General features: G+C 36.3%; 2 protein-coding genes across 2 annotated transcripts; both read left to right on the plus strand.

Annotated features, from left to right (window-relative positions):
* The first annotated feature begins 13079 nt into the window (after positions 1–13079).
* LOC129085022 (NKG2-A/NKG2-B type II integral membrane protein-like) lies at positions 13080–19664 on the plus strand. The gene is made up of 5 exons (XM_054591432.1): positions 13080–13266; positions 13659–13754; positions 14804–14955; positions 19157–19257; positions 19553–19664. Exons 1-5 carry the CDS (start codon positions 13080–13082, stop codon positions 19662–19664), a joined length of 648 nt encoding a protein of 215 aa, XP_054447407.1.
* A 20170-nt stretch (positions 19665–39834) lies between these two features.
* LOC129084615 (NKG2-A/NKG2-B type II integral membrane protein-like) lies at positions 39835–48178 on the plus strand. The gene is made up of 5 exons (XM_054590815.1): positions 39835–40021; positions 40393–40488; positions 42051–42202; positions 47720–47823; positions 48061–48178. Exons 1-5 carry the CDS (start codon positions 39835–39837, stop codon positions 48176–48178), a joined length of 657 nt encoding a protein of 218 aa, XP_054446790.1.
* The last annotated feature ends 8120 nt before the right edge of the window (positions 48179–56298 follow it).

Raw genomic sequence — 56298 nt, forward strand, 5'->3', positions numbered from 1 at the left:
TGGAGCTGGAGAGTACTATGCTAAGTGAAATAAGCCAGGAAAAAAAAGACAAATAACATATTACTTCACTTGCATGGGGTATCCAATGAACAAAATAAATTAACAGACAAAATAGAAGCAGACTCATAGATACAGAGAACAGACTGCCAGATATCAGAGGGAGGGGTTTGAGTGGCTGGGCGAAAAATGGTAAGGGAATTAAACAAAAATAAATAAGTAAACAACAAAACAGAAAACAGTATGCTGATTGCCAGAGGGAAAGGGGTTGGGGATAAAGTGGATAAAGGGTGAACAAATAGTGATGGAAGGAGACGACTTTGGGTGGGGAGCCCATGATGCATTGTGTAGATGATGTGCTACAGAGTTGCAGGTGCACTTGAAACCTGTATTATTTTATTACCAATGTTACCCTAATAAATTGAATAGAAAATTGAAAAACGAAAAAACAGCTAAAGTGGAAACTCTCACATCCTGAATAGGTGCACACTAGGAAAGACAAAGATTTAGATGAGAAGCAGATCCCATAAAATGTCTCCACAGGCTGACACATTTGGCCTCTGCCCTCTGAACTGTCCTTCAACAGCCCTTTCATCAGATCTTCCAACTGGAAGGGCACTGCTCTGAGTAAGGCAGCTACAGAAACGACCAGAGGAAATTCTTGGGATTGAGGGTTAGACAAGCAGAATGAAATCATGCTGGGGCTGCAAAAAGGGAAACCCGTGTCCAGGACCCTGACCCAGCAGTCGTGCTTGCACATGCTCCCTGGTTACGGGCCCCCCACATACACCAACTCTGCACGTTTGCAGGGCAGGAAGCCTCTACGCTCGGCTCCCTCCAGCAGGACTGGGTGAAGTGTGTGCTTCATAGCTGAGAGGAGCCCTGCTTCCTGCACGCACCCCACAGCCTCTCAGGCTGTCACTCAATCTGGGGAAATGTGGGCTCAAGAAAGTAAACAAGGGCCCCATTGTGTGGGAGCAACAGGCACTCCTCCCTCTCAATGTGGCTCAACACTGCTGCCTACACAGACAGTTCCTGATGAGTAGTCCAAAGGTCAGGCCCCAGCCATGTTGTCACAGCAGAGAAGTAGCCCAGCTCCTGGACAGACGTTCAGGCACCACGACAGAGCCAGGGCCCTTCTCTTTGCTCCCCTGATCTGGAAAGGTGACCAGCCCTCCTGTCTCTCACTCTTGGCCTATTAAACGCCCCTTCTCAGCCTCAGCTGAAAACGCTAACCCGTCTCCTTGAGGGTGGTGATCTCAAAGGTCCCAGTGCCATTTGCTGGTGGAACAGGGGGGCTGCCAAGCACAGAATTTGTCTCTGAAAATGGAGAGATCTGAGCTAAAATGAAGATTGGGGAGCTGGGTGCTCAGGCCCGGCTTCCCTTTTGGTTTCCCTTGTTGGCTCCTGCACTGTCTCTCCCTTGAGGCCTTGAAAGTTAAGGCCTTTCTGGCTCCATGTTTTCATAAGTCTGCCATGTAACAACACTCGAGAGTGTTGACTCGCAAACACTATGAGAAATTGAAAAAGAGGTGGTGTAATTCCTATGCTTGAGAAACACAAGGGAAATATGATCAATAATGAATATGTATAAAAACTGAATATGTCAATAATAGAAGAATAAATAGAAAAAGCACTGTGAGTGGGCATGTGCAGCAGGCACTTTTGCGCACACCTGTAGGTGTACAGCAAACAGCAGCACTGCCAACGCTGTGGCGGACTCTGTGGCTTTCAGGGGATGTGCAGCTCAGCCTATGACGTCAACATGGTCAGAGGTGCTATTTGCTGTTTGACTGAAATAATGGCCTTAATTATGTGTGATTGTTAAATGGGAAGTTTTGAAATCCACCTATTCCTGTAAACACATCTCTTGAAAACAGAAATACTAAAAAGAGGATAAAATAGAGAACTTGTGAGAGCACCAAGATGAATAAGACATGAGCAGAGAAAGTGAGATTGATTTAAAAATATTCACAGATATTTTAGAAAGGAGGAAGAAAGAAGACTAAGCTTTCATACTTATCAGCATGCAAAATTTGCCCATGCTTACCTAAGAGAAGGGGAATCAGAAAGGCTAGGGATTATGTTGATATAAATTATATCAAAATGTAATTAACTTTTTTATTAGAAATTTTATTAATACCCATGAACTATTGGATTAGACTATGGAATTATCCATAACAGGATACTATACACCATGTACAACCAACTCTCTCAGAAGCTAAACTTTTCATATTGTGATTTTCTTTTTTTTTAAAGTTTACAATTTTTCCGTTTTATTCATTTTTTGATTATGATGAGGTTTTCTTTTATTATTATTATTTTCTTTTTTTATTATTCAGATATAATTGTATCCACTTTCCCGCCACCACTTTCCCCTGCCCCCCTCCCCCACCTCCCTCCCTCAATGCTTTCCCACTTTGGCGTTGTCCATGGGTCCTTTATACATGTTCCTTAACTTGACTCTTCCCTTCCCTTTCTCCACCACCCCTTCCTTCCCTCTTTTTATTTATTTTTTTTAATTTATTTTTTCAAATACATTTGTCTTTTCAATTATCCATAACATTAGAATGCGTTATTATTAGCGCTGTGAGCTGACATTTAACATTAGCACAACAGCATATTGGCACATTTGGAATCTGAAAAACATCCTATGTATTGATGAAACTTGTCTCCTAATGTCAGAATATCTTCTTGAACTTTAGTTTTAGTTTTAAAAAGATATACAGGCCTTTGTCTCAGAAATGCCTGGGAACCTCACCCTGTTCAGAGTGGATTAAGGCTGATGGTTCACCAGGTATTAGCAGTGCTGTTGGACTGGGCTCCCGCTTCATCCTCTCTGTCTTGAGCTTTCAGTGTGTCAATGGTGGACCTTTGATGTTTGAATTTTGGTGGCATTGAATCTATAAATGCAATATTGTCATAAGAGTCCTAAGATTAACATGTGGTCCTCACACTTGTGAAACATTAATCAATGTCTTTAAGCAGTTCTTCTCAGCGTGGAGTCGTCTATTATAACTTCTCAACTGCTGCATTTCTTTAAATGAGGGTATTTGGGATGAGGAATTTGATCTTTTCAGGTGGCAAGTTGTATTATTCTTCATTTCATTAACCTCACATGTTAGTTTATCCAGCCAACTCTCTTGAATCTCAAGTTGTCTTTGAAGTTGTTAGTCTGGCCTTGTGGTCCTCCAGCAAAGCCTGCGGGTAGGCAGCAGCTGCAAATGCCACACTCAACTTCCTCACTTCACTCATTCTATCCTCGTGTCCTAAGGTGGGGTCTGAAAGGTACTGAAGACTGTGTATGTAGTGACCAGAATAGTTTACAAGATTTGTAAGTTCAAACATGGGATCACCATCTGTAGTGAAACCGCAGGCGGTTTATTCGAAGAAACTATAAATGTGAAAGTGTGTTTTGTCTTGGGTTGAATGACCAGCACCAAAGAGGAAATTGCAGAGACATGTTTATGGCTTGGGGTGAGGGAAGGTGATGAAGAATAAAGCTGGCATTTTTGCCTCCTTGCCCAGACATACTTGTACCCTGCAGACAGCAGAGGCTTTAGAGCCTGTGGATATAAATATGTGGACTGTGGTGGTGCTAGCTGAAATGTATCAATGGATCTGAGATTGATTACTGGGCATCACCATATCAATATTTGAGGTGTTAGAAACTGGGTAAATAGTGTTCTGATTTCTGTTTAAAGTTGGGCTCTTGATCATAGAAGAACTTCTGGTGGTTTGAAGCCTTAAAAATGCAATTTTGAAGAATTATATCTATGTGCTAATTCTGGTTTGATTTCAATATTTTTGAGCTCCTCTTAAAAATATTCTGAATGCTGTATTGACAATTGGCAGGTTGCCATCATTTAGTGAATTGTTGGTGATTCTGAAATAGTTATGTGAAGTGGTGGACATAGATATCAGAAGACTGGTGGCCTTCCTGATTTAGCTGTTGTATTTGGATATGTGACAGAAGATTAAATTTAGGATAAATAGTCAAGGGACCAGGTCATAGAAGTTGATAGGATTATCACAGGTCCTGTTTCCATTAATTCTAGTCCCTTCTCTTCGTTATGGTAAATGTTCTGTGACTACAAATCCAATTTGACAGAAATTATGTGATTGCCTTGGCCAGGAATTCCAGAATCATTTGAAAGTCTCATTCACAATAAAGATATCTTGTGCTATTCTGAGAGAGAACAGCATAGCAGACGTTAAAGTTGTTACAACTGTGTAACATGACTTGAATACAACTTTCGGTACTTAGATTAACAGAATTGTCAGGGTTCCTGGGATTACATTGAGATACCCAGTGAGAATGCTGGTCAACTAGAAGTATAAGACCTAATATAGATAGAATTTCCCTGTAGACCAAGTCACAGGTCATCTGAATCCTGAATCCTGAAGGTCAGCTGAGGACTTCTTTAGGACATTTGTGTACTGATGGATCAAGACTATGTGTATGGGAGACTATTCTAGGTGTAGTGGAAATAGTGCTCATCTCTTCAATTAAAGTGGTTTTTTTTCCCCTCTATCCTTACAACCCACATCAATACAATGGCTTGAAGTTTCACACTTTGGCTGTGGGTTCCTACCTGCTCGGTCCTCACAGACAAGATAAAGAAAAGGAATGAAAGAGGGGAGGGCAGTTGCATCACGGTCTCCAGGCTCCCAATTCAAGGCCCCAGCTGGCATGGTCCCTCCTCTCTGGCAACCAGCCCCCTCTCTCCCTGCCTCCTTCTTTCTCCCCAACCCCTTATCTCTTTTGTGATGGATAGTCCTCATTATTTTTCACAACAGTATTTTATATCTTTTTGGCTCCATTTCTGAGGCAATTGGAAATATATGATAGCAAACATATTGTTTAAAAATCTAGGGTGGGAATGACTATTAACAATTCTAGGGAGAAATTGATTTTATTACTATCAGACCTCACTGTATGTTTTATATATATGGTATTTATATGTTTTATATATATACTATATATGTTATATATTAACCTACATTATTTAAGTTATATTTTATATATTTTAATAAACAAAGGGTATTTTTTCCCGTAATCATGTGTATCTCACTAACACAGAATGAGTTACTAAATGGCTCTTGCTTAAAAATATATGTACTAGAATAACGTCAATGCCACTGCATACACATTATTTCTTACTGCTTTTAATGAATAGACCAGTCTCTGGTATGCAATGCATATTTAAACATTTCTCTTTTGAAAGACATCAGTCATTAGTATCTAAAAATCTTATTACAGACTTTTTTTCTGACTCCTTAGAGCCATTACTTCATTATTTAGTATGACAGATTTATGTACACAGCAAATATTCAAGTTTTTATATTCAAACCTTTCTACATAATCCCCAAAACCACATTTGTCCATCCTAACATCTCTTTTCTGCTATATTAGCTCATTCATTTTGTCAACATGATGCCCTAAATTAGTGATCTTCAACTTATTTAAACTGCATTTTACTTGTTATCACTGAGACTTCAACTTTTATTTTTTCTTAGCACTTTAATCATCAATTTTCAGGGTTATTTTGTGTGTTAAATGTCTATTCTCACTTTTTGTTTATTTTCCAAATTAGCTGTCTATTTTTTATTGATCTGTATGTGCTCATAATATATGTGACTATACATCACCTGTTGTATAAATTATAAATATCTTGTTTTTCTTTTGTACGGCCAAACATGTTATTTTTAAAGTTTGTCTTTATTTTGTATTTGTCTTAGTCTTTCGCAAACAAAGATTACAAATAAATTTTGTTTTCTTCACACACATACACACACACACACACACACACATACACACCAGGTTTAGTATTTCATTCACTTGTAAATTTTGAGGCAGAGAGTGCTAAATTTGTGAGGGGTTTTTCCATGAAGTATCACAAGTTCTTCAAACTCAAGTTTTTGAATATTTTATAATTTATTGTCTGATAACAATTTTAAGTAACATTTTGGTTGCATACAATACCTCAAGTCATAGAATGATAAGCAATTATGAACATAGAATCTATCCTGATGGAACTTTTGGGAAAAAATATAAAAAAAACACAGAAATTATTTTAAAATTACTCTTTTGGTTATTCTACAAAGGAAAGGTAAACTACAAAGATGTGCTATGAAAAATATAACAGGGGTAACTGACCAAGTTCAGGAGTTCCATAAAGGTTACCTAAGGGAGTGAAAATTAATGTATATATTAAAATTTGAGTTCCTATTGTTAATTAGGTAAAGAAAAGATGGAGAAATGTAAAAGCAAAGTGATAATAGCAGAAATGGACCATTCAATTAAAGAAGAATGGTGTGGGAAGAGCTATGATATGGGAGCCAGTGTGCTACCAGGTAGAGTGGAAAGGACAGGGCCTGGGCAAAGGCAGACAGTGTGAGAATCATTTATTATTTAAAATTAGGCAGACCTTGTAATTGACATAGATGTGCAGAGAGCGACATAAGTAGGAGAACTGCAGGTTTCTTTCTCTTTTAACAAGATGAAAAATAGTGACTTTTACCATTGTAAGAACAAGTTTGGGAAGATGATATTGTGTACTTTGTTTTTATTTTGGAGGAGTTGAGTTTTTAGTGGTTAATATTTGAAACAGTAAGAGGAGATGTTAACTGACAAGAAAATAAGTGAGCTGAAACCAGAGGGAAAAATATTTTCTGCACATATACATGTATAAACACATGCTTTTAGGTGATCGAACAGTGAATGTGAAGAGACCAAGAAAACATAGAATAAGGAAAGAAGTGTTGAAGAAGTAAGAGAGTGTGCTATTAAGAGCTCAATTAGAAGAGAAATAAAAGTGAGGTGACCCGGGACCAAAAGAGTGCTGATACCGCGGAGTCACTGGGGCAGGGGCCAGGTTGTAATGACTTTAATTGTGAGAGTAAAATATAAGATATGGAGATGAACTGCAGACAGCACTTTGAGAACTTTTCAATTTTTAAGAATGAAAGAAAGTGAGGATAATAGGTAAAAGAAGGGCACTACTAAGAAAAGATTACGTATGAAAAAGGAAAGTGGAATGATGAATAACATGTGAATCTTGGGTAGCAGGAATGGATGACATCCAAATATAGATGACATTGGCCTTGTGGAAGAGGAAGAAGAGCTCATCCTTCTAACAGAGAAGACAGATACCTACTAGGGAGAAAGCAGAGAGATTTTCAATCTGATAATCTGATGGTTTTGTTTCTATTTATTTGTGAAGTAGGTCATCTTCTGAGAATGAGAGAGGATGTGGAAGAGTCAGAGATTTGTTATGAATGGAGAATGTGTGATAAAATTAATTTCAGAGAATGTGAAAGAGTGATGACCTAAAAAATGCAACAGAGCACATAGCATTAAAGCAATTCCTTTTTTCTTCTTTTTATTTTATTTTTTTAATTTTTAAAACTTTATATTACAGTTACCATGTTGTATGTTTCATTTCTACACCCAGAAACATTATATAACTTTCGAAGCAAACATCTCGATAAATCTCTTACTCATCTGACAACATGTGTAGTTATTAGAATATTATTGACTACATTCCTTATGCTGTATTTTACATCCTCATGACTATTTTTGTAACAATCAATTTGTACTTCTTAATCCTATTACATTTTCACCCATCCACCAAACCGCCCTTCCATCTGGCAACCATCAAAATGTTCTCTGTTTTCTATGAGTCTATTTCTGTTCTGCTTATTCATTTATTTTGTTTTTTAAATTCAATTGTTGATAAACATGTATTTATTGCCATTTTATTGTTTATCCTTTTGATCTTTTTCTTCATCTTTTCTTAAAGAAGACCCTTTAATATTTCATACAATAGTAGTTTGGTGGTGATACTCTCCGTGAGTTTTTTTCTCGCCTGGGAAGCTCTTTATCTGTCCTTTGATTCTAAATGACAGCTTTGCTGTGTAGAGTAACCTGGGCTGTAGGTCCTTGCTTTTCATCACTTTGAATATTTCTTGCTGATCCCTTCTGGCCTGCAACGTTCCTGCAAAGAAATTAGCTGACAGTTTAATGGGAGCTTCCTTGTAGGTAACGAACTGCTTTTGTCTTGTTGTTTTAACATTTTCTCTTTGTCTTAACTGTTTTCATTTTAATTATGATGTGTCGTGGTGTGGGCCTCTTTGGGTTCTTCTTGTTTGCAGTTCTCTGTGCTTCCTCGACTTGTATATATACTTCATGCACCAGGTTAGGGAAGTTTTGTCATTATTTTTTCAAATAGATTTTCAATTTCTTTCTTTCTCCCCTCCTCTTTATGGCACTGCCATGATGCAAATGTCAGTACACTTAAAGTTGTCCCAGGAGCTTCCTATACTATCTTCGTTTTTGGATTCTTTTAACTTTTTGCTGATTGGGTGTTTTTAGCTTTCTTGTATTCCAAATCACTCATTTGATTTTCAGCTCATCTTCTCTTCTATTATTTCCCTATAAATTATTTTTCATTTCAATTAGTGTATCCTTCATTTCTCACTGGCTTTTTTTTATGGTTGCTGATGAAGTTCTCAATTAGTTCCTTGAAGTTCTCACTAAGTTCATTGAGTATCTTATAACCACTGTTTTGAACTCTGTGTCTGGTCGTATGCTTGCCTCCATTTCATTTAGTTATTTTTTTCTGGAGAATTCTCCTGCTCTTTCATTTGGGATATGTGTCTTTGTCTCTATTTTTAGTTGCTTCCCTATATTTGTTTCTATATAATAGGTAGAGCTGTTACATCTCCCTGACTTGGTAGAATTGCTTTGTGTACTTGGTGTCCTCACTGGTGCAGCCTCCTTAGTCACCTGAACTGGGTGCTGCAGGTACGTACCTGTGTGGGCTATGTGCACCATCCTGTTATAGGTGAGTCTTGATTTCTGTTCGTATTATGGGGAGGGACTGACCCCAGGCCAATTGGCTGTGAGAACTAGTTACAACTACTGTGGAGGAGCTGTTGTGCATAGGGAGTCAAGGGAGTTAGTGTACTGAGCAAGACTTGGTTCATTAGGACTTTGATGCTTACCCAGTCTTCCCCTTGAGTGTGTGGCTCATGAGGGTGGTAGGGTTGTAATCCCATGAGGTCTCAAGCTGTCTTCTTGGTACACTGGTTCTGGGGCCTCCCAGAAGGTGCAAGGTCAGCCACTTCCTCTGTCTGCCTGGGACCTCCAAGCATGACCTAAGAGTGATCTGAAGATAGCCATTCCTTATATTGGGCTTGGAGATGCCAAGAGGAAGCCACGATAAGAATGAAGGATGATTGCTATTAGTGCTGGTCCTGGGGCCACTTAGCAAGAGGTACAGGGTACACAGAGGTCAAATGCTGCTTGTTTGAGAGATTTTACAAAACTCCAAAGCAAGAGACAAGAGAGGTCATTTGCATGGAATGCCACTGGAAATGGCTTGGATGGGCTTACAAGTTGGGTGGGAAGGGGTATCAGGAATCTTCAGGTCTGGGAGAACAGGGTAAGCCAGGTTGATGGAGACTCAGGCTCCTGCCTCCCAGCTCTGTTTATGTATGGAGTGTCTCAGGAGAAAACATGGCTTCTGCGAGCACTTTGTCTGGCAGAAAGCTGCCTTCCCATCTCTTGCCCTTATGCCAGAAAATTCAGTTCCTTCCTACAGGTCCCAGGTTCTTTTCAAGCTGCTGCTTCAGTGCTGAGCTCAGAGGGAGTGAGTCCAAGCAAAATCATACACTGGGCCTTTAAGAAAGACTGCCTGAAACTTCAGGAGTCCTCTGTCTTTCTTGGGCACAATCTCAGCTTGTTTGCTGGTTTTTACAGCCATAAATATGGGGACTTCTTCTCTGTCAGTGGAGCCCTGGGCTAAGAGGCCTGGTGAGGGACAGGGACACTTTGCTCCTGAAGGGGGATTTCCACAGCCGAGATCCCTCCTAATTTTTATCTGACACACATGGTTATGGGACTAGCCTGTTCTGCATTCCCTCCTTCCTTCTAGTCTTGATGTGGCTTCTTCTTTAAATCTCTTATTGTAGGATTTCCATTAAGCTACATTTTAGGTGGGTCTAAATGATGGTTGTTATGTAGTTTAGTTGTAATTTTGATGTAGTTGTGGGAGGGTTTGAGTACCACATTTACTTATTCTGCCATCTTAACCAGACATCTAAAGCAATTTCATGTTAATGACAATGAATTTATATTGTAATAAATCTGACCTGTTTAAAAGCACTTGGCTTCTCAGACATTGAAAGAGAGAAATAGGTAATTAATTTCATTTATAAGATAATGGTAGTGTTGAATATTGGGACCAAAAGAAGTTCAAGGGAGTTAGTGTATTGGCAGAAGTGAAAGCTATTATGGAATCAGGCCAGATCTGGAGAAAGGTGAGGGAAGAAGCAGACTGACACATTAGAGCAGAATGGAGTTGGAGACAACACTGGAGAGGGTAACACCATCCGAGAGGCTAATTCTATGTTCATGTCTGAAAGAGATGAACCACTAAGGTACAAAGGTTAGGGAATTTGTAGAGAGTGAGGGTCATATATTAAGACAATTTTGAGTGAAATCATATCTGGGATATAAAACTGAAACTTGTAAACACAGATAACAATATGGTGGTTACCAGAAGGTAGTGGAGTAGGGGAAGTAAAGGACAAAGGGGACCAAATATATGGTGACAGAAGATGATTTGAGTTTGGGTGGGGGGCACACAATGCAATGTACAGATGATGTATCATAGAAATCTACACTTGAAACCTACGTAGTCCTCTTAACCAATGTCACCCCAATAAATTAAGTAAAAAAGACAGTTTTGTGATGAGACATTTAAACATATGACAAAGACCAAGGTGTTCCCATGGGAGTGGCCGGCTAAGGCACAGTGCAGAAGTCACCTGGAGATGAGGAGGCAAAGGGACTGAGTGGCCAGGTTGTAGGAGGTTCGTGAACATGGACACTGATGAGTCAGAAGGCTGTGAGTCATCATCTCTGGTGAATAAAGAGGATGCCTGGGAGGACCTAGGCAACACTGAGGGGAGGGTGTCTCCTATCTTTTATGATATGAAAACAATTTCTCAGAGGCATTTGTAAGTGACACACTTAGAGGTGTATTTGTCCCTTCAGGGGGACCCCAAAGTCTCATGTATTCTGGAGGTGTGTGATGAGATCAACTGACTTCAGTTTTGTATGAGGACTTCCTGTTCAAACCTTAAGCAATACATAGATGAGGTACTTTTTTTCTCTGTTGTTTCACTCTGAGCCTTCACAGGGCAGTCTGTGAAGGTAACAGATACTGTTAATTTTGGTCCTGAATTTATGTTTTTAAAGTTCTCGTTTTATTACCCATCTATAGAAGGCCCCTTTCATGAGAGCCACCTGGCTTTCCCACTAAAGGATGCACGACTTTCTGGCTGACAGAAGGTATGTGTCACTGCTCTCCTGTCTCTCTACTAGCCCATCTCTTACAGTGGGAGAAATAAAGTCTACATGTGATGCAACTGAAGGTCAATTAATATACAGCAAAATCAAGTGGAACATTAGTGCTTTTATTTGAATAATTCAGGGTAAAAACCAAACATAAAATATGAAATATTTTGAAAGATTTCTTAGAACATTCAAATTCTAGCCTGTAAGAAATTAATCAAATGCATGTACACATTCATAACTGGGTTTGTAAATCAAAATAATTTAAAGTTGAACCCACGATCATGGAAAGGAATAATTCATTTTGGATTTTTATAATCAGCACAAGGTGTGTTTTTTGTATAGTAATATGTTAATTTATATTTTGCCCAATCTTTTAAAATTGATGTTTAAAAAATAAGTCATTTCATAATAAAGAACAAACACAATTCCTTATATACTTTCTCAAGTTGAATAAAAGCAGCCTGATTTTTACTAAAAATCAGCATGAGATAGTTTCTGTAAAATGTTAAGTTAAACAATCAAGTACTTTTAAAAATTTGAACAAAGTTAACAAAATATCTAAATTACTGATGAGAAACACTCCTGATTATTCAACTATTTTACAGAATATAACTGAATCAGAAATAGTCACATGGAAGTTGTGACTGAAATAATAACTGAGGTAATTAACATATTTGAAAGTTTGTGTGTCAAGTGGAGTGCTAAATTTTACATGCAATAGTCTTACATATAATTTTCACTTTACATTAGTGAAGTAGGTTACTTGACACTAAGTAAATTTTTAAAAATCATACATTGTAAGTTTCAAACCCAGAATTAAATCCTGTTTCTCTGAATACAGAGTCATTGACTGAACCATTAAATTTTATCATTTGGTTTATTGTAATTACTTAAACAACAAAAGTGATTTTCACTGACTTTGACAACAAAAGGACCTTTCTGAAAGTTTAAACCGACAATGCTCCTCCATAAAAGACCTGTACTTCATCATCTTATGGTTCAAACATATAGATAAATCAATTGTCAATTAGATTTGTGAAACAATTATTTTTAAATCCTTTTTGGGTTTTTTTCATTTTTTTTAGGTTACAGATAAGTGTAGTGTGTCATGTAACATTTTCCAACAAATAAAATTTCTTTAAATTTTTACTTAATTCTCAGAACTTGTCAAGCATTCAAAATAATAAACCTTTTGGTAATTACTTTAACCAACAAATGTAAGTCACTAAATAAATATAATTTAGTGCAGGAAATTAACGTGTATGCCAATACTGCTATTTTTCATCATTAAAACACTTAGTCTTTACTACTGGATTTCAAAATTCTCATAAATATTTTTTTCTTTCTAATAAAACATTTAATTTCTAAAAGACATTCTAATGCTGTCAAAATATTTTTGTGAGATCTGACTTTAGAGAGGATATTATTATCCATGTACTTCTATATTCCTAATTATGTCTTTTTATTGCTCCAACAAATAATATATCAACAAATGTAGAGTATATTTAAAAAATGTATTTTACCATAAGACACTTGTTTAAATCTGTAAGGAATTTAGAACTAGAACATTAGATTCCTCAAATGGGAAGTGAGCCTGATACTCACACTCTACCCTAGCCAGTGTTCCTGTGAGGCATCTCTTCAGTGCACGTACTATTTAGTCTGCAGTACACTTCACTCAGAGCACAGTCTCAGCCACCACTCAGCCACAGAGATGAGTGACCAAAGAGTAACCTACGCAGAACTGAATCTGGTTAAGGACTCAAAGAGACAGCAAATTAAATCTAAGGATACCAAAGGCTCCATTTCAGTAATCGGGCAGGAAATAACCTATGCAGAATTAATTCTTCAGAATGTTTCTCAGGATCTTCAAGGGAATGGCAAGAATGACCACTACAAAGGTAACACATTTAATAGACACACAGTATAACTGTTCTAGGATGTGCAACTTGGGTGCAGAGGTGTGGGAAAGAATGAGGAATAAATTCACATATTTTTCATCTTAAGGATCAGAATTTGAAATTGGAATATAATATTCTAAGATGAAAGTTCAGGCCTAATTTTATTCAGACATTGTTGTAAGTTTTAGTCTTCAACCAGTATATCATGAGGTATTATATTTATTGAAAATGCAATGATATATTCTAAGAGGAAGATTACAATGGTAGATATAGGTTTGGGGGGCCAAGTTTATTTACATGGTTACCTGTGCTTGGGAGTTCTCTCTGTATACACTGTATAAAACATTTTCTTCATCTCTCTTTTCTTAGTGTTTCATTTCCTTTCCTTGCAGATTCCTCATCACCTCCAGGGAGGCTCATTGCTAGGATCCTTGGGGTCCTCTGCCTTGTCCTGATGTCCGCTGTGGTAATGATACGTGTTATTCAGTGTAAGTACATTTTTGTAAGAGTATATGGAACTTCTTATTTTAAGATTCATCAGTGCCTCTAAACATTTTGAAATATTTTGGAACTTTCGTTTTAAAGTGTGCATTTAGACTATTTTGAATTATTTTGAATTTGTTAAATGCATCACTAATAATGAATGTAGAGAGTATTTTAGATACATTCATATATTCTGATTTAATAACTCAAACACATGATTTCAAAGACTAGAAGACGTTCTTAGAAATACAAATTCATTTTAAGATTGGTTAAACAAAATAATGTTAAGAGATAATGAAGTTTGTTCCTATAGACATTTAATATATTTCTCCCTGAATGGTTATTACTTTATTAACTTTTCTTGATAAAATATATTTTATTTCACATTATTCTAACCCTAAACAATATAGTATATTTCAAAGTATCATGATTTGTTTAGATAAATTTTTAAGAATTATCTTAATTTTTGTAGCTACTCCAAGCATGAAACAGAACAATTCTTCCCTGGTAAAAAAGACCCAGACAGGTACATAATTTTCAAAGTTCTTGTATTAGCACAGTTTATATTTTTGTCTTTATCTTAGGCTGGGCATAAATGATAACAGAATTTTGGGGGGAAGATGAATTATAAAATGGGCTATAACTTTTCAAACTAATATTTATAGACAAGTGTTCTTTCTTATGCAACTCTATAGAGAAATATTCATTTAAAATTTCCATACCCATCTTTGCTTATTGGCTCAAACTTCCCACTGTTATAATATGAGAAGATAAATTTTACTGTTCTTAAGAAGTGGTTATATTCATTGACACTTGGACAGGTACAGAGTGGATAATTGTGTGTTTGCTTTATATGGGCACATAAATTAGGGGATGAGCAGGTGCCTCTTCTGGGTGTGTGTGTATGAGTGTGTTTTGCTTTATATCTATGAGCCTGTGATGACACACAGATATATTATGCACATATATGTTTATATTTTTGCAATTATGTAAGTTAATTTTCATTTTTAAACTTCAAGTTGTTATTGGATAATAATTCATCACCTTTCTTCAGCATATCCTTGTGGTCCTTGTCCACCAGAGTGGTTTACATATTCCAACAACTGCTATTACATTAGCACTGAAAAGAAGGCATGGAATGAGAGTTTGAAAGCCTGTGCTTCTAAGAACTCCAGCCTGCTCTATATAAGTGATGAAGAAGAAAGGGTAAGATAGCAAACATTTCATACACTTTATTAATGGCTTATTTCAGTCAAGATTATATTGACAAAATTCATCCATATTTTTGTACACATTTGTAGCTAAAATCTTAGACTATTCCATTGTTTGAATTTATAATATTTTGTTATATTGTATACCAATGATGCATATTGCTCTTCACAGAAAACGATGATTCTATATATTCTTGGTTTCTAAAATAAACTTTGATATTTAATTTTACCTTATATCAAGGAATAACTGAGCAGGTTGATGATGCAGGGGATCGAACTGTGTGATGACAGATCATGTCACAGGATGGAGCTGGCGGTCCCCCGAGCCCTGCTCCTGTGTCTTCATTCTCTCACCCCTTCTCCTCCCTCGCCACTTACCCACTGGGCTGACTTTTAATACTGTACAATCTCTTTGCTTATTTCTGAACCTCATATAAATAAAATCATAGAGTATGCATTTTTCTTCCTGTCTCTTTTAACTCCCATATACTATTGTTGACTTTTATCTATATCGCATTTATCTGTTGTTTTTTAATTGTCACTGCTGGGTTATGTGAATGTAACATTTAAAAATCCATCTATCTGATGTCTTTCATTGGGGATGTGAGTCTCATGCCCTCAGGGATAGAGAGACTTGCTGGGTCCATTACTTGTAGTCATAAAATCCCCTTTTCTGGTCCCACCCCCAACCCACCTACCCTGGTTTCTCTTAGGGAAAGGAGAAGCATTGCTCTCACTGTTTTTGTTAGCAGGAGTCTTGATGGATCACCTTGTAGACCTGCCTGGTGTTGCTGGGCAGGATTCCCTCTGCACGGCAGAGGAGGAATGGCTTCCTTGAACACCTCCTATTGCTGGGTAGGATATGGAAGCATCAGGCCTAAGTCACTTTCAGTTGGGTAGGGATATAAAGATACTCTGTCACTCTGTTTTTCCTTAATCCTGGTGTACAAAATTATTTTCCTGTTTCTTTCCATCTTTCAGGGTTCTCTTTGAGTTGTATTTTTCATTAGTTTCATAATTTATAATTTTAGTCATCAGAAAAATGAGTCTCTGACACCATACCTGGACCAGTAGATTCTACCAACACAAAAACAAAACAATTCAGGGTTCCTCTCATTAAAGAATGATGCAGGGCCCCCCAAAACAGTTATTTTAGCCTTAGTTCTTTATTTTCTTTTTCAATTATATTTTATTGATTATGCTATTACAGTTATCCCTATTTTCTGCCTTTTGCTTCCCTCCACCCGGTCCCCACCACTACCTCAGGCAGTCCCTCCACCATTGTTTATTCCATGGGTTATGCATATAAATTCTTTGTCTACTCCTTTTCCTATACTGTACTTTACATTCCCATAGCTATTCTGTACCTACTAATTTGTATTTCTTAAACCCCTCTCCTGTTCTACCATTCCCCTAAACCACCCTCCCATCTGGCAACAATCAAAATGCTCTCCATAACAAAAATTCTGTCTCTGCTATTCTTATTTGCTTAGTTTGTTTCCCCGATTCAGTTATGGTAGATATATATTTTTTGTCACTTTATTGTTCATAGTTTTGATCTTCTTTTGCTTAAATAAGTCCCTTTAACGTTGCACATAATATTGGTTTGGTGATGATGAGCTCTTAGTTTTCTCTTGTCTGGGAAGTTATGTATCTGCCCTTCCATTGTAAATGATACCTTTGCTGGGTAAAGCAATCTTGGCTTTAGGTGTCTGTTTTTCATCACTTTGAATATTTCTTGCCAATCCCCTCTAGACTGCAAAGTTTCTTTTGAGAAGTTTGCTCACAGTCTTACGGGTACTTCCCTGTAAGTAATTAACTGTTTTTTTCTTGCCACTCTTGAGATCCTCTCTTGATATTTAACTTTTGGCATTTTAATTAAGACATGTCTGGGAGTGGGCCTCTTTGCATCCATCATAATTGGGACTTGCATGTCTATTTTCTTCACCAAATTAGGGGAGGTTTCTTTCATTATTTTTTCAGATAGATTTCTGATTTCTTGTTCTTTCTCTTCTTCATCTGGCACCCTTATGATGTGGATGTTGGATTGCTTGAAGTTGTATCACAGGCTGCTTAACTATCCTCATTTTTTTTGGATTCTTTTTTCTTATTGTTGCTCTGTATTCTTTGTTATGTTTGAAGTCATTGATTTGATTCTTGGCTTCATCTACTCTACTGTTATTTTCCTCTAAATTGTTCTTTATTACAATTATATATACTTCATTACTGACTGGATCTATTTATGCTGTTGAGGTCCTCACTGCATTCCTTGAGCATCCTTATAACCAGTGTTTTGAACTCTGCATCTGATAGATTGCTTATCTCCATTTCATTCTTTTTCTGGAGTTTTGGTCTTTTCTTTCATTTGGGCCTAGTTTCTTTATCTCTGCATTTTAGCAGACTCCTTGTGTTTGTTTCTATGTGTTAGGTTAGGATGCTTGGACTCCATGCCTTGGTAGAGTGACCTTATGTAATAGGTGTCTTCTAGAGTCCCCAGTGGCACAGCCTCCCCAACCAGGTGCTCCATCAACCAAGATGGGCACTTGAAGTGCTCACTTTGTGTGGACTGAATACAGCCACCTCTTGTAGTTGGAACTTGGGTGCTCTTGGCAGGTCAATGGGAAGGATTTACCCAGGCCAGTCAGTTGCAAAGACTGGTTATGACCACTGACCACCAAACTCTGCCTTTTGTGGAGGATCAGCTTGAGCAGGACAGGTTGGTGGTGTCCCGATGTGGTCTGTAGCTGTCCACTGGATGCCCAGGTCTTGGGGTTTCCCAGGTGGTAGAGGCAAAGGTCAGTCCCCACCTCTGCTCTGCCTGGGGCTACCATGCCTGAGCTATAGGGCAATCTGAGCTATAGGGCTGCTATCCAAGCTGGGACTGGAGATTCCCTGGCAAACCTAAGCTTGAATCTAGGCAGGTTGCTGTTAGTGCAGTCCCTGGGGCTACTTGGGAATAAGTATGATACAGGGAGAAAGGGAGTAGCTGGGGGCTGACCAAGGCCAGCTGTTGCTTGTATGAAAGGATTTAGGAAGTTGTGAAGCATGAGCCAAGACCAGCCGTTCATATGGAAAAGCCAATGTTAATAGCAGTAAGTTGGGTGGGACAAAGTTCAGATGACCTCCAGGGCTGAGCAAATATTATTAGCTAGGTTGATGGAGTCTTGGATATCGCACCCACCTGCTGGCTCTGTGGCTTTGCCCACTTTCCTGCCTGGGAGAAAGCTGTCCCCCAGCACTTGCCTTGATGCTAGACATCAGTCCCTCCCTATATGCCCCTGGTGCCTTTCAAGCTGCTACCCCAGTACAGGAGTTCATGGCAGTGAATTTGAGTAAGTTCATTTGTGGGCTCTTTAAGGGGAACTGCTTGGGACTCCAGGAGTTTCTCCCCTGACCCAATTCCTACTGGTTTTGGAAACCAGAAGTTATGGGGACTTACCTTTACCTGGGGGGCCTGGTGTGGATCTGAGACTCCTCACTCCTGAGGTATCCCTCCCGAGTTTTTATCCACCACACGTGGATGTGGCACCAGTCCATTCTGCAACTCCACCCCTCCTACCTGTCTGGATGGATGTGGTTTCTTTAATTTCATAGTTGTCAGGCTTCCATTCAAGTTGATTTCTGATGGTTCTGAGTAATGGGTTTTCTGTAATCTAGTTGTAATTTTTACATGGTTGTGTGAGGAGGCAAGCCGTATTGACCTATGCCACCATCCACCCTTTTACCTTCTTCATTTCAACCCCCTTATTTTTTAAAAAGCAGATCTCTGAGAAAGAGTAGAAAACTATATTGATTTAGTTATGGTGTCAAATACATTTTGTAAGTGGTCAGAAACTTATTTAAAGCCTTGCTATGCTAGATTTGTCAACATGAATAACAACTAAAAGATATCTAGCAGAATTTTCCTTATTAACCTAAGAGAAAAAAAGAAACTATGATGCATAAATCTTTAAGAGTTGATTTTAAATCAAGTGTATTAAATGTTGCTGGAAATTTTTGACACTATGAAAATTGATTTTAATATATCCGTAATAAGAGTCTTAATATATCTTCTGTGTTAGATCAGGATCCAACACCCTCATTTTGTTCTCTAAATGAAGGATTCTATGAAACAATACATTACTTGCATCTTAAAAAATATAATGCAAACTTTCATAATGATTATTTAAATAATTTGTTTATTTATTTTGGGGTAGAAATTTCTGAGCTCCATATCACATTCATCATGGATTGGAGTTTTTCGTAGAAGCAGTGATCATCCATGGGTGTCGATACATGGGTCAACTCCCACACTAGAGTGAGTTTTTCCTTTTTTTCAGTGCTATATAAAAGGAAAGCATAAAAGAGAACAATTCAGAAGAGTTTTATTAATACATTTGTTTAATTTGAATTATAAGAATGATGTTCAAAGTTAATGAAATGTTGATGTAAATATTTTCTTAATAACAGCTCTTACTATATTATATGGAAAATATCACTACCTATTGGTAAAACATTCTCCTATTACATTTTCATAGAAAATGCTATTTGTTGTCTCATGGATTGCTCTCATACAATGTATGGATAAAATTATGCATTTTTCTCTATTACAGGATAGAAGATTCATCTTCTGATAACAGTAACTGTGTTATGCTACTCCCATTTGGCCTCACATCAAGTTGTTGTGAATCTCCAAAAATATATATTTGCAAGCATAAATTTTAGTGTTAAACCACTTGAATTTGGATTCTGCAGGGTAACTATTGTCATGAAATGGAAATAATACTATGATTGCATAAGTCTTCAAATGAAAAATTAGTTCTAATAGTGAAAAAATTCTATAACCATTATTGGAAAATAATATACATACCCAAAGGTACAGGTATTGTTCTTCTAGAGTCTGGCATTTTTTGCTCAACATTATATTTGTGATATTCAACTTTTCTAAAAGATCATATGTTGTGTGAGTCAATTTAAATGAAATATCTATAGGCAAACCCACAGAGGTCTGAGGGTATGTGAGAATAGAGAATGACTGCTAATAGGTTCACTGCTTCTTTTGAAGGCTGAAAATTTTCCAAATTTTGATAATGGTGATAGCTGCAGGACTCCAAGAATATACTTAAAATCACTGATATTCACAGTCTAAGTGTATGAATTTTATGCTTTGTAAATTACACCTCAGTAAGACTTAAAAAAAACACTTGGGGTTAGGTTTGGGATTGCATTTAAACTTTAAGTAATTTATAAAGTTTAGTCATTTTACAATATTGATTCTTCCAATCAAATCATGATTTATCATTCCATATATTAGGTTTTCTTTAATTTCTTTCCTATTTCTTAAATTTTTCTATATTGAAGTCTTAAAGAAATATGAATACAAGTATTTCATAATCATGATTGTCTAAATGGTATACTTATTAAAATTTACTTTAGTAATTTTTGCTGCCTTAAACAGAAATACAGTTGAAGTATTTGTTGATTTTTATGTATTAATTCTAGTGTTTCAATCATATATTCTTTTGAAGAGTTTATATAAACAGATATTTTATTTCTTTTTCATTGGTATAATTATTTGTTTTCTTGACTTATATCCACAGGTTAAAGGTTTGTTTCCAATGTTGGATAATGTAGACAATAAAAGTTCTATATGTATCCTTCTTTATTTTAGGGGAAAATATTTAAATATTTCATCCCTAAGTATGAGGTTTGTTTTAAAGTATTTTTATTATATCTTTCACATATTAAAGCAATTCCATAATATCGCTATTTTTAATAGATTTTATAACTGATTGATACAACATTTGTACTATTTTTCTATCATTTGGAATGATAAATGTTTTCTCTGTATTTTGTTTATGAAGTAAACTATCTTTATTTCTTTCGAATGTTAAACCAATGTTGCATTTCTAAAATAAAACCACAAGAATAGTTTTGTACTGTCCTTTAAAATTCAGTGCAGGCTTGTGTGGCTCAGTAGATTGACCACTGGCCTGCCAACCAAAGGGTCATCAGATTGATTCCCAGTCTATGGCACATGCCTGGGTTGCCGGCCAGGTCCCCAGTTAGCGGTGCATAAGAGGCAACCACACATAGATGTTTCTCTCTCTTTCTCCTTCCCTTCCCCTCACTCTAAATATAAATAAATAAAATCTTTACAAAATAAATAAATTTCAGTACATATACTACACTTAGATTAAGTTGCTTTTTTATCATTGTTCACAAGGAGTTCAGAATCAGTTTTTATTTGTTATGTTCTTGACAGGTTTTAATATCAAGGATACATTGGAAAGCATTCCTCTTTTTCTGTTTCCTGGAAGTCCTTGTATAAAAGTACTGTCATATAGTTTTAAAGTTGTTCATTGTTTTTATTATTTTCTTCTTTTCTTAACTTTATTTGTATTGTTTACACTATTACAGATGTCTCCATCCTACCCCCTTTGCCCATCTCGTTCAGCCTCTGCCCCCCATTCCCTCTGGCCATCACCACACTGTTATCTGCCAAGGATCATGTGCAAATGTTCTGTGGCTGATCCCTTCACTTTTGTTCATCCAGCCCCTCCACCACCCTCCCCCTCTGTCAGCTGTCAGTCTGTTCCCTGTATCCGGACCTCTATTTTATTTTGTTCATTAGCTTATTCTGTTCTTCAGATGCAAAATGTAAGTCAGACCATATGATATTTGTCTTTTTCTGACTGGCTTATTTCACTTTGGAAAATAATCTCCAGTACTGTTCTATTTTTCAAGGTATTTTTCACTACTAATGCTGTCAAAGCTTGAAGAATGCTTTTGTAGGAAAGTTTAAAAATGAACTCAATTCCTGTAAAACATGTTAGGTTTACTGAGGTTTCTATTTGTTGAACTGCATTTTCAAAATTTTTTTTTAATATAGATATTAAAATGTATCATAATATAACTTTATTATCTGCTTAATATGTGTAAATATGGTAATGCTATTCTGATCTTTATTCTAGATATAAAGATTTTTGTTTTCTTAAATTTTTTTCAGCAGTCATTTGTCAATTCTATTATTTTTAAGGAGAATAACTTTGACCTTTTTGATCCTCTCTACAATAATTTTGTTTCTTTCTTGTTTTGTATATTTTTGTGTTTTCCATCTTCATTTTGAATAAATTTCACATAAGTTTAGCTTTTCCAATTTTAGTTTATTGAGGTGCATGCTTGGAATTTTTCCTTTTTTTTGGTAAGATGTAAAACTGAGACAATATTTCAGCAGACTTTTGCTATAATATTTTAAATTAATTCATAAAAATATTGTGATTTTTTCATTATGATCACTTCTTTGGCCCATGTGTTATTAAGAAATTTATTATTGAATTTAAAACTATAGAAGAAGTTAAAAATTTTGCATTATTGATTTTTATTTTTGGTGAACTCTTGTTGGAAAATGTTTTGTGAAGCAGCAAATGCTCTACAACTCTTTTTAAATGTGACTAGTGTGACAGAGAAACCTATCTAAATTTATGTTTATTTTTATTTAAAATTTATATTTGAGTACCCACTCTTCATGTGCTCCCTTGGCGAGCTTGATGAGGGGTTACTGCAGTGACACCACAGCTCTGTACCTTACAAAAGGGAGTATTTTATACTACTCTTGTGTGGGCTTTATAGTTAATTGTCTAAAACTTCTCTAGTATTTCTGATATACCTGCTCCTTCGATAAGCTGTGAGAGAAAAACATTTCCATTTCCACTTCAGATTATTTACTTCACTTTTTATACATGTTGATTTACATTATTAGGTCCACACAGATTAAAAATAAAAACATTTCTATTGGTTTGGCCATGCAATTTGGCTTTATGAAACATATTTCATAGTTTCCAATAATGATTCTTGCCTTGTGATGTGACAGGACATTAACTATAGCCGTTTCCTACTGGTTTGTGTTGTGTGAGTAAGTTTTCATCTTTATACTCACATGTGTCTTTCTGTTTAAGATAAAGAAGTGTCTCCTTAAGATGCAAACAGGTATTTTAAATATAAACATCTTGGAATTTAAATAAGAATTATTTTATTAATATTTTATATAATTATCAAATTACTATGTGTTGCTTGTATATTTTATTCAGATGTGTAAATTATTTCTATAATTAATTATTAAGTAGTATATGGATATCATTTAATAGGAATGAACACTACAATTCATTTCAACTCTACCTGTTCTTTGTTTTCTTGTCTTTCACCATAAATATTTCTATTTTATACATTTTCTAAAATTCAAGGTGCTTTATTTTTATCAACAAAGTACTATTTCTTTTTATTGTTTACGCTATTATAGTTTTTCCCAATTTTTGTCATTTTCCCCACCTCCACCCAGCCCCACCCTCTCCCCTCTCCCTAACTCAATCACCATAATGTTGTCTGTGTCCATGGGTTTTGCATAAATATTCTTTGATTAATCCCTCACCCTCTTCCATCTTATTCTCCTCTACCCTGTCATCTGTATGTTCCAAGTATCTATGCTTCTGCTTTATTTTGTTCATTAGCTTATTGTTTTCATTAGATTCCACATAAAAGTGAGATTACGTGGTCTTCGTCTTTCACTGACTGGCTTAATTCATTTAGCATAATCTTCTCCAGGTCCACTCATGCTGCAGCAAAAGGTACAAATTCTTTTTTCTTTTTTGTCTGTGGTGTAGTGTTCCATTTTGTAAATGTACCATGGCCTTTTCATCTACTTATCTTCTGATGGGCACTTAGGTTGTTTCCAGATATTGGGTATTATAAATAGCACTGTTATGAATATAGAAGGGCATATATTCCTTTGTATTCATGTTTTGGGATCCTTAGGATTTATATCCAGAGGTGGAATCTCTGAGTCGACCCAAAATATTCCATGTTTTTCCACTGTGGCTATTCCAGACTGCGTTCTCACCAACAGTGCATGGGGGTTTCCTTTTCTCTACATTCTTGCCAATGTCTGTTTTTTTATTTATTGATGGTGGTCATTCTGTAAGGTGAGAGGTGATATCTTATTGTAGTTTTAATTTGCCTTTGATGATTAGTGATGTTGAGCATTTTTCTGTATGTCTGTGGGCCTTCTCTGCGTCCTATTTGGAGAAATGTTTATTCAGGTCTTTAAATATTCTTTTATTAGTGGTATACATTTTACATAGTAAATTCCTTACTCAGTATAGTCTAACCATTTAGTACTTCTTCACTCTTACAAAAGTAGCCATACCATCTACTTTGATTAACTGATTAGGCTATATTTGCTCCCTTGAATTCTAATACAAGCATTTATTTTAAAATTTGAAACTTTACCATTAATCTTTTTATCAAGTCAATATACAGATAGATATAGCCACATAATTTATTTTATGCAATTCATCTTTCTTTCTGTACATCTTTGTTGTCATCTAGAAAAAGGGTTTCATCTTTAGAAGACTCATAAATATATTCTTTAGTAGGAGTCAATTAATAATTTCCTTCCTTTTTCAAATTCTTTGAATATGAATAGACTTGCTATCATATTAAATGAGTATTTTCACCTGGTATTGAATTTCAGTGGGCCTATCTCTTTAAGTTACTAGGCACTATTTTTGAAAATAGTCATTGTCAAATACAGTCAAATATATATGTATATATTTGTATATTTATGATATAGGTGGATATATGATATATATTTACATCCTAAAGAATCAATTCAAGTACTCATTATTTTGAGTAGTTTCTATTGTGCCTTTATATTGTCTGAGTACAGATTTTAATAAAGTTAAATGCCATAAAAAACATTTTATATGTAAAAAAGGAGATATATATATATAACATTAATTAATTGGAAACACCAAGGTAAATGACTATAAGAATAAGAATATCAAATTTCTAAAGGAAACAGAAGTGGGATTTACATTATTTGACATTATTAATAAATTATCTACTTGATATAATTCTATAATGTGGTGAAGCAAGAGAAGTTATTAATTTAACTTATAAAAATATAATATTCTTAGAGATAAATGAAATTGGAAACACGACATACCAGAAACAAGCAACTTTTTTTTTAGTATTTTTTTCTATTTTTTTTATTTTTTTTTAATTTATTTACTTTTTAAATACATTTGTCTCTGCCTCCCCCCCACCTCTTTCCCTTGCCCCCTCCCACCTTCCCTCCCTCAGCTCTTCCCCTTTGGTTTTGTCCATGAGTCCTTGCTATATGTTCCTTGACTTTCCCCTTCCCTTCCCTTTCCCTGCCCCCTCCTTCCCTCTTGTCTCTGTTGATTCTTTTCCTTTCAGTGTTGCTGGTCATATTTTCCTTGCTTCTTTGCATTGTTGGTTAGGTTCCACTTATAGGTGAGATCATATGGTATTTGTCTTTCACCCCCTGGCTTATTTCGCTTAGCATGATGCTCTCCAGTTCCATCCATGCTGTTGCGAAGTTTAGTAGTTCTTTTTTTCTTTCTGCTGCGTAGTATTCCATTGTGTATATGTACCATGACTTTTTGCTCCATTCATCTACTGATGGGCATTTAGGTTGCTTCCAACACTTGGCTATTGTAAATTGTGCTGCTATGAACATTGGGGTGCATAGGTTCTTTTGTATTGGCGTTTTGGTGTTCTCAGGGTATAGTCCCAGCAGGGGAATCGCTGGATCAAAAGGCAGTTCCATTTTCAGCTTTCTGAGGAAATTCCACACTGCTTTCCATAGTGGCTGCACCAGTCTGCATTCCCACCAACAGTGGACTAGGGTTCCCTTTTCTCCACAGCCTCGCCAGCACCTGTTGTTTGTGGATCTGTTTATGATGGCCATTCTGACTGGTGTGAGGTGGTACCTCATGGTGGTTTTGATCTGCTTTTCTCTGATGGCTAGTGATGCTGAGCATCCTTTCAAATGCCTCTGGGCCCTCTGTATCTCCTCCTTAGAAAAGCATCTGCCCAGGTCCTTTGCCCATTTTTTGATTGGATCGTTTGTCTTCTTGGAGTGGAGTCGAGTGAGTTCTTTATATATCTTGGAGATCAAACCTCTATCTGATGTATCATTAGCAAATATATTTTCCCATACGGTTGGCTCCCTTTTCATTTTGCTGATGTTTTCTTTAGCCATGCAGAAGTTTCTTATTTTGATGAGGTCCCACTGGTTTATTCTTTCCTTTATGTCCCTTGCTTTAGGAGACATATCAGCGAAAAAATCTCTGCGTGGGATATCTGAGAGATTCCTGCCAATGTTCTCTTCTAGGACTTTGATGGTGTTGCGGCTTATATTGAAGTCTTTGATCCATCTTGAGTTTATTTTTGTGTATGGTGTCAGCTGATGATCCAATTTCAATTTTTTGCATGTAGCCGTCCAGCTCTCCCAACACCATTTGTTGAAGAGGCTGTTATTGCTCCATTTTATGCTTCTGCCCCCTTTGTCAAATATTAGATGTCCATAGAGACCTGGGCTTATTTCTGGGCTTTCTATTCTGTTCCACTGGTCTATGGGTCTGTTCTTGCGCCAGTACCAGATTGCTTTGAGTATGGTGGCTTTGTAGTAGAGTTTGATGTCCGGTATTGTGATCCCTCCTACTTTGTGTTTCTCAAAATTGCTGCGGCTATTCAGGGTCGTTTATGGTTCCATATAAATTTTTGAAATGTCTGTTCTATTTGTGTGAAATACATCATTGGTATCTTAATAGGGATTGCGTTGAATCTATAAATTGCTTTGGGTAGTATGGACATTTTGAGGATATTAATTCTTCCAATCCATGAGCACGGTATATGCTTCCATTTATTTGTGTCTTCCTTAATTTCTTTTTTCAATTTTGTATAGTTTTCTGCATACAGGTCTTTTGTGTCTTTGGTTAAATTTATGCCTAGGTACTTTATCTTTTTTCTTGCTATATCGAATGGTATTTTTTTTCTGATTTCTTCTTCTTCTATTTCATTGCTGGTGTACAAAAACGCCTTTGATTTCTGAATGTTGACTTTGTATCCTGCTGTTTTGCCAAATTCACTTATTAGGTTGAGGAGTTTTTTGGTAGAGTCTACAGGGTTTTCTATGTACACTATCATGTCATCTGCAAACAATGATAGTTGTACTTCCTCCTTTCCTATTTGGATGCCTTTTATCTCTTTCTCTTGTCTGACCGCTGTGGCTAGGACTTCCAATACGATGTTGAAAAGAAGCGGTGAGAGCGGACATCCTTGTCGTGTTCCCGATCTTAGTGGGAAAGCTTTCAGTTTTTGCCCGTTGAGTATGATATTGGCTGCAGGGTTTTCATATATGGCCTTTATTACATTGAGGAATGCCCCATTTATTCCCATTTTGCTGAGTGTTTTGACCATAAATGGGTGTTGTACCTTATCGAATGTTTTTTCTGCATCTATCGAGATGATCATGTGGTTTTTGTCTTTTCTTTTATTTATATGATGTATCACATTTACTGATTTGCATATATTAAACCATCCCTGCATCCCTGGGATGAATCCCACTTGATCGTGGTGGATAATCTTTTGAATGTATTGCTGGACGCGGTTTGCCAATATTTTGTTGAGGATTTTAGCATCTATGTTCATCAGCGAAATTGGCCTGTAGTTTTCTTTCTTTGTAGGGTCTTTATCTGGTTTTGGGATCAGGGTGATGCTGGCCTCATAGAAGGAGTCTGGCAGTCTTCCCTCCTCTTGGATTTTTTGGAATAGTCTGAGAAGGACAGGGGTTAGCTCTTCCTTAAATGTTTTGTAAAATTCTCCTGGGAAACCGTCTGGCCCTGGGCTTTTGTGTGCTGGGAGTTTCTTGATGACTGCTTCAATTTCCCCAGCTGTTATCGGTCTGTTCAAGCTTTCTGTTTCTTCCTCCTTCAGTGTTGGAAGATTATACTTTTCTAAAAATTTGTCCATTTCATCAAGATTTTCAAATTTCTTGGCCTATAATTGTTCATAATAGTTTCTGATGATCATTTGTATTTCTGTGGTATCAGTTGTTATTTCTCCTCTTTCATTTCTGATATTATTAATTTGGGTCCTCGCCCTTTTTTCCTTGATGAGTCTGCTTAAAGGCTTGTCAATTTAATTTATCTTTTCAAAGAACCAGCTTCTGGATTGGTTGATCCTCTGAATTGTTCTTTTTGTCTCTATGTCATTCAGTTCTGCTCTAATCTTGACTATTTCCTTCCTTCTACTTGCTCTGGGATTTATTTGTTGTTATTTCTCCAGTTCTTGAAGTTGTAGTGTTAGGTCTTTTATTTGAAATGTTTCTATCTTTTTTAGGTAAGCCTGTATTGCTATGAACTTCCCTCTCAGGACCGCCTTTGCTGTGTCCCATAGGTTTTCGACAGTTGTCTGTTGATTTTCATTTGTTTCCAGAAATTTTTTGATTTCTTCTCTTATCTCATTATTGACCCATTCATTGTTTAATAGTGTACTGTTCAGTCTCCATGAGTTTGCAAGTTTTTGAAGTTTCTCTTTGAGGCTGATTTCGAGTTTCAAGGCCTTGTGGTCTGAGAGAAAGTTTGGTATTATTTCAATTTTCCTGAATTTGCTGAGGCTTGCTTTGTGTCCTATCATGTGGTCTATCTTTGAAAAACTGCCATGAGCATTTGAAAAGAATGTGTATTTTTCTTCTTTGGGATGTAAGGTTCTATATGTGTCAGTTAAGTCTCGTTGATTCAGTGTGTCATTCAACGCCACAATATGTTTATTAATGTTTTGTTTGGAAGATCTGTCCATTTTTGACAGTGGGGTGTTGAAATCCCCTATTATCAGTGGGTTGCTGTCTATATCTTTTTTGAAGTCATCCAACAATTTCCTTATAAACTTGGGGGCTCCTATATTGGGAGCATATAAGTTTACAATGTTGATGTCTTCTTGATAGATTCTTCCTTTAAGTATGATAAAGTGCCCCTCTGGGTCTCTCTTTATGGCCTTTGCTTTGAAATCTACTTTGTCTGATACAAGTATGGCAATGCCAGCCTTTTTCTCATGCCCATTTGCTTGGCATATTATTTTACATCCCTTTACTTTCAATCTGTGTAGGTCTCTTGCTCTGAGGTGGGTCTCTTATAGGCAGCATATGTGTGGGTCATGTTTTCTTATCCATTCAGCTACCCTATGTGTTTTGATTGGGGCATTTAGTCCATTCACATTGAGAGATATTAGTGATAGAAACTTACTCATCTTTTCTCTTTGTACTTGTGTTCCTCTCTGTCTCATTCTTTTCCTTCATCTGCTTAAACCAGTCCCCTTAGCATATCTTGGAGTGCTGGTTTGGTAGAGATGTATTCTTTTAGCTTTCTTTTGTCTGGGAAACTCCGTATTTCTCCTTCTATTTTAATGGAGAGCCTAGCGGGGTAGAGCAGCCTTGGCTGTAGGCCCTTGCTTTTCATGGCTTGGAATATTTGTTGCCATTCCCTTCTGGCTTGTAGTGTTTCTGTTGAGAAGTCAGCTCCTAGGCATATCAGGGCCCCCTTGTATGTTACTTTCTCCTTCTCCCTTGCTGCCTTGAGGATTCTCTCTTTGTCTTTGACATTTGCCATTTTAATGATGATGTGTCTTGGAGTGGACCTCCTTGAGTCCCTCTTGAGTGGGGTCCTCTGTGCCTCCTGGATCCATGAGAGCCTTTCTCTCCTCAAATTAGGGAAATTTTCCATCATTACTTTTTCGAGGAGGTTCTCTATTCCTTGCTCCTCTTCTTCTCCTTCTGGTATCCCTATTATACGGATATTATTGCGTTTCAGGTTGTCCTGCATTTCCCTAAATGCCTCTTCATTCTTTTTGAGTCGTTTTTCCATTTCTTGTTCTTTCTGGGAGCTTTTTCTACCTTGTCCTCCATCTCACTGATTTGATCCTCGGCTTCATCCAGCCTGCTTTGGATTCCTTCTACTGTGTTCTTCAATTCAGAAATGGTATTCTTCAAATCCTCTTGTGTCTTCTTGATAGTTTCTATGTCCTTTTCCAGGCTGATGTAGTTTGCTGTAAGATCCTGATAGTTTCTCTGCAGTTTCTAATAGTTCTCTTTGAGCTGGCTGAGCTCATTGAGCTTCCTTAGAACCATTGTTTTGAATTCCATATCTGATAGTTCCCTTGCCTCTATTTCATTTAGCTCTCTCTGTGGGGAGTCCCCTTTTCCACTCATTTGAGGGGAACTTCTTTTTCTTCCCATTTTTGTGAGAGTCTGTTAAGTATTTTTGTCCTTTACTTTTCTTTCTGAGCTTGCCTCTGATGATGTCAGTTGTTGACCCTATAGGGCCTTGGGTTGTTTGTTTGAGCCTTTCAGGCGTCTAATGCCTGTGTCTGACTCCTGCTTGGAGCAGCTCTGTGACCCCTTCGGTTAGGACTGGGCTACTTTTTGGGATCTTTCTGCGCTCTCACGCGGGCTCCTTGAGCGCGTTCCCAGGGCGGCAGGGTCCCCCACCTGCCTGGGCTCGCATGTGCTTGCCCCAGACCAGGGGGCTTATTCGCGACCTCCCGTACTCATCTGGCCGCCTTGGCACGCGAGCTTCGCGGCACTGGTCAGTTTAGGGTCTTCTATTGTGTATTTTCCCAGCTTTTGGCTCTTTGGGTGCGTTGCTTGCCCTCGCCAAATGGGGACTATAGAAATGGGAGGAAATCAGCTCTAGGACTCTCCGGTTAATCCTGTTTCTGGTGTCTTTTCCAGGGACTCTGGGCAGCTCTACTTATTTTGTGGGCTGCTCCGCTATTGCGGCGGGTAGGTCAATTTATGCCTGCCCTTGCCCCTCTGTGCACTCCCTCGCAGGCCGTATGGGTGCCAGTCTGTGAGGCCTTGCCGGCAGGTGCAAGCGTTCGCCAGCCCACGTGGGTCACACACACGCTCGCCAACCCTCGCCGGTCACTCGGCGCAAGTGTGCACTCCTGCTCTGGGTGTTTTGGGGGTTTCTATGTTTGCTTTTCAGCTTTTTGCTCTTTGGGGTTGTGGCCTCTTCCCGCCCAATGGAGACTAGGGCAAGGAGAAGGAGTCGCGACTCCCCGGTTCCTCCTCCCGTTCTTTCCCCAATGCCTCCATTTCTAGTCTCCCCTCAGGGGCCTCTGGGCAGTTCTGTGACCCCTTCAGCCAAGGATCCAACCCCTGTGCAGACTGTGTTTCTATCGCAGGCAGTCTGGTTCATGTGCACCCTGCTTCTGCCTCTTTGGGGTCGCATCTTTCCAGCCCACAATGGAGACTACCGAACGGGGAGGGAGGCGGGACTCCCCGGTTCCTCCTCCTGTTCTTTCCCCAATGCCTCCGTCTCCAGTCTCTCCTCAAGGCTCTCCCAGCCAGTCTGCACTCAGCCCCGCAGTCACAGGCGCACAAGCTGTGTGTGGAGCGCTCAAAAGGCAGGTTAATTGCTTCCCTAATGCCTGAGCGTGATGGTAGCTGCAGAGTGGGAAGTGCGTTATCACCCGGGCTCCACCGGCCGCCATGTCAGTTCTCTTCACAAAGTTTTCCTCACCAGTCTTTTCCCAGGCACCAGCCCACCCTGCTGCCGCCTCTACCCAGCGATCAAGGAGGGTGGCTGCCGCTGCAACTTTTGCGTTTGCCCTTTAAATGTCTTTTTGCATCCCCAGCCACCTGTCTCTGGCAGAGAGCGCCCCTAAGCTTTTTGGGGTTGCGTTTTGTCTGTATTTTCTCGGCTTTAGCTGCTGTAGTTTAGGGGTTCCTGTTTATGATTCAGACCCCGTTCTTCTCGGGGGGAGCTAACTGGCCGTTTCAATGTCCCTCTGGTGCCAGTGCCCGTGGGCACCCAGCCCACCCTCGCGAGCCTCCACTGCAATTCTCACCCGTTGGGATGTGTGAGAGTAGAATCCACTGTCCGCGGCCCCAAGGCTCCTCTCCCACTATCGCTCCACTGCTTTCCAGGTGATTACTCCATTATTTAGTTGCAATTCCAGTTTGGTTTTGGGAGGAGCTCAGCGTGACTCCCATTCACTCCTCTGCCATCTTTCTGACTCAGAAACAAGCAATTTTAAGAGAAAAGTTGATATCAATAGTTGAGTACATTTAGAAACAATGAAGATTCCCAAATAAACACCTTATCTCTAATTAGGTATTAAGAAAATAAAAAGAATAAACTGAGCACAAAGTCAGCAGAAGAAAGAAAATAATTATTAGAATAGAAATAAATGAACTGAGAACTGAAAAACAATAGAAAAGAGTAAAGAAACTGAGAGTTGCTTCTTTGAAAAAATAAAAAAATGACAAGCCCTTAGCTGGACTAATGAAGTAAAAAAGAGGTAGGACCGAAGTCAACAAAATTATGAATGACAAGAAGACATTACAACTGAAACCACAGAAATTAAAAGGATCAAAAAGGCCACTATGAAATATTGTATGCCAACAACTGGACAATTTGGAAAATGGAAATAATTTAGAAACATACACTTACCAAGGCTAAATCGAGAAGAAATAGAAATTCAAATAGACCAATTACTAGCAAGGAGATTGAAGTGATAACTAAAATTCCCAAATGAACATAAACCCAAGACCATATCACTTCTCTGGGAAATTTTACCAAACATTTAAAAGAGAATTAACATCAATTCTTCACAAACTTTTCCAAAAAATTAAAGAGGAGTAAACACTCCCAAACTCATTTCATGAAGCCAGCATTATCATGAAACCAAAACCAAAACTATAAAAGGGCACTACTAGAATAGAAAACTACAGGCTAATATCCCTGATAAATTTAAAAGTGAAAATTCTCAATCAAATACTAACAAACCAAATTCTGCAGTGAATTAAAAGTATCATTCACCATGATCAAATCGTATTTATAGCTGCGATGCAAAGGTGATTCAACGCAGACATATTAATCAATGTGATATATCACATTAATAGAATGAAAAAGAATAATTATATGATTTTCCCAATAAATGCAGAAAAGCATTTGACAAAATTCAACATTTACTATAATAAAAAAATCAAACAATTTGGCATAGAAGTTACATTTTTCCACAAAAGCAGTCAGATTTTTATACATTAACAACAACATTTCTGACAAAGAAATAAAGAAATCAATTCCATTTACAACAGAATCAAGAATAATTAAATGCTAGGAATGTATTTAACTAAGGAGATGAAAGATCTCTTCACAGAAAACCACAATATATTGATGAAAGAAACTGAAGACACAAATAAATGAAAATATATACCTTGTTCATGTATTGGAAGAATTGCTAGTGTTAAAATTGCCATACTACCAAAATCCATCTATAGGATCAATGCAATCCTTATCAAGATTCCAATGGTATATTTTACAGACGTAGGAATAAAGAAACCACTCCTACATAGGCACCCACAAAAGACCTTGAATAGTCAAATACATCTGAGAGAAGAGAACAAAGCAAAAGGTATCACACTTCTTAATTTCAAGCTATACTATAAAGCTATAGTCCTCAAACACTGTATGAGCTCTTGTGTAGAATACAAAAACAACAACAGAAAACAAGTGCAAAGAAAAACACATCAGATTTGTGGTTGACAAAGATGAGGGTTTGGGGGAAAGAAAGAATTAAAGGAAGTGGTCAAAACATACAAAGTTCTGCTATAAGATAAATAAGTACTAAGGATGTAAGTACGACATGACTATAGCTAACCCCACTGTAAGATATGCAGTAGTTTCCCCAGTGTCTGCAGGGTATACATTACAAGACCCCCAGGAGATGTCTGAAACCATGGAAAATAATGAACCCTTTTATATACTGTTTTTCCTACACATACATACCTATGATAAAGTTTAATTTATAAATTAGGCACAGTAAGAGATTAAAAATAAATAATGGCATAGAACAATAGTAACAGTATAATGTAACAAAAGCTTTGTGATTGTGGTCTCTGTCTCTCAAAGTATTTTCTTGTGCCGAACTCACCCTCCTTTTCCTTGTGATGCTGTGAGATGATAAAATGCCTACTTGATGTTATGATTTAAGGTGAATGACATAGGTATTGTAACATAGCACTAGGCTGCTGGGGACCTTCTGTGAATACCTCATATGGAGGGCTGTCTTTTTTGATGATGTTAGAGCATCAAGTCGTGGCAATGTTGATGGCTGGGTGTCAGGAACAGGCTGTGTCAATGGTTAGAGATAAGAAGTTGAAGGTTTTTTTGCTGAATACTTTCGGGAGAACACTGTAATTGGAAGTTGCTGTGTCTTTGTTTTTATCTCATGAACACGTGGCTGCAAAGGGCGTGGTCCTTAGGTGACCATATGGGTAACTTTAACGTTGCATTCCAACCAATGATTTCATTCCATAAGATTCATAAAATAAGGGAGGTATGAAAACAAGCACCATGATACTACAATAGTCTTTCTGAGCAATTTTGAACAGAAGTGCCGCAAGAGTTTTTATAACATGCAACAGCTGACTCTTCAGTTAAGGGACACTGACCTCTTTTCCCTTAGATTGTCAACTTACAAAATGACAATAACCAACACAACAATAACCATCCTGTGTGAGTGCATATTCTTCAACCATAAATACACAGGTCATTAATAGAGTTAAACCTCATTGATCACATCGCATAATAAACTTGTGTCTGATTGCTCAGCTCTTGGAACGAGAAATCCAGAAAGTATAAGCAATGCAATATGAAAAATAGAGACATTCATTAATGAAGATATGAGATACAAGAAATCTTGTACATAGGACAATAAGATGTCAGCCCCCTTCGAAGTAGGCATCTTGGAACCACACACAGTTCTCCCAGCATCTTTTCCACTGTTGAAAACACTCTGCAAAATCCTTTGTCAGAATCGCCATCAGCTATAATTGTCCCATTATATTTTTCTGAATCCCATTGTTGGTCTGAAATCTCTTCCCTTTCAAAGGTGATTTTAGATTTCGGAAAATCCAGAAGTTTCAGGGCACCAAATGTGGGCTGTATGGGTGCTGAGTTACATGGGTGATTTGATGTTTCAGCAAAAAATGTCTTTAGATGTGATGCATGAGCAAGCACATTGTTGTGATGAAGCTGCCAATCACCAGAAGAAAGTAGCTGCTGCCATTTTAGTCCTTTTGCGTCTCTCAAACGACAAAGAATATTAAGGCAGTGTTCCTCATTGTTTTCCCTGGAGGGGTGTTCTTGTAATGGACACCTTCCCAATCAAAAAAACAAAGTTAACATTGTCTTGACCTTGTGGTGACTTTGCTGCCCATTCTTCATGCGTGGGAAGCCAGGCGACTTCCATTGTGATGACTGTGCCTTCATTTCTGGATCACAGTCATAGACTCACACTTCGTCTCCGATTTTGACTATCTTAATGACATCTGGTTCATTGGTAGCAGTTTGAATCAAGTCATAAGCAACTGTAGCATGATGTTACTTCTGCTCTGGTAGTAGAAGCCACCAAATGGATTTTTTCCATGAACCATTCATGCCAAGATCCTGCATCAAAATCTCAGACACAGTAGTGTTTGGAATCCCCAGATCAGCTACTAGTTCTCACACTGCGGGTCACCCATCTTTGCTCATTACAGACCTTACACTTTCAACATTCTCAGGTGTTCTGCTTGTTGCAGGTCTTCCAGAACATGGATCATTTTAACAGATTCTCGAGCACCTTTGAAGCATTTCTGCCACGCTTTATTGTTTTCATTGCATTCATTGCATCACCCTCAGAAGCCTTCTGAATCATCTGAATAGTTTCCTGGAGGCATGTGCAAGCTTATCACAAAATTTGATGCAGATTTGTTGCTCTACTTCCTCAGTCATTTTGAGTGTGACAGCCACATAGTACATTTGCTCATTCAATGGCATCTATTGCTCCCACTGACTAGTATAGTGAAGTAGTCATTGTTCATACATGTCTTTTAGTCCACTTTCTTTGGGTGCCATGTTACACCAATGTTTCTGAAATCATTCTCATTATATCAACAATGGTTGGACTGTTTTCACACAGACCTCTTCATATACAAATATGGGCACCTGATTTTTTAAAAAGTCACATTAAAGCAAAAAGAGTAGGTAATTACAATTTTTTTTCATAATCATTCAAAATTATATCTACTTTTGGTTAGATCAGCAAAACTATTTTTTTGGTGTGCCTCAGAATTTTAGTAATTATTTTGTGTGTGCCATGAGATGTGAGAGGTCAAAAATCTCTGGTCTGGTGATATAGACAGCTACTATGTGATGAATAGTTGGGTAACACAAACACTGTGAATACCCTGCATGTTCTTTATTTCTTTGACCTCTTACTCTATGAGAAAATGGATGTGGCAGGAAAATGGAGACAAATGTATTTGAACAATAAAAAAATAAAATAAAGGAAATAGATGTTAACTGAAACTATTGTGGTAATTGTTTTGTAATATGTGTAAACCAAACGTGTAGTAAATTTTTGTTTCTTTTGATGTTAATGTGTCAGGTAACTTGTCTTTCAGAAGTTTTCTTTGTCTATCCTTCCCAATTTTAGTAAGAAAAAAAGTTAAATTTCCTTTGTTTTCCCCCAACATAGTTAGATTTGTGCTTTTGTTGTTTAAAACATATATTCCTTTTAAGTTACAATTAGTAATGATTTGAAAATGAATCAACATAATATAATAATAGTTTTGTAATAATTTAATCTCTTCTATGGTAATAATGTTCAATATATTTTAATGTTTTATCCTTCACAGAGATATTATCCTTACCAAGGGAAATCTAAATAACATTTAATAACTATGAAGTGATTGAAAGAATTTTAGGAAAGAGGACAGAGAAATTGAGAAGAAAAGTTTGGGATTGCTGATTATTGTGACACCATAAAGGTGAAAATGTAGTAATTTTTCAGACTGTTGGTGACAAGTATCATTAAATATCTATTATTTATGGAATTGTGATTTTAGAATTGTTTCCATTATAATTGAAATGCCATAATGAGAATATAAGGAAAAGAAATATGCAATGCCAAGATTAAGTGACTTCATCTAGGAGTAGAATTTAAACATATAAGGTGCTGCAGGGACTGCAGGGTGCAGGCGCTCCTGGATCTGAAGATTACAGTCCAGAGCCCGCTGAGGAGGGAGCGAGGCTCCGAGTCCCACAGAGCACATCCTGGAGTTGTCATGGATGGGATGAGTAAACACTAGTAGCAAACACTTCTGTGTTTGCCAAGAGAGGGGATGACCCTTCCCTCTAGGGGAGAAGATCCCGAAGTGTCCAAAGGCTTTTATTGAGAACCAAATGCTCTGGGGTAGGGATGCAGTGTTCATCAATCAATGTCAAAAGGCTATGTTTACAGAAAACAGATAGAGATCATAGATAACAATCAAGGAACACAAGAGATCTGCCTCAGGTCAGGGTCTATGACTAATTTAAATCTCCCCAGAATGAGCCCCTTATCATCACTTTTGAGGGAGAAACAAAGCATGCTTAGAGGAACTTACTTCTAGGCCTGATTGTCCCCGAACTGCCATATCCAGTTTAGGGCTGTACCTGCCTTTAGTATTGTTTCAAGCCTGAGGCAGGTGGGCGGAGCAGAGCCACCAAGAGATAAGGAGACGTCTTTCAGATAGAATGAGGATTCAGGCCCTGTCCAAGCTGAACTGAGGGGTGAGGGCCTTTTTGTCCTTTCTCCATGTCCCCCAAGTCCTGTCCCGCTGCCCATACAGGCCGATGTCTGCCTTAGGTTGTTTTCTCCTCACGAGAAAAACTTACCTTTCATCAACAAGTGACCATCACAGGGCCAAGCAGGGTGATGTGAGGGGTGCTGGGGCTGCGCCCCTGCCAGGGGGACAGGTTTCATCTCCTCAGTGGCCTGCTTTCCCAAGGCCTCCTTGATTTTTTAAAGCCTTGGGGCCCTCTCGCCTGTCAGCGGGGTTACAGTCCCTGAAACCAGGCAGGGCATTTCCCAGCACAAGGTATTCTTACCAAGGCATAAGATTTCAGAGTTCGTGATTAAGATGGAAGTAAGTCCACAGCATGGAAGGTGAAGTCTTTTGTCTCCTACTATCTTTTAGATTAAGAAAAAAATTTTTTGAGATGCATTTGCCAATGGACAGACTGAATGGCACACTACCAGCCCAAAGTCTCCCATGTTGTGGAGGTGTGTGATGGGATACACAGTTTTCAAAATAGACCAAGTGTAAGAATTTCCTGTTCCAACTTTAAGTGACACATTAATGAGAAATCTGCTTTTTCTACTCATGCTTCACTCTGAGCCCTCACAGGGCAGTTTGTGGGGACCACAGATATTGTTTGTTTATAGGAGTGAGCTGGTCTCCCACTAACAGGTACAGGATTTTCTTGCGTCCAGAAGAATGTGTTGCTACTCTCCTCTCTCTCTCTTAGCCCGTCTCATGCAGGGGGAGATTACAATGCAAGATGTGATACACGTGAAGTACGATTATTGTACAAACAAATAAAAGAGAACATTGGCATCTTTACTTAAACAATTTAAGGTAAAAAAACAAGAATAAAATATGAAATATGTTGGAGTATACCTTGAACTATTTAAATTCTAGCCTGTGGAGAATTACTCAAGTGTATGTACACATGAATAATTGAGTGTGTTAATCAAAGCAATTTAAAGTAAAATCCTATAAGAATCATGAAAAGAAAGAGATCTTTTTATTTGATAATTGATATAGATATAATGATATTTTATATTTAGCCTCACTGTTAAAAGGGATTTTTAAATTAAATTATAATAATTATGGAGGTCAAATGTAATATTTTATACACTTACTTAGATTACATAAATGTAATTGGTTTTTCATAAAAATCAGGATAAATTACCCCCATAAAATTCTAATTGAAGCTTAATTATAAACAATCAAAAGACTTTCTAAAAATTGAGCAACCATTGCTAGAAAATGTACCACACTGGTAAAGAGATTCTTTGCCTAGTGAATTAAGCTACAGCACTCAACTGATATGAGTCAGATAACATAAAACATGCGTTCAAATAATAATTAGCAGAACTAAAATATTATTGGGAGCTTATAAAAAAGGTAAAATATTAAATGTTTTACATGAATTATATCTACATGTTTTTATTCCCACTTTATATTAGTTAACTAAGTTGCTAGACGCTGAGTCACTTTGTAAAGATCATACATGCAAATTTCAAAGCCAGAATTAATTCTAGAACTTACTGGCCACACAACCCATTGACTGAATTATTAAGTTATATTATTTAATTCATTACTCTTGCTTATACAACTGAAAGTACCCTCACTGACTTTAACATCCATAGGAACTGTTTGGAAGTGTTAAACAAAAGTGTTTTAATATAAATGACCTACACATTTATTTATAATGTTATGGTTGTATGTCTTTGCCCTTAACTCAATTGCCAGTTCCTTGTGTAACATAAGTATTTAAAAAATTTCATGGTTGTTTTTGGTTGTCAGCGTTGTTTAGGTTTTGAATAAGTTTAGTGTGAGTAAGGTATTTCAATGTAATAAACATTTTTATTTGTAATAATTTATCAAACGTTCAAAATAAAAGATCATTTGATAACGATTCACCTTCTTCAATAAATAAATGTATGCCACTAAATGAAATTGATTTAGTTCAGAAAATTAGCATATGTGCCCCACCTTTAGGACATTCAGTCTTTAATCATTATTTAATTTCAAATTTATCATAAATAATGTCTCTTTTTTCTAATATAGCATATTATTTTTAATACTAGCATTCTCATGGTATTAAAATATTTTGTGGAATTGGACTTTAAATAAATAAAGATGTTATTTATGAAATTACTTTATCACTAACATACAGCTTTTTAATGCTCAAACAAATAATATATTATCAAATGTAGACTATCTTAAAGATTGTATCTATCATGAGGCACTTCTTTAAAGATCTAAGAAATTTAAAACCAGAACATTAGATTCTTCACCTGGGAAATGAGCCTGATACTCACCTTCTACCCCGCCCACTGTTACTGTGAGGGATCTCTTCACTGCATGTACCAGTCATTGGTAAGCACACATACTGTAGAGCACAGACTCAGACACCACTCAGCTGCAGAGATGAATGACCAAAGGGTAAACTACACAGAACTGAATCTGGTGAAGGACTCAGACAGACAACAAATGAAACCAAAGGGCACCAAAGGCTCCATTCCAGTAACTGAGCAGGAAATAACCTATGCAGAACTAAATCTTCCAAATGCTTCTCAAGATCTTCAAGGGGATGACAAGAAGGACCACCACAAAGGTAACACTTTCAGACACACAGTATAACTGTTCTAGGATGTGCAGCTAGGGTGCAGAGGTGTGGGAGAGAGTCAGGAATAAACTCACACATTTTTCATCTTAAGGATCTGATCTTGAATTTGGAATATGGTATTCTAGGATGGAAGCTAAAGTTTAATTTTATTCAGACATTGCTGTAAGCTGTTGTCTTTGACCAGTAACACATGGAGAATTATATTTAGTGAAAATGCGATGATACTTTCTGAGAGAAAGATTACAGTGATAGATATGGCCTTGGGGTCCAAGTTTATGTGTCTGATTCTCTGTGGGTAAACTGTTCATACCGTTGTCTCCATCCCTCCTTCCTCAGTGTTTCCTTTTCCCTCCCTGCAGCATTCCTGTCACCTCCAGAAAAGCTCATTGCTGGGATCCTAGGGGTTGTCTGCCTCGTCCTGATGTCCACTGTTGTAGCGATATTTATTAATCATGGTGAGTAAATATTTGTGAAATTATTTGAAACTTTTTAGTTTTGTGTTCATCAGTGCCTCCAAACACTTCATAACATTACAGAATAGAACTCTCATTTTAAAATATGCATTTAGACTGACTGTAAAGTTGTTTTCTGTGTTTGTCCAAGGTATAAATATCGGCATTATTTTAAAAAATAGTTTATAAGTATATATGCATATCCTATATATCTATATATGTTCTTGTGTTATAATTCAAGCATACCCTAAGATACACTATGGAGAAATACAAATAAATTCTTCACATTGATTAATCCAAATAATGTAAGAGTGGGTGTTCTCAATGTTTTGAAATATTTTCCCTGAAATTATCATTGCTTCATTAATTTTCTTTGGTAAAATCTATTTTATTCCAGGTTATTTTAATCATACTCAATATTCCCCATTTCAAAATAAGAAACAAAAGTATTATGCTTTATTTAGATCAACATTTAATAATAATTCCTTTTTTCCTAGTTAATATAATACCGGTGCAGAGTAAGTCTTCTTTCTTGTAGTTAATATAAGTTATATATTATTTTAGCAGAGAACCAGACAGCAGAGAACCAGACAGGGAACCAGACAGGGAACCAGACAACAGAGAAGCAGAAAGGTACATAATTCTTTACTAAGTTCTGATAGTAGTACAGCTCAACTTTGTCACTGACATACTCAAAATTTACAGTTTGTTTTTCTTGGGTGGAACATAAACTGGAATACTGGGAAATAAATGTACATAAATAATGAGCATAGAAGAGCCTTTTCCTTAAGCAAAAATATGAAGATATATTCTTTTAAAATCATCATAGAGGAGGGGAAGGGGCAAGCAAAGGAACCTGAATAGAAGACTCCTCGACACCGACAGTGTGAGGGAGATGGACTGTGGGAGTGGGAGGGGGCGGGGTAGGAGTGACCAATGGGGAAGAGGCAGGACGACCCTCACTAAACAACAATACATAAATAAATAGGTAGATAAATAAATAAATAAATGCTTCTTTGCCTACAGGGAATAGAAAGGTACAGAATTATTTCCTAAGTTGTGATATTAGTGCAGTTCATATTTTGTCTCTAATACAGTCAACATTTAGAGTTTTGTTAGATTTTTATTTTTGGTGGGGAGAATGTAAATTATAATACTTGGCAATAAATGTGTATAAATAGTGAGTATACTAGAATATTTTTCTTAGGGAATAAATATAAAGAAATATTCATTTAAAATCATCATATCCATTGTAGCCAAAGGGCTCAAAGATAATTTTTGTTTTCTAAAAATTAGCTTTATTCATTGACATTTAGGACATAGAGAAAGTGGATATTTTTGTTTATGTGTTGGCTTAATATGGGCACATAAATTAGGGAATGAGAAGCTGATCCTTCTCTTTGAGTGTGTGAGTGTATATGAATGTACTTTGTTTATATATACCAGTCTGTGCGGACATATACGTATGCTACCCACTAATGTGTCTATACTTATGCAAATATCAAAATTAATTTTCATTTATAAAATTCATATTGTTCTCGGTTAACAATATAATCTTTCTGCAGCATATCATTGTGGTCGATGTTCACTAGAGTGGTTAATATATTCCAACAACTGCTATTACATTAGTACTGAACAAAAAACTTGGAATGAGAGCTGGATGGCCTGTGCTTCTAAGAACTCTAGCCTGCTCTATATAGATGATGAAGAGGAAATGGTAAGCTTTCTAATGTTTCCAACATTTTATTTAAAAGAATATTTTATTTTATACTCTTGAGGAATTCATATTTTTGTCTATATCTGTAGTTTTCTTATTTTAAAGATTGTTAATAATTTGTTGTTTGGCTTTATAATAATTTATTTATGTTTAATATGATTAATGTGCATTTGATAATTTGCAGTTCTTGATTTTCATAGACAATCATGCTTCTATCAGTGCTTTTCTTCCCGAAAGTGAACTTTGCTACTTGATTTTACCATGATCATGGAAATTATAGATATTATTGTTCATTTTACAAACTGAAATTGGATCATGAAATAGATGTTGCCAGTCTGCTTCTGTGCACTCTTTCATAACTTCTCTCTCTTCGCTTAACCACTATTCTGATATTTTATATTATAAATTATTTTTGCTTAATTTTGAATTTTATGTAATGGGAATCATTCATTAAGCATTTTATGGATCTCCAGTAACTCCCACATGATGTTTTTTCAATTATTCCATATTATTGCATTTACCAGAAGTTTGTTAATGTTCACTGCTATATTGTACATACCTGGCATTTTTAATCTATTCTACTCAGAGTATAGATGTTTTTAGTATGTGGGTATTATGAATAATTATTTAATAAAAATATTTTTGTATCTTTTTCCAAATCATTTAAAATAATTTATATTATATACAAGCAACACATATAATATATATTTTATATTATAAATGTTATGTTTATAATAATGTAATAGTTTATAAATATAATTATTAAAATTGGATATGTGTATAATTAAAATGCATTGCTTTTTGGATCAGATTGACATTACAGGGCCAAAAAAAAAATATATATGTATGCCAAATTTACTCAATTATCCCAGCACTTTCTAGTTTATTGTGTAAAATACTCCGTATATCCAATAGCTCCATGATCCAAAACTTAGTATTGCCAGGAATTTTAGTGTCATCAGTTCTGATCTTTATATAAGAGTATCATTATGACACTAATAGGCATTTTCCTGAGACTGATCAATTGAACACATCTTTCAGAGCACAATTCATTAGGAAATTCTCTGTTGTAAGAATGAGAAGTGCATATTCGTGTCTTTTGACCATTTCTCCTGTATGTTAATACTTATTTTCCTTCTTAGAATTTGCTCTCTTTTGGATATGACTCTTTTCTGAATCTGCATGATGCAAATGGCTTTCTTGACTATTGATTACATTTTCCTTCTCATATTGGAGTCTTTTAATGACCAGAATTTATTAATGTTACCATAGTCCAATATCTCGGTTTGGATGTTTGTGATTATTTTGGACATATTTTAGGAGTTAGTCAAAGTTCATGAAAATAATCTACTGCCTTAATCTTTATGGTTTATCTTTTTCTTTATTGATATACTTTTAAATTTAGGTTTATAATACTTCGAGAATTTATATTTGTGTGATGCTGTGTTTGTAATGTGTGGTAGAAGTGAAGTTTATTTCTATATCATTATCTAATTGATGTAGCATAATGTATAGCAGATGACCTTTTCTTCATAAGTGATTTTATAGACATGAGTACACGTATATTTTAACATAAAATTTAAGAAGTTGTTCATTGTGTCTCAAAAATTATTTTTCTGTTTTTTTCTGTCTCTCTTTTTATTCTCAGGCAATATTTACACCAGTGTTGGTTTTACTGATAAAATTCTAAAGGTCTCTGAGGCTCCATTAATTTTTCTCTTTTTCTCTCTCTACTCTCAGGAATTAATCATTTCTACCACTCCATTTTTAATTTCCTCACTTCTTTATTCTGCATCTCAAAATGTATGTAAATGTATTGAATTTTTTAATATAGGGAATGATTTTCAACTCACAATTTTACATACAATTTTACAATTCATTCATATAGTTTTTATTTCCCTAATTGTTTTGTCACTGCCATCATATTTTTCATATAGTTATCTGAACATAATTTTTAAAATAAATTTTAGGTAAATATTTATTTATAATAGTAACTATTAAATATATGTATAATAAACCCAACATCTTCTTCCAGCAAAAGTTAGATTTTATAGCCAGATATCCCCCAAGTATGGAAGATATTTTTCAGGTTCTTTGTACATTTAAAAATTTTTGTAAGTACATATTTTTAATAATATATATCATAAATATGGATCCTCCTTCATCCTTCTTAGATTTATATTTTTGTAACTTTCAGTAAACTATTAGTGTAGAATCTTCTCTTTTGAAATGTACTTACTCAATTTTTTAAATTCTATTATTAAATTTATTTTTAACATGTTAGTAGGGATTCTCCTTAAATATGTGTATCCTACTTGACAACCAATTATTTTTTAAAAATTTATTCAAGTGCTTCAAGTCCCTATGGCTTCTGCCCTTTGATATTTGATGCATTTGTGTGTGTGCTTGCAGGGGAGTGCTCACAATTTTAAAATCAGTTCTCAAGTTTCCTTTGGCTTACATTTTCTTTTTACTGGACCATCTTTGTTTCTTCTACACAGTGCAGTCTTTTTCTATCAACACAAGCACGTCTAGATGGTTAATATCTCTTCTAGTGTGCTCTCCTTTTGAGTATGTTCTTGTTGAGTTTATGGCTGACACTGTGCTTGACACAAACAAGAACAATCTCACATTAAAAAAAGGATGGTTTCCCTCAATTTTAACCTTGTAAATTCAGCACTTCGACCAGAAAAAAAAGTGGGCAATTTAACATCTGCTTCCATTGCTAATCAAGTCATTCCCTGTAGCAACAACACCATTGATATTTGCAGCATTCTCCAAATAGTAAAATTTACAGTTCTTACTCATTCACTGAGATGAGGCTTAGAGGAGACATGGGAGCAAACGTAGGCATGAAGACTACCAATTTCTATGCTTGCTTGAATCTCTAGCTGTTTTTCCAATAACAAATACTCATGTTATTATTACTCTTTCATCAACTTTCAGAGGTTTAAACTTGTTGTTTGTCCTTTCACCTAATCATACTAATACATTTTCTTAATCTGTCCAATGTGTAACAAAATATTATAAATTAAAAGTCTATAATTTAGAAAAAATTTACTTTATTTAGTTTTTCATTTTTAAAATCATCTGTATTTTGGTAGTAAATATTCAATTTACTTAGTAACTTAATACTTTATTTGTTCAAATGTGAAGTCTCATAGCTTGCCATTGAACATTGTCTTTATCAAACTGCTTTATAAAAACATTATATAACACAAACTATAAACTAATATAGTTCTCTTTATAGTATTCAGATTAGTGCATCAAAACAACATTAGTAGGGAGCCTGGCCAGGTAGGTCAGCTGGTTAGAGCATCTCCCAAATACACAAAGGTGGTTGCTTTGATTTCCCATCAGGGCACAAACGAGAAGCAACCAAGGAATGCAAAAATAAGTGGAACAACAAATTAGTTGCTCTCTCTCCCTCTTCCTCTCTCTGTCTCTCTCCTCCCCCTACCTATCTCTGTCTCTTTCTCTCTATCTCAAATCTATAAAAACAAAGTAAATGGCCAGAGTGCATAGTTGTGTTGCAGGCAGGGTCTCCAGTTGGTAGTGTTCAAGGCAACCAATGGTGCATGGATGTTTCTCTCCCCTTCTCTCTCCCTCCCTTCCCCTCTCTCTAAAAATAAATAAATAACAATTAAAAAAAATAAAAATAGAGGAAAACCAAAACAAAACAACAACATTGACATAAAAACATAAGTGAGTTAACTGGCTAACACCTAATTCCTTTTTAAATTAATAATAAAAAATGGTTACTTATGTATGAAAATGTAGAACAGATTTAAAGCTCATGAATTTTGAAACTTTATCAAAAAGTTGTTTTTTTTAAAATTGGCTGCTTTAAAAGCAGTCAAATCAATGCAAAGCACAATAGGAGGAAAATAGTCGACAACATTCCAATATCCATGCATGGTACCAGATGGGACCCAGAGCCATTGGGGATATGTGCAAACACTAGGTATACACACTTCCAAAACAATATTGAATGTCCACTTTATCCAAAATCAATTTTTTATTTTTATTTGTTTAAATTTATTGTTGTTCAGTTACAGTTGTCCCAGCTTTTTCCCCATTGCTCACTCCTACCCCATTAACCCCCTTCCCGCAGTTAGTCCCCACCCATTGACCATGCTCATGAGTCCTCTATTGGTGTTTTAAAAAGTTGTGCTTCAAAATGAGTTTGCTGAGAATATCACTGTCAATTATTTTTTCAAAGGTAAGTTAATTAGTATCCAAAATCATCCTCATTGTTTAATATTAAAAAAACTTGCATTCAAAGTCTCAATGCAAAATAAAATAAAAACCAGAGGCAAAAGAATAATAATATAGTCATTTAAAATATAAAGGTTGTCTTTACTGGTATGGCTCAGTTGGATGGGCATCATTCCACAATGGGAATGTCATTGGTTCAGTTCCTAGCCAGGGCACATGCCCGTGTGGTTGCAGGATCAGTTCCCAGTTGAACCTAGGAAGGCAACCAACTGCTGTTTCCTTTTCTTTCTCTTTCCCTTCCTCTCTTTCTAAAAAATCAATAAAAATAATTTTTAAAATAATAAATATAATAAAATAAAACATAAAGGTTAAGATTTTTCTTTTATTCTCCCATGTTATCCCAGTTGTAGATTTCTATTTTTCTTTATTGGCTTCTGCATCCACAGCAACATGCAGGATTATTTTTCTGATATTCTGCTGCCCCTGATGGTTGCTGGTTGGCTTGTTGGACATGCACCCTTACATTTTCAATTTTAACTACTATGCTTTCACATCTCTTTTCCCATGAATTATCATTCCCGGATATTTAAAAAGTTCATTAATATCCATAATATCAACTTCAAGTTGCCTAATATGATTCTCTCTCTCGTGAATAAGGCAGACGTCATCTGTAATTTCCTTATCCTTCACCTGACCTTAAGGGTGAGTATGACTTTTCCAGGCAGAAGGTTCCTTTCATTTGAGCTCTCCTCAGGAAAACCACCAGCTACTCTGAGACTGGCTCCCCACTTGTGCAACAAGCTCTTTCTCTTTCTCAGCAGCTGGCCTTTGGACTTTGGGAAGTTGGTCAGTGATGTTGTGAATTCAACCAAAGAGTAATCTCCTGTATTTTCCTTTCATGCTGTTCCCTCAGGTGGTGGGAAGAGATTCAAACTGTTTAATGGACTTATCTGTTTCTTTGGCTTGTTGGTAAGGATACTGCTGCTTCTCTTGCAGCTGTTGCCTCATTTCAGGAGAATTTTGAGATGTTCCACATTGATTCAGTCCTTTATATTTCCATAAAATATTATCTTCTGGATAATGGATATGCTGGGGCAGCTGGGTAGGGTCCCCTACAATTCCTGGATTGCAGGATGTGGTTGACTTGCTTATTTACTAACTTCAGCAGATGTTGGTGTGTTGTGCAGTTTACTTAGCCATCAGCTGCTCTTCTAACTGCGGGCAAATTATTTGTTTTTACAAATGCAAAGTAGCCTACCAGCTTTTATTTAATTTCTCATAAAATTTCTTTTCTCACAGAATTTTTTGAACATTTTCAACAAACTTCCATGGATTGGATTCTCCCACAGAAATAATAATAATTCCTGGGTGTGGAAAAATGACTCAATGTTATCTTTCAAAAAGTAAGTTTCTTAAGAATGCATATATTTTATTGCTTTGTGTTTTCAAATCAGGAATTAATCTTAGTGATTAAAAGCAATGTGTCAACAATTATATGAAGAATTTATTTGTGTTTTTGGAGAAAAAATTAGAAAATATTCAGATTTACTATATAAATATTACTGTAAATAATTTGTTAATATATTAAAATATTAAGTTATAGATCACCAGATGAATGATTTATTATTTTTGTGTTTCAGGTCTTCAAAAACTTCAAAGTTGGAGTATTGTGCATTTGGGGATTTTGACACACAGAAGCTCTCTTTTGAATCCTGTTTAAAAAACAGATCGTATGTTTGTAAGCACCAGGCACATTAGCTTCCCTACATTTGGTATAATGTTCCTCTCACCGTCTCTGAAGAACACATTTCCAGCTTCTTCAGGAATGCTGCAATTACTTTTGTAAAACTGATTTTTAAGAAATTATTTTGAGACCAGTTTTATTTCACCACAAAATGAAGAGGGAGGTGCCGAGATGTCCCATCTTCCCCTGTCCCCCTGTGTGCAGCGCCTCCCCATTATCAGCGTCACTCACCAGGCCGGGCATTTGTTATTGAGAATGAGTCTACACTGACACATCATAGTCCCTTAAAACCCATAGTTCTTCTGATGCTTCATCCTAGGTATTGTAGAATTGTTTTAAAATGTACAGTTATGTTAATTTTTTAAAATACATGTCCAGGTACCTATGAAACATTTTTAAATCTTCTGTTATTTATTAAAATAAATCAAGTATGAATTATGAATTATAATATCAAGTACTGGTACTTCTAAGTCTAAAATAACATGAATCATTTTAGATAGATTTTCAATATAATTTATTTTACACAACCCTGGAATGTTGAAAATGAGGACTGAACATATCAGCATAGCAAGGTGTGTAAGGCAGTCCAGTCAAGAGGGAGGAACCAGGAATGATTAAAGAATTATTAGCTATTTGTGGGAGACAGACTGCACAGAGGGATAGAAAAAAATGACAACATCTACCATAGGTTAAAGAAGAGGACCAAAAGGAAGAATCATTGGGACCCAGGTCAACTTCCTCGGGGATGGGTTTCAGCCTCTATGACAGACAGTGACACTACAGAACACTTTGAAGTGGACATGTTTACTGGCCTGCTCTAGGAGAGAGCAGTTCCCGGTCTGCAGGCTGCTGTTGGTGAGGACAGATCTCACACTGTGATCGGCAAGTACAAGGCCCTCCCTGCCAAAATGTCAGCAGGCAGAGGCTGGAGAAGAGGGGACTATGGCTGTGACTAGTCACAGAAACTTGCTGGAGGGTGAATACCGCAAGAACTTCCTGCAGGAATTCAGCTGTCTGCCACACCCCATGAAACCAGGAAGAGGAACCCTTCTTCTCCAGTGCCCTTCACAGAAAAAGTATCAAGCCAGCTGACTGGAGAAAGGTTATAGGATCTGATTTCATTATCTCAGGAAGGGGAGCATGTACAGGTTTGGAGCAGGGAGAACTAAATTGTTAATTGGCACTCAAGGTTACCATGCAATGACCCCAAGATTCTATAGAAAACCCATGTGACTATGCCACACTAGTTCAGAGAACGGAACCAACACAAATATCTATGTGCGATATCTGAAATTTTCATGCCTCTGTTTTCTTCTAGGACTTTTATGGTGTTATGACTTATATGTGTCTTTTATCCATTTTGAGTTCATTCTAGTGAATGGTGTAAGTTGGTGGTCTAGCTTCATTTTTCTACATGTACCCGTCCTGTTCTCCCAGCACCATTTATTGAAGAGGCTATCTTTACTCCATTGTATGCTCCGCTCCCTTTGTCAAATAATAATTGACATTAACAAGCTAAAAATGGAAGTGTCTTTTGATGCAGTAATTCTGCTGCTGGGAATATACCCTAAGAATCCTGAGTCACCATTTCAGAGGAACTTCGGCACCTTTATGTTCATAGCAGCACTACTTACCATAGCCAAGTGGTGGAAAAAGCCTAAGTGTCTATCAGTAAATGAATGGATCTAAAAACTGTGGTACGTTAACACATGGAATACTACACAGCAGAAAGAAAGAAGGCATGGATGGAATTAGAGAATATTATGCTAAGTGAAAAATGCCAGCCTGTTAAAGACAAATACCATATGATCTCACCTATAAAAGGAATTTAACAAACAAAATAAACTAACAAACAAAATAGAACCAGAGGCATGGAAACATGAAGCAGACTGAAAGTGACCAGGGGGCTTGGGGAAGGGGAACAATCATGGAAAGAAGGAGAAGGGAGTAGACAAAGAACATGTATGAATGACCCACGGACATGAACAAAGTGTGGGAATTGACTGTGAGAGCAAGGACGGGGATGGGTGGAGGAGGTCAGAAAGGGAAAAGTTTAGACAAGTGTAATTGAATAGCAATAAAAAATGATAAATATAAGAAACAAAACCCCACATAAAGTGGCTTTATGAGAGAGTAATGATAATTATTTTGGAATAATTCCATAATACACAGATGCACATATATCACATTTTGCACAAAACCTAAATATCTTAATTTTATCAACATTGTGTATTTTATACTTTATGCAAATTAAAGTTTTCCATTCTGTTAGGGGTCCATAAGATAGAGCCTATGAAATTTAAATGACACAAACCAATATATAAAAGTATCACAAAAGATGAACGGTAATAGAGACCTGTTAGCTAGAATTTCTACCATAAAGGGGAGGGAAAATCACAAGGCATGTCAAAATCCACAACATATCTAATGGTATAAAAATACAGGATGTGTAAAATGTGTAAAATCACAGGTCATCTACATGTAGGTTACACAGATGTTTTATGGTTAATACAAAAGACAGCAGTATGGGTTTTCTTAAGCCAGAAGATATAAGACAAATACCATTGATCTCCTCAAGAAGTGGAACCGAATGAACAAAATAGAACCAGAGACATTGAAATAATGAACAAATAGACGATGACCAGAGGGGAATAGGGAGGTGCATAACAGGGGAAGGAAGGGGAAGGGACTAGTGAAGGAACATGTATGAAGGACCCCTGGGCACAGACAACAGGGTAAGAGGGTAACAGGGTAGGCGGGGCAGGGGGAGCAACGGAGGGAAAATTGGGACAACTGTAATTGGATATCATTAAAAAAAGAAATTCTAATTTGATTTACAGGCAAATCTTATGTTTAATATATCTCAAAAATATAGGCTTACCATGTGTTTACAAGGTATTACACTGTTTACAATGTTTTTGTTTTATCACTGCTGAAGATGACCAATTACTCTTTCCATAGTTCCTCACTAACATTCAGCGCCTGTCAGTAATACAATTCGTCTAGAAGATACTTTTGTACTAATCCCGTAAGAAGTGGAGAGACCAGACTGAATGGTGATTCTTTGCCTATTTGTATTTCTGAGCTTATAAGGCTATATTTCACTATCCTATAATGTTTACTGATTTTGACAATTTAGAGACAGAGCGAAAAAGCAGAGAAAAAATAACTACAAAAAGATTGGCAAAAACATCACATCTGAGACTACATACTTTTCTTTTGAGTGGATATTTCCCAGAAAATTCATTTTAGACTAATTCACACAACTAAGCCAATTGGCTTACCAAATAGAAACATGATTCATATTTTGGTTTCTCTCTCCAATGAGTAAGGTAAATAAGACACATTTCTTCATTTTATTTGTTAACTAAATTAAAAAATGGATTTCATAAAAATTAAACTTAAAACTTTAAATAATTTCTCTTTATCCTTTCAAAATAGAAAAACTCCTGTTACCTTTTTTTTTTTTTAACCCAAATGTATAAGCATATCATAGCCTTCGGGAAAGCGTTTGTGTTGGCTTAATGAAATGAATGAAGGACATGGTTTTATGATCGAACTTTTCATCCCATGATTTTCTGACCTCAATTATTTTCAGAATATAATAGGTGTTAAGTAATGATATTGTTCACAGGACTGTCAAATGTTGCACTTAGGTAAAGAGATAAAACCATATTATAGAATACCTTTTCATCTTTGCAAATGCAATTTTATTTTATTTTTAAATTACAGCAGACATTCAATATTATTGCCTAGTGGGCTAGCACCGCGGGTCGCTGCTTGTCCCACGTCCAGGGGGGACAAGTGCCACGGGGGACTGAGCGCTTTGCCGGGAGTGTGGTGCTCCGGGATTTGAGGGTTACTGTCCGGGCCTGCTGAGATGGGAGCTGGGCTCTGAATCCCACAGAGCCTGCCCCGGGGCTGTCACGGGGGTGGGGGAACATGAGTCATAGCAAACACGTCTCCCTTTGCCAGGAGAAGGGGCATGGCATGACTCTTCCCTCTAGTAGGGAAGACCCCGAGCCCCTTTGTTCAAAAGCTTTTATTGGAAGAGTTATCAGCGGGGGCTAGGTAACAGGAATGCACAGGTTATCTCATTACATCTGTATGTTAATGTTTACAGACAATAGATGTTTTGAAGAAGACAAATGGCAAGAACAAAGCAATTTACATGGGTCCAAGAGGAGACTAGTAAGCATGAGAGCGTAAACATGAGAGCGCCAAAGGATTTAGGGTTGGGTCTGTGAATAATGTAAATTTCTTTCCCAGCATGAGCTGGCTTTCATAGCTTTTGAAGGGGAAAAAAGCATACTATAAAGAATTTACTTTTAAGTCTGGTTTCCCCTGGGAACCACCAGATCCAGTTTACGGCTGACTCCAGTATTGTTTCGAACCAGAGCCAGGTGGCGGAGGGAGCTGCCAAGAGACAAGGAGACACCTTTCAGATAGAAGAGGACTCTGGCCATGTCCAAGCCAAGCGGAGGGGTGCAAGCATTTTTTGCCCTTTCTCCGTGTCCCCCATGCCCTTGTCTCTTGCCCATACCAGCCTATGTCTCTCTTGGGTCTTGTCTCCTTGTGAAAAAGCTTACCCTTCATGGATCACCCACCATCACACGACCAAGCAGGGTGATGTGAGGGAGGCAGGGGCTGTACCTCTGCCAGGGGGACAGGTTTTGTCTCCGCAGTGGCCTATTTTCCCAAGGCTCCTTGATAATTTCCAGCCTCAGGGCTCTCTCGCCTGCCAGCAGTGTTACAGTTCTTGAAACCAGACAGGGTGTTTCCCAACATTTTACTGTATAGTAATTTCAGGCCTATAGCACAGTTTTTAGACATTTGATTACTTACGAAATGATCCCCAAATACGTCTAGTACCCACCTGGCACTATATGTAGTTATTTCAATATTATTGACTGTATTTCTTATGTTTTACATCCCCCTGAAAATTTTGTAACTAGCAATTTGTAGAATTTTCTTTAAGATTTTTCATATTCAGCAGGGTTTAATATCAATTAAAATTTTTACAATCTGTGGTTTGTTACCTTTTTCCCCTTTGGTAAGGACATTTAAAATTTTCATCATAGTAAATTTCAATTATACTATACAGTGTTATTGGCTCTATAATAGCCACCATGTCATATATTAGACCCTTAGGCCTTCATCTTATAAATGAAGTTTGTACTCTTCTACCAACTTCCCCTTATATTCTCTGCTTCCATCCCCTGACAACCACTATTCTATGAAATTTTTTTAAAATTTCACATATTAATGATACCATGCAGTATTAGTCTTTCTTTGTCTTGCTTATTTCACTTAGCAAAATGCCTTCAGGTTCATCCTGGTCACAAATGACAGAAATTTCTTTTTCTCATGGCTGAATATAACTCAGTGTGTGTGTGTGTGTGTGTGTGTGTGTGTGTATAATATTTTTAATTATTAATCTATTAAACATACTTAGGTTGCTTTCAAACCTTAGTTACGGTGAATAACTCTTCAAAGAACCTGGGGATACACATCTTTCTTCATAATAGTTGTGTCACTTTCTTCGAGTAGATACCCATAAGTGGGATCTCTAGACCATATGGTATTTTTAATCATAACTTACTTACCAATGATGGATAAATATTTCCTCTTTTCTTGATACTCTGAGAGACAGGTGAAAAGAATTCCTTTTGAGACATACTAGATGACTCAGATTTAATGTTTTATTTTTTCTGATGGTCATGTGTCACTTAACTTGTGTTTTCAAAACTACTTTTAGTGCCCTTGCCTGTTTCGGTTATGTGAAATTTTTAAAAATTACATCTGTTTTCTTCCTAATAGTTATAATTTGGCTTTTGTATTTTACAACAAATATTTTTGTTAAAATATTGACAACTATGATTGGAAAATAAATTAATAAATGATATAATGAGTAGTAGTTTAATACTTCAATCTCTTACATTATGGTATAATATAATGTTGTTAAGGTTCTTTCCTTCACAGAGACACTTATTTTTATTAGGGGAAATATAAATTACTTACGTAAAAATAAAATTTGATGCAGCCATTTTAAAAACAAGGGCAGAGAGATTGAGGAGATAAGTTTGGGAATTATTATTTGTGACAGTTACCCTATGTTAAAAATGTATTCATTCTTCAGCATATTAGTGACAAATATCATTGATTACCTATTGTTAATCAGACTATGATTTTAGCTTTTTCCATTATAACTGAAAGACAATAAGAGTATAAATGAATTTAAGTAATGCCACTATTTAGCAACCTTGTCTAAGAATAGGACTTCAACATCTAAAATACTCTTAACAAGGCCTAAATTTTCAGTGTTTGTAACTTTTAAGATGGAGTAAGTTAAGAGCATGGATGGTCAAGTTTTTTTGTCCCAGATATCTTTGAGAATGTAAAAGTAATTTCTCAGAGGCACTTAGTAATAGACAAAATAAATGGCACACTACAAGCTAACAGACTCCCATATTCTGGAGGTGTGTGATGAAATAAACAATCTTTAAAATAGCTCAAGTGTAAGAATTTCCTGTTCAAACTTTTAAGTGACACATTAATGAGAAATCTACTTTTTCCACTTATGCCTCACTCTGAGGCCTCACAGGGCAGTCTGTGAAGACCACAGAGATTGTTTGTTTACTAGAGCAAGCTGGTCTCCCACTAAAGGATGCAGGACTTTCTGGCTTCCAGAGGCGTGTGTCTCTGCTCTCCTGTCTCTCTCAGCACGTCTCATGCAGGGGGAGATTACAATGCAAGATGTGATACAAGTGAGGTATGATTAATATACAATCAAATCAAAGAGAACATTGGTATCTTTATTCAAATAATTTAAGGTAAAAAATAAAGAATAAAATATGAAATATGTCGAAGGATATCTTGAACTACTCAAAGTCTTGTCTGGGGAGAATACTCAAGTGCAAACACACATGAATAATTGATTGTGTTAATGAAAACAATTTAAAGTAAAATCTTATAAGGATCATGAAAAGGAACAGTCACTTATTTTATTTTATGTTCAATATAGATATAATTATATATTATTTTATATTTAGACCAACCATTAAAAAGAGATTTTTAAAATAAATCATATTAATTATAGAGGTCAAACATAATATTTTATACACTTAATTAGATTAAATAAATGTAATTAGCTTTTAATAAAATCAGAATGAAGTACTCCCATAAAATTCTAATTGAAACTTAATTATAAACAATCAAAAGACTTTTTAAGAATTAAGTAATCATTGCTAGAAAAAGTACCACATTGATAAAGAGACTCTGCCTAATGGATTAAGCTACAGCATTCCACTGATATAAATCAAAGGTAACATAAAAAATGTATTGAAATAATAATTAGGATAACTAAAATATTATTGGGAGCTTATAAAAAGGTGAAATATTAAATATTTTACATGTATTATGTCTATATGTTTTTATTCCTATTTTACAGTAGTAAACTAAGTTGCTAGACACTAAGTAGCTTTGTAAAGGTCATACTTTGCAAATTTCAGACAGAATTAATTCTGGAAATCACTGCCATACACCCCATTCAATGAATTATTAAATTACATTATTTGATTCACTACTATTGCTTATATAACTAAAGGTACCCTCACTGACTTTAACATCCATAGGAAATATATGGAGGTTTGAAACAACAGTGTTTTAATATAAATGACCTACGCATTTATTTATCATGTTATGGTTGTATATCTTTGCCCATAACTCAATGGCCAATTTCTTGTGTAACATATGTATTTTAAAAATTTCATGGTTTTTGTTTTATTGCTAACGTTGTTTAGGGTTTGAATGAGTTTAGTGTGACTCAGGTGTTTCAACATATGAAATATTTTTAATTTGTAATGATTTATCAAACATTCAAAATAAAAGATCATTTCATAACAACTCTTCCTCTTTAACAAATAAATGTATGTCACTAAATAAAATTGACTTAGTTCAGAAAACCATTATATATTCCAACATGACTAGTGCCCCACCTTTAGAGCGTTCATCCTTTAATCATTATTAAATTTCAAATTTATCATATTGTCTTTTTTTATAATACAGCATATTATTTTTAAAACTATCATTCTAATGGTGTTAAAATATTTTGTGGAATCTGACTTTAAATAAA

The sequence above is a fragment of the Pteronotus mesoamericanus genome, unplaced genomic scaffold (assembly GCF_021234165.1).
Source record: "Pteronotus mesoamericanus isolate MK-2021 breed Mesoamerican mustached bat unplaced genomic scaffold, CSHL_Meso_final scaffold_21, whole genome shotgun sequence".
In the NCBI taxonomy this organism is placed as follows: domain Eukaryota; kingdom Metazoa; phylum Chordata; class Mammalia; order Chiroptera; family Mormoopidae; genus Pteronotus; species Pteronotus mesoamericanus.

What these genes read in the sequence shown, in the direction of transcription:
- LOC129085022 (XM_054591432.1), top strand. Translation starts at nt 13,080, where the DNA reads ATGAGTGACCAAAGAGTAACCTACGCAGAACTGAATCTGGTTAAGGAC. An exon ending in AATGATACGTGTTATTCAGT is followed by an intron (nt 13,755 to 14,803) that starts GTAAGTACATTT and finishes ACCTTTCTTCAG; the next exon opens with CATATCCTTGTGGTCCTTGT. An exon ending in GGGTCAACTCCCACACTAGA is followed by an intron (nt 19,258 to 19,552) that starts GTGAGTTTTTCC and finishes TCTCTATTACAG; the next exon opens with GATAGAAGATTCATCTTCTG.
- LOC129084615 (XM_054590815.1), top strand. Translation starts at nt 39,835, where the DNA reads ATGAATGACCAAAGGGTAAACTACACAGAACTGAATCTGGTGAAGGAC. An exon ending in CAAGAAGGACCACCACAAAG is followed by an intron (nt 40,022 to 40,392) that starts GTAACACTTTCA and finishes CCCTCCCTGCAG; the next exon opens with CATTCCTGTCACCTCCAGAA. An exon ending in TAGATGATGAAGAGGAAATG is followed by an intron (nt 42,203 to 47,719) that starts GTAAGCTTTCTA and finishes CTTTTCTCACAG; the next exon opens with AATTTTTTGAACATTTTCAA.